This window comes from Amblyraja radiata, unplaced genomic scaffold, assembly GCF_010909765.2.
Source record: "Amblyraja radiata isolate CabotCenter1 unplaced genomic scaffold, sAmbRad1.1.pri scaffold_750_ctg1, whole genome shotgun sequence".
NCBI classification, from domain to species: Eukaryota; Metazoa; Chordata; class Chondrichthyes; order Rajiformes; family Rajidae; genus Amblyraja; species Amblyraja radiata.
In genome coordinates this window covers 1-59,755 of record NW_022630761.1, presented here as the reverse complement: position 1 = coordinate 59,755, position 59,755 = coordinate 1, and the positions used below count along the sequence as shown (strand labels likewise).

Below are 59,755 nucleotides of genomic sequence, written 5' to 3'. Positions count from 1 at the left end.
CTCTTTCCCCCTCTCCCTCCATTCCTGGTGAGACCACACCTGGAGTATTGTGTGCAGTTTTGGTCCCCTAATTTGAGGAAGGACATTCTTGCTATTGAGGGAGCCCAGCGTAGGCTCGCCAGGTTAATTCACGGGATGGCGGGACTTTCATATGCTGAGAGAATTGAGTGGCTGGGCTTGTACATTCTGGAGTTTAAAAGGATGAGAGGGATCTCATTGAAACATATAAAATTATTAAGGGCTTGGACATGCTAGAGGCAGGAAACATGTTCCCGATGTTGGGGGATTCCAGAACCAGGGGCCACAGTTTAAGAATAAGGCGTCGGCCATTTAGAACGGAGATGAGGGGAAACTTTTCCACCCAGAGAGTTGTGAATCTGTGGCCATTTGGGGCTGAGATGAGGAGAAACTTTTCCACCCAGAGAGTTGTGAATCTGTGGCCATTTGGGACTGAAATGAGGAGAAACTTTTCCACCCAGAGAGTTGTGAGTCTGTGGGATTCTCTGGGTGGAGGCCGGTTCTCTGGATGTTTTTTTCAAGAGAGCTAGATAGGGCTCTTAAAGATAGCGGAGTCAGGGGATATGGGGAGAAGGCAGGAACTGATTATTATTATTATTATCATTATCATCCTTTATTGTCATCTTGCAAAGCAACAGTTGTACAGTGCAAAATGAGAAGACGTTTCCCAGGGAATACCGGAGCATCGCACATAAAAACATAAACATTTCATGCATAAAATAAAAACGATTTTAAAAAAATCCAGTTCCTGATAAAACAGTTGGAATAGTTTAAAAAAAGTGCAGGTAAAAACAGCAACATTAAAATACAAGTAAAAACAGTCATAAAATGTCGAGAGCAGCTGATTTAAGTGACCTGAGCCAGATGCGAGAGTTATTACTCAGTGCCAGTTATTAAATTGTCAGTGCAAACGCAGCAGAATCAGGTGGAGTGACTGTTTCGCAGCCTCACAGCCTGTGGAAGGAAGCTGTTTAGCAGTCTGGTTGTCCGGGCTTTGATGCTGTGGTATCTCTTGCCTGATGGCAGGAGATCTAGATGTGTGTGGAGTGGGTGCAATCTGTCCTTTGCTATGCTCAGTGCTTTTTTCAGGCAGCGGCTCTGAAACAGTTCTTGTACTAAGGGTAGCGAGACGCCAATGATCATCTCTGCTCCCCTCACTACCCTCTGCAGTGACTTCCTGTCTGAGCAGTTACAGTTAGAGTACCACGTGTTCATGCAGTACGCGAGTACAGACTCCACCGTGCCCCTGTAAAAAGTCCTGAGGATGTTGGTGGGAAGTGAGACCTGTTTGAGTGTCCTCGGGTAGTGCAGTCCCTGATGGGCCCGTTTGACAATCCCAGTGTTGTTCCTGGACCAGGTGAGACTATCTGTGATTTGCACTCCGAGGAACTTTATGCTCTGCACTCTCTCCACCGTGGTGCCACTGATGTTGAGGGGTGTGTGTTTGGGCTGCGACCTCCTGAAGTCGACAATCATCTCCTTTGTTTTGTCGACGTTTAATGCTAAATTGTTGTTGCCGCACCAGTCCACTAGTTGTTTCACTTCCTCCCTGTACATTGTGTCATCCTCTCCACCGATGAGTCCCACCACTGTGGTGTCATCTGCGAATGTTATAATCCTGTTGTCCCTGAATCTAGCAGCACAGTCATGTGTGAGCAGTGTGAACAACAGCGGGCTGAGCACACAGCCTTGAGGGGAGCCAGTGCTCAGCGTGATCGACCTGAGGTGTTCTTGCCAACATGGACTGACTGCGGTCTCTCTGTCAGAAAGTCCAGGATCCAGTGACACAGGGTGGTGTTGAGGCCCAGCAGGGTTAGTTTCTCCACAAGTCTATGTGGGACGATGGTGTTAAAAGCTGAGCTGAAGTCAATGTACAGGATTCTGGCGTATGTGTTTTTGTTTTCCAGATGAGTGAGTACTGTGTGCAGCGTAGTGGAGATGGCATCTTCTGTAGAATGGTTGGGGTGATAGGCGAACTGGAGGGGGTCTAACGATGAGGGGAGGCTGGCAGTAATGTGAGGTTTAACCAGGCGTTCAAAGCACTCCATTACTATGGGGGTTAGGGCGACAGGGCGGTAATCATTTAGGCAGGCCACAACTGATTTCTTTGCTATCGGGATTATTTTGGAAGTTTTGAGGCATATGGGGACAATGGCTTGACTAAGGGAGATGTTGAAGATGTCTGTTAGCACTTCTGCTAACTCATCCGCACATTCCTTGAGCACACGTCCTGGGATGTTGTCGGGTCCAACTGCTTTCCACGGGTTGACCTTAGACAGGATTCTCCGTGTGTCCATTGCATCTATGATCAGGACTGGCTGGTCAGTTTGTGCGCAGGGGCTGGTTCTCCCCTTGGGTGTGGTATTTGCTGCATCAAAACGGGCAAAGAAATTGTTCAGTTTATCTGGAAGAGAAGTGTCGGTGTCAGTCACCTGCTGCCTTGCCTTGTACCCCGTCAGTGTTTGGATTCCCTTCCACATCCTCCTGGTGTCTCCTGTGTCACAGAGGTGTCCCTGGATTTTCTCTGCATAGGCACGTTGCGCTGCCTTTATACCTTTTTCAAGTGCAGTCCTGGTAGATGGAAGAGCGGCTGTGTTATCGGCTCTGTAGGCTGCATCACGGGCCCTCAGCAGCGAGCGCACCTCTGCTGTCATCCATGACTTTTCATTTCCATGTGCAGTGAAGGTTTTAATGACAGTGACATCTTCGGTGCACTTGGCAATGTAGCTGGTTACAGTCTCTGCGTACTCCTCGATGTTGATGAGGCCATCATAGGATGCTGCTGTCCTGAACACATCCCAGTCAGTGTGCAGGAAGCAATCCTGCAGTGCTGAGGCTGCTCCCTTTGGCCAGACCCTGGTGTGTTTTCTCTCTGCTCTGACTTGTTTTTGCAGTGGTCTGTAGGCTGGTGTTAAAAACACTGAGATGTGGTCAGAGTGGCCCAGGTGAGGGCATGAGGCTGCCTTGTAAGCCTCTGGGGTGTTGGTGTAAACCAAGTCCAATATGTTCTGTCCCCTGGTCTCTAAATCCACCTATTGCTTGTATTTCGGAAGCACAGTCTTAAGGCTGGTGTGATTAAAATCCCCGGCCACCACAATAAAGCTGTCAGGATATTTGGTCTGGAACTCACTGATGGCATCATGCAGGGCTTCCAGTGCTTCGTTGGCCTTAGAATTTGCGTTGTCACTTGGAGCTACATATACAGCTACAACAAAAACAATGGAGAATTCCCTTGGCAGATAGAAAGGCCGACATTTCACGATGAGGAATTCTATCAGCGGAGAGCAGTGTTTACTGGCTATCATAGCGTTCACACACCAGTCCTTGTTTATGTACAAGCACAGGCCTCCACCTCGGCTCTTACCAGAGCTAGCTGCCTCTCTGTCCGCACGGAACGATGTCATTCCCTCCAGCTGATTTGCCGAGTTGTAATGTAATGGTACAATGATGTATCATTGACCTCAAGTTGACCCCACACATCCCGCTCAATCCGCTGCAGCTGCTGCTCATTTACAACATTATTTACCTCAGCTCCGTCCGCAGCGACGTCACCAACTGCCGCTTCTCCGCCGCCATTTTCATACGGTCGATGGGGAGACTCGGCCTGGGGCGGGCGGGCGGCCATCTTGGTGAAGGCAGGTGAGGTCGGCGCCGCTGATTGGTCAGATGCCGGCGGCCATCTTGTTAGGGTCCTGCCATTCATAACGCCATCTTGAGAAGGTACCAAAGGCCCACACACTTGTGGTCCATTCTCCCCTCTAAACCTGTCTTGTCCACTCACCTGTCCAAGGGTCTTAGTTTACAACCCTTCACCCACCAGTGCCCATTTGGCCTACTTTGGCTGGGAAAGCACATCTGGGACCCGCAAACACTCTGCATAGGAGCACCGCAAGGGTGCGTACCCTCTCCTCTCCTCTACTCTCTCTACACCAACGACTTCACCTCCACAGATACCTCTGTCAAACTTCTCAAGTTTGCGGACAACACAACCCTGATTGGACTGATCCACGATGGGGAGGAATCGGCCTACAGACAGGAAGTGTCACAGCAGGCGTCCTGGTGCCATCGCAATAACCTGGAGTTCAATGCTCTTAAGACAGTGGAATTGATTGTAGACTTTAGGAGAGCTTCCCCTCCCCTCCTCCCACTCACCATCAACAACACCACAGTCATATCTGTGGAGTATTTTAAGTTCCTGCGAACCATCATCTCCAAGGACCTTAAGTGGGGGGTGACCATCGACTCCACAGTCAAAAAGGCACAACAGAGGATGTATTTCCTGCGGCAGCTGAGGAAGCACAATCTGCCACAGGCAATGATGGTCCAATTCTACACAGCCATAGTAGAGTCTGTTCTCACCTTCTCCATCATGGTCTGGTTTGGCTCAGCCACCAAGCACGACACCTGGAGGCTGCAGCGAATCGTCCGATCAGCTGAGAAGGTTATTGGCTGCAACCTTCCCTCCATTGATGAACTGTACACTGCAAGTACCAGGAAGCGAGCGGGTAAGATCATCTCTGACCCCTCTCACCCTGGCCACAAACTCTTTGAATCACTTCCCTCTGGAAGGCGACTCCGGACTGTCAAAGCAGTTTTTATCCATGAGTAGTTGCTCTACTAAACAGCCAAAAATCTGTAGCCTCCCTTTGATCTGGTATTTTGTTGGTTCACATGCTTGATCAATGGTGTTTTATCATTAATGTTTTATTATTATTAATGTTTTGTGTTTTCTGAGTCATTCGTAACTGTCACTGTATGTCATGATGTTACTTGTGGGCGGAGCACCAAAGCAAATTCATTGTATGTGAATACTTGGCCAGTAACCTTACTTACTTACTTACTTACTTACTTATTGAAACATGCAAAAGATGAGCAGGAGTGGATTATTTGGCACTTTGAGCCCGTTCCGTTATTCAACACAACCTTCTCTGTCAACCCCATAATACAATTCTCTCCCTATAATCATTGATGCCATTTGTGTAAAAAAAAACCTATCCCCTACTTAACTGGATTCAGTTACTTGTCATCTACCACTTTTTCCGTGAGGTGAATTTTAAAGGATCACTATATTCAGAATAAAGAAATTTCTGCGACCCCTTGTTCTAGATCCTCTAGTCGTCAAAAAAAAAAATGCTTACATATGGAGTTTGTCTCACTCTGCCTGAATTTTGTTTGATTTAGTGAGGTCCCGTTCATGTCTTCCAATTGCCAGTGACTTCTGGCCCAGTGGCTCCTCCTCTCCTCACACGTTAGCCTTGCCATTCCAAGAATCAGACTGTTGAGCTTTGGCTGAATTCCTTCAGTGGCAGAAAAACCCTTTCTTGGGTAAGGAGAACAAAACAGCACACAAGGGGTGGTCCCAGGAATATCCTGTAATAACCATATAACCATATAACAATTACAGCACGGAAACAGGCCATCTCGACCCTTCTAGTCCGTGCCGAACACGTATTCTCCCCTAGTCCCATATACCTGCGCTCAGACCATAACCCTCCATTCCTTTCCCGTCCATATAACTATCCAATTTATTTTTAAATTATAAAAACGAACCTGCCTCCACCACCTTCACTGGAAGCTCATTCCACACAGCCACCACTCTCTGAGTAAAGAAGTTCCCCCTCATGTTACCCCTAAACTTCAGTCCCTTAATTCTCAAGTCATGTCCCCTTGTTTGAATCTTCCCTACTCTCAGTGGGAAAAGCTTATCCACGTCAACTCTGTCTATCCCTCTCATCATTTTAAAGACCTCTATCAAGTCCCCCCTTAACCTTCTGCGCTCCAAAGAATAAAGCCCTAACTTGTTCAACCTTTCTCTGTAACTTAGTTGCTGAAACCCAGGCAACATTCTAGTAAATCTCCTCTGTACTCTCTCTATTTTGTTGACATCTTTCCTATAATTAGGCGACCAAAATTGTACCCCATACTCCAGAATTGGCCTCACCAATGCCTTGTACAATTTTAACATTACATCCCAACTTCTATACTCAATGCTCTGATTTATAAAGGCCAGCACACCAAAAGCTTTCTTTACCACCCTATCTACATGAGATTCCACTTTCAGGGAACTGTGCACAGTTATTCCCAGATCCCTCTGTTCACCTGCATTCTTCAATTCCCTACCATTTACCATGTACGTCCTATTTTGATTTGTCCTGCCAAGATGTAGCACCTCACACTTATCAGCATTAAACTCCATCTGCCATCTTTCAGTCCACTCTTCCACTGGCATAAATCTCTCTGTAGACTTTGAAAATCTACTTCATTATCCACAACCCCACCTATCTTAGTATCATCTGCATACTTACTAATCCAATTTACCACACCATCATCCAGATCATTGATGTACATGACAAACAACAGTGGACCCAACACAGATCCCTGTGGCACCCCACAAGTCACTGGCCTCCAACCTGACAAACAACCATCCACCATTACTCTCTGGCATCTCCCATTCAGCCACTGTTGAATCCATCTTGCTACTCCACCATTAATACCCAACCATTGAACCTTCTTAACCAACCTTCCATGAGGAACCTTGTCAAAGGCCTTACTGAAGTCCATATATACAACATCCACTGCTTTACCCTCATCAATTTCCCGAGTAACCTCTTCAAAAAATTCAAGAAGATTAGTCAAATATGACCTTCCAGGCACAAATCCATGTTGACTGTTCCTAATCAGACCCTGTTTATCCAGATGCTTATATATATTATCTTTCAACCGAACAGGGACATAAAGATTCTGTAATCTTAAAATTTCACCTTTAAATGTACTCCATTTCTCTTCCACATCTTTCCCATAAAACAAAATGTCCCAATTTACTCCTTTTAAATCCTTTCGCATCTCCTCAAAGTTAGCCTTTCTCCAATCAAAAATCTCAACCCTAGGTCCAGTTCTGACCCTCTCCATAATTATATTGAAACTAATGGTATTGTGATCACTGGTCCCGAACTGTTCCCCAACGCATACCTCTGCCACCTGACCCGTCTCATTTCCTAGCAGGAGGTCCAGCACCGCCCCTTCTCTAGTTGGTACTTCTATGTATTGCTGCAAAAAACTATCCTGCACACATTTTACAAACTCCAACCCATCCAGCCCATTTACAGAATGTGTTTCCCAGTCTATGTGTGGAAAATTGAAATCTCCCACAATCACTACCTTGTGCTTACTACTAATATCTGCAATCTCCTTACATATTTGCTCTTCCAATTCTCGCTCCCCATTTGGCGGTCTATAATACACCCCTATAAGTGTTGCTACCCCTTTCCCATTTCTCAATTCCAACCAAATAGCCTCCCTAGACGAGCCCTCTAATCTATCCTGCCAAAGCACTGCTGTAATAACTTCCCTGATAAGCAATGCAACACCTCCACCTCTTGCCTCTCCAATTCTATCACACCTGAAGCAACGAAATCCTGGAATATTTAGTTTCCAATCACAGCCCTCCTGCAACCATGTTTCACTGATCACCACAACATCATACTTCCAGGTGTCAATCCAGGCTCTAAGTTCATCCACCTTCTTTACAATGCTTCTAGCATTAAAATCTACACATTTAAGAAACCCACCCCACTCTTATTCTCTGTTTATTGTCTTTTTCTTCTCTCTCCCCTACATTTTGGGTCAGAGTGCTACCATTCTCTGCCTCCTGCCTCACACACTGACTGCTAGCTTTCCCAATTTGAGTCCCTCCCCCCAACCATACTAGTTTAAAGTCTCCCCAGTAGCCTTTGCAAATCTCCCCGCCAGGATATTGGTCCCCCTCGAGTTCAAGTGCAACCCGTCCTTTCTGTGCAGGTCGCACCTTCCCCAAAAGAGGTCCCAATGATCCAGAAACTTGAATCCATACCCACTGCACCAGTCCCTCATCCACTCATTTATCCTCCACCTCGCTCCATTTCTACTCTCACTGTCGCGTGGCACAGGCAGTAATCCTGAGATTGTTACCTTTGCAGTCCTTCGCCTTAACTCTCTACCTAACTCCCTAAATTCTTCTTTCAGGACCTCTACTCTTTTTTTACCTATGTCGTTGGTACCTATATGTACCACAACTTCAGGCTCCTCTCCCTCCCATTTCAGGATTTCTTGGACCCGTTCAGACACATCCCTGACCCTGGCACCAGGGAGGCAAACTACTATCCGGGACTCCTGTCTGCGTCCACAGAATCGTAATATGGCAACAAGACATCTTGTTACTGTGCTCAAAAGCTCCAGAAGAGAAGACTAACAAATATCACTTGCCTACTTACTGCATGCTGCATCACATGTCTGCTTTCAGTGATTAGTGCACAAAGACGCAGATATCTTTATCAATATTTCTGAATCAAGCACAATTCCTATAGTTCTCTGTCTGTCTGCTTTTTCATCAAAACATCAAGTTTATCCACAATATTATGGATAGGAAATGTATGGAGGGACATGGGTTAGGTGCAGGCAGTTGGGACTGGCTCAGATAGACAACTTGGTCAGCATGTATGCATTGGGCCAATGGGCCTAGTTCAGTGCTGTACAGCTCAATGACTCTATGCTGCATCTGTGTGTATATTTGGACACCAGCTCAACTGACTGGGAGGAGCTGGCCAAAGTTGACTGGTAAGATAAACTAGCAGGGATGACAGTGGAACAACTTGGCAACTTTATTTATATAGCACATTTCATACACGAGGCAGACTCAAAGTGCTTCACATAAAAACATGTCATACAATAAAATGATATAATAAAATGAAATAAAATAGAAGAACTAAAAGAAAAGAAAAGCAAAATTAAAAATGCATTATAAAAAAGTGCAAATGTTGAAAGTGCAATGTAGTTATGATTTAGCTGAAAGCTAAAGTAAACATAAAAGTTTTCAGTCTTGTTTTAAAAGAGGTCAAAGTTGAGGCAAGTCTTAAATCTTCAGGAAGTTTATTCCAGCTATTTGTTGCATAGTAACTAAATCCTGCTTTCCCATGTTTTGTATTTACTCTGGGAATCACTAACAGATTGGTCTCAGAAGATCTTAGCAGTCTTGATGGCTTATATAGTGGAAGCATGTCAGTGATATACTTTGGCCCTAAACCATGTAGTGATTTATAGGTGAGCAGCAGGATTTTAAAATCAATTCCCTGACATACAGGGAGCCAATGTGAGGATTTAAGAATTGGTGTAATGTGTTCAAATGTTTTGGTCTTTGTTAGAACTCTAGCAACAGCGTTCTGAACAAGCTGTAGCTGCCTGGCAGTTTTATTCAGAAGACCTGCACGGAGACCGTTACAATAATCTAGCCTGCTAGTAATAAAGGCATGTACAAGTTTTTCTAAGGCTTGAGCTGACATGAGTTCTCTTAATCTTGCTACGTTTTTGAGGTGATAGTAGGCCGATTTTGTTACTGATTTGATGTGACTGTCGAAATGTAAATCTGAATCCATAATAACCCCGAGATTTCTGGCTTTGTTTGAAGTTTTCAGGGACAGAGAGTGAAGGTGTTGGGTTACTTTAAGCCTTTCTTTTTTAGCACCAAAAACAATTATCTCCGTTTTGTCCATATTTAGTTGGAGGAAATGTTGGCACATCCAGTCTTTGACTTGCTCAATGCACTGGCACAGCAGATCTATGGGGCGATAGTCATTTGGTGATAGCGCTACATAGATTTGAGTGTCATCGGCATGGCAGTGGTGATCAATATTATTATTTCGCATGATTTGCCCTAGTGGGAGCATGTAGATGTTGAATAAAGAGGGCCCTAAGATCGAACCTTGCAGGACTCCACACGTTGGTTGGTTCTGATACAAAGTCGCCAATGGAAACAAAATAGTTCCTATCTTGTAGATATGACCTGAACCAACTTAAGACTGTGCCTGAAAGCACCACCCATTTTTCCAACCTGTCCAAAAGTATTGAGTGATCAACAGTGTGGAATGCAGCACTGACGTTTAATAGCATTATTATTGAAACTTTGCCAGAGTCTGTGTTAAGACGGATGTCGTTTACAACTTTAATAATGGCGGTCTCGGTGCTATTAAGAGGTTGAAATCCTGAATGGAAGTTGTCATAGCAGCCAGTTGAAGCCAGGAAGTGATTAAGTTGCTGGAGGACAACTTTCTCAATGATTTTACTTATGAAAGATAGGTTTGATATTTGTCTATAGTTGTTAATAATAGAGGCATCTAGGCTCCGCTTAATAACAACAATGGCAGGTATTTCTAGGAATAGTACAGAAAGTGCAGGATCAGTTCATTCCGTGGAGGACGAAAGATTCCAAGGGGAGAAAGAGGCAACCATGGCTGACAAGGGACGTCAGGGACAGTATAAAAATTAAAGCGAAGAAGTACAACGTAGCAAAGATGAGCGGGAAGCAAGAGGATTGGGTAATGTTTAAAGAACAACAGAAGATACCCAAAAAGACAATACAGGGATTAAAGGTGAGGTACGAAGGTAAGCTAGCCAAAAATATAAAGCAGGATAGTAAAAGCTTCTTTAGGTATGTGAAGAGGAAAAAATTAGTTAAGACCAAAGTTGGACCCTTGAAGACCGAAAAAGGTGAATTTATTATGGGGAACAAGAAAATGGCAGATGAGTTGAACTTTGGATCTGTCTTCACTAAGGAGGGCACAAACAATCTTCCTGATATAGTAGTGGCCAAAGGATCTGGGGTGATGGAGGAACTGAAGGAAATCCACATTAGGCAGGAAATGGTGTTGGATAGACTGATGGGACTGAAGGCTGATGAATCCCCAGGGCCTGATGGTCTGCATCCCAGGGTACTTAAGGAAGTGGCTCTAGAAATCTTGGATGCATTGGTGATAATTTTCCAATGTTCTATAGACTCAGGATCCGTTCATGTGGATTGGAGGGTAGCTACTGTTATCCCACTTTTTAACAAAGGTGGGAGAGAGAAAACAGGAAATTATAGACCAATTAGCCTGACATCGGTGGTGGGGAAGATGCGGGAGTCAATTATAAAAGATGAAACAGCCGAACATTTGGATAGCAGCAAGAGGATCGGTCCGAGTCAGCATGGATTTACGAAGGAGAATTCATGCTTTTTGAAACGGGGCTTGCTGTCTCTCCTTTCGGGGGAATGCAACTTTTTTTGTCGTATCCCCCTTCTCTGCCTCCGTCTGCGCTGAGGCCTAATGGCGGAGCTGGCGACCTCGAGACTCCGGAGGCAGCCAGTCAGGACTCGCCCTGGGCTTGCTCCCGTGAGGGCGGACCGGGTCGGGGCTGGAACGGCACTCCTGTGAGGGGCTGTGACGCTCCCGTGAGGGCGGCCTGGCGCGAGGCTGAGACTCTCCCGTGAGGGGCTGTGGCGCTCCCGTCGGAGCGGCCCAGCTCGAGGGTGGAATGGCGCTCCCGTCGGAGCGGCCCAGCCTGAGGGTGGAATGACACTCCCGTCGGAGAGGCCCAGCCCGAGGGTGGAATGGGGCTCCCGTCGGAGCGGCCCAGCTCGAGGGTGGAATGGCGCTCCCGTCGGAGCGGCCCAGCTCGAGGGAGGAACGGCACTCACGTGAGGGCGATCCGGCTCGGGGCTGGAACGGTGCTCCGGTGGCTGGGACGGTGTTCTGGCGGCGGTGACCTGAGTCCGGGGTTCATCCGCGGGCCAGCGGCTGCGTCCGCTGGAATGGAGGGCGGCAGCTTCGACTACCTCGGGCCGCGGTGTTTGAGCCGGCCCGTTCGCGGGGTTCGGTGAGCTGCGGGACTGTGCCATCGCCCAGTGGGGAATCGTCTCAGCGCAGAGGGAGGAGGAAAGAGACTGCAGCCCTAAGATTTTTGCCTCCACCACAGTGAGGAGGTGCTTGGAGGACTCACTGTGGTGGATGTTAATTTGGGTTTACTGTTGTTTATTATTGTATTATTGTATGTATGACTGCAGGCATGAAATTTCGTTCAGACCGTAAGGTCTGAATGACAATAAAGGTAATTCAATTCAATTCAATGCTTGACTAATCTTCTGGAATTTTTTGAAGATGTAACTAGGAATTTGGACAAGGGAGAGCCAGTGAATGTAGTGCACCTGTACTTTCAGAAAACATTTGATAAGGTCCCAAATAGGAGATTAGTGGGCAAAATTAGGGCATGTGGTATTGGGGGTAGAGTGCTGACATGGATAGAGAAGTGGGTGGCAGACAGGAAACAAAGAGTAGGGATTAACGGGTCCCTTTCAGAATGGGTGCAGCATAGGTTTACAAGGTTAATTCCCGGGATGGCGTGATTGTCATATGCTGAGAGAATTGAGCAGCTGGGCGTGTACACTCTGGAGTTTAGAAGGATGAAAGGCGATCTTATTGAAACATATAAGATTGTTAAGGGTTTGGACACGCTAGAGGCAGGAAACATGTTCCCGATGTTGGGGGAGTCCAGAACCAGGGGCCACAGTTTAAGAATAAGGAGCAAGCCATTTAGAACAGAGACGAGGAAACACTTTTTCTCACAGAAAGTGGTGAGTCTGTGGAATTCTCTGCCTCAGAGGGCGGTGGAGGCAGGTTCTTTGGATGCTTTCAAGAGCGAGCTAGATAGGGCTCTTAAAAATAGCTTAGTTAGGGGATATGGGGAGAAGGCAGGAACGGGGTACTGATTGGGGATCAGCCATGATCACATTGAATGGCGGTGCTGGCTAAAAGGGCAGAATGGCCTCCTCCTGCACCTATTGTCTATTGTTTATTGTTTATTGACTGCGATCACCTGGAAATCTCTTTGCATCCTCTTTGCTTCTCCTAATTACTCTCAGTTTCATGTCATCAAACTTAGAAATATTACATTTACTTCCTTTCAAAATCATTAATGTACATTGAAAATACCAGGCGCAAGCAATGGTTTCAATGATGGCTCATTAGTCACCATGTGCCACCCAAAAGAAATCTTGGTTCCTAGCCTGAATTTACAATCCATCCTTGTTGAACATTGTCAAATCCACATATTTTAATATTCCTTGTTGATCTTTTATGCATGGCTTTATCAAAGACCTTCTGAAAATTCAACACATCCACTTCTTCTTCCTGAAGCAAAAAAAAAAAAAAAAAATTCCTGGAGGAACTCAGCAGCTCAGGCAGCATTTGTGGAGGAAAATCATTCATCCAACAATTTCTTTTTTTTAAAGATCAAAACATTGTTTTGGAAAACAGAAACAACAAACAAGGTTATATATTGAAATATGTTCATACAGCAGGTAGGAAACAGGAAATTTGAAATGTGGGAAAGAATAAAGTGCATTTGAATAGTCAAGAGAAACACCGCTATTTTAGATTTTAATCAGTCGGATGTAGCAAAAATAATGGCATTTGTCCCTTTTTAGTGAAGACACCATCATTGTAATAGGAGAACACATTTCACAATAAAATTTGAAGAAGTACATCAGTTTTGCAAACTACATTTCAATATTTTAATCCTATTCATTTAGTCCACTATTACCAATGAAGAATAATGTCTGAAGTTTACTGACCTTCTGCAGAGGAACTAGTGTGGAATTCTGGAGAAGCAGCAACGTGGTTTTAAGCCCAGCACAGGACAAGCTCAGGTTCCCTCACACTGCACAGTAACTGGCGCTGCCTCTTGTCAAACTAAATGACACTCCCGCTCCAGCTCAGGGTTCCCGCACCACTGGTGTTGATACAAATGGATTAAGATATAGAATTACACAACAAATAAAGATTCCATCTGGAATCGAACTTGCACCTTTGAGATTTTGAACATTTCGAATGGATCTTAAATGGGAGAGCTCCAGGTGCTTTGCTGCATCCTACTGGGCCTGATGTTCCACGAGAGAGTACATGCAATCCAGGGAGGTCCTGCCATTTCATGATGAAAAAACCTCCATAGAGGGGTGTGTTCATTAAACATGCTGGCAATTCCATTGTACCCCTTAGGATGCACTGAACCATTCCCGGAGAGAGGACTGGCCCTGGTGAAAGGAGAAAGAACATACTGTTTCCTCACGCCTCTTCATGGGAAGGAGCCCACAGATTTCACCATGGGAAGCTTTCACTGTCCTAATGAATGCCCATCATTATTGGTCAGCTGAGCAAAATCTCGAATGAGATTAAAAGAAGCAAGAGTACAGAGTGTACACTGGGTGTGGGCCTCAGCATCCATCATTGGGAGTGGCTTGGTCACACAACCACTCACTGAGATGGCCGAACCCTGAAGGATGTGTCTGCCAGGCTCTTTCTACAGCAGGTAGAGAATGAGCCAACACAAGGGGTTGACCTACTTGACCTCCTCCTCTCCTGTCCACCTGCAACAGGTGAATCTGTTGACCATGGCTTTGGCAGAAATCAGAAGACCATTGCACACTCATTGAAGACAATCTTTTGTCATTACACCAAACTCATCCCATATTGCTCTGACTGGCACAACATTTTTGATGTCATCTTCCCAAAGGAGTTGCAGAGGCTGAGACATTGACTATGTTCAAGGTAGTGGATGATTGACTATAAACTCAACAGAAGTCAGGAGACATGGGGAAAGTGGGCAGGTGGTGTTGAGGCCAATACAGGATCAGCTGAATGGGCCTGAAAAATTGTGCTCTTTCAGACTTTATTCCTTGGAGTGCAGGAGGCTGAGATAGTTGAATTATTGAGGGGAATAGATGGGCTAAATGAACAGCGCCTTTTACCCAGTGTGGGGGTATCAAGAACCAGAGGATACGGGTTTGAGGTGAGATGATAAGGTTTAATATGAACACGAAGAGCATCCTTTACATTCAAAGGATAAAGGATTCAAACAAGAGGAGTTGAGTATAGAAGCAAAAAGATCCTTCTGCAGTTGTACAGAGCCCTAGTGAGACCACACCTGGAGTATTGAGTGCAGTTTTGGTCACCTAATTTGAGGAAGGACATTCTTGCCATTGAGGGAGTGCAGCGTAGGTCATATGCTGAGAGAATGGAGCGGCTGGGCTTGTACACTCTGGAATTTTGAAGGATGAGAGGGTATCTTATAAGATTACTATGGGTATGGACACGCTAGAGGCAGGAAACATGTTCCCAATGGTGGGAGAGTCCAGGACCAGGGACCACAGTTTAAGAATAAGGGGCAAGCCATTTAGAACGGAGATGAGGAAAAACTTTTTCACACAGAGGGTTGTGAATATGTGGAATTTTCTGCCTCAGCGGGTTGGAGGTCCTGTGGAGGTCGATTCGCTGGATGCTTTCAAGAGAGAGCTAGATAGGGCTCTTGAAGATAGTAGAGTCAGGGCAGGGCCAGCCTTAAGCCGATTGGACCGATTTCTCCCAATTGGGCCCCGCGCCTAAGGGGGGCCCCGCGTTAATTTTCCGTATTTCGTACGGAAATACAAATTCGGTTTGTTAAATAAAGATTTTAAAAAAACATTCGCCACATGGATTTTTTTACAAAACAAGCATGGATAACAACCACTGCACGGTCATCAGACACAAACGATTTGTTAACTACTACTGTAGCACTTGTTAACAGCCAGTAGTTAACAAGTAGTTATACAATGTGTCATCAATGCATCGATCCACATCCCTCAGTAAATGTTATTGTGTTTTGAACAAGTATTAATGATGCTGCGTTCCTTTGAATACAATTCACGCGGCGTTATTAATACTTGTTCAAAACACAATTACATTTACTGAGGAATGAAATTGATGCATTGATGACACATTGAGAATTTCTTAAAACTCATCATCATGATTGAGGGCTTCTTCTTGGTGAGCTTCTTGGTGTGCAGCAGGTTAGTCATTCAATTTACCTACCGACCCACGTTGTGTCTCTCTGTCTTTCGCTCTCTGCCTCCCTCTCTCCCGCTCCAGCAATAGGGAACAAGATACTAATTTCCGAGTATGAAAATGGCCATAACTTTTTTAATACTGACGATATGAAAGTGAATTAGGTGTCAAATTAAACTTTTAATGCTTTATCTGATGGGATGAATTGCAGACTTGATTTTAAAAATCTTAAAATGTTGTAACATTGCTAGAAAATGTACCTGCATCTCGAAGGCCGAAGGTTAGGTTGTTAGCCAAGAAAGATTGACTTTGTTATTCCTCAGTACAGCAACATCAAGAACAATATTGGTGGTACAGGTACTTCGTTATTTGTGGGGCCTACTCCTATCATTTACATCATTTACTAAACACCTCAGTGGTGAAATAAGGATGGTCACATCATCATGGGTTAACAATAGAAGCCTAAGCACTGAGGCCCACATCCAAAAACATAGATTTATTAGCAAATATTCTGGAGGGAATCACAAAGCGCAGCTCATCTCCACCTGGCTTCCACACTGCAGGATGTGGACATTGCCTTTACCCTGGGACATGGTGTAAATATAAAATGGTGGCACTAAGATTGATGGAGCAACACAGGAGATCCAAGAAATGACTCCACAGTTGTGACTGTGGTGTTGTTGAAGATCAGTGGGGGGAGGGGAGGGGGAGCTCTACAATCAGGAGGGGAGGATTGAGTCTACAAGCAATTTCACTGTCTTAAGAGCACTGAGCTTCAGGTTGTTGCGATGTCAACAGGACATCAGTTTTATGATTAGGGTGACTTGGACATCGTGCTGAAGTAAGCATGCAGGTACAGCAGGCAATGGAGAAAGCAAATGGCATGCTGGCCTTCATAGCGAGATGATTTGAGTATAGGAGCAAAGAGATCCTACTGCTGTTGTACGGGGCCCTGATGAGACCGCACCTGGAGTATTGTGCGCAGTTTAGGTCTCCTAGTTTGAGAAAGGACATTCTTGCTATCGAGGGAGTGCAGCATAGGCTTACCAGGTTAATTCTTGGAATGGCGGACTGACATATGATGAAATCCATTGATCGACTTGGTTTATATTCACTGAAATTTAGAAGGATGAGAGGGTATCTTATAGAAACGTATACAATTATTAAGGGATTGGGCAGGCTGGATGCAGGAAAAATGTTCCCCATGTTGGGCGAGTCCAGAAACAGGGGTCCCAGCTGGCATCCCAGAGCCGGGGGCTTGTCCCTTTGGAAATTCACAACATTGTAACTCGGCGTGTGTGTAAATCTAATGCTTTGTTCCCTGTCCCTCTCTTGCAGGTTTACATAACAAGAAGTACACAGTTTATCGCTCAGTCACAGATCACAGTGAACTCGGCCTGATTTGTGAAGCTTCTCCTGAGCTCAGTGAAACCAAATGGACTTGGAGATCACAACGTTTCCAGAATTAAGAGAAGGTAATAGCTTCTTCTCACAGGTACATGTGACAGGAGCTACTTTGGAATCGACTGGAAACCACAGAGGGAAATGTGAATGGCAAGAATTTCTATGTGAGGATTGTCCCCGTGCAGATTGCAGATGCTGGAGTTTACACATGTTCCACAGGATCAAATATATATGTGACCATTGAACTAATCACAGTTACAGGTAGGAGACTGGACGTTACTACTTTCAAGAATTATATTACTTGTGTAGAGTTTCTAATCTGAGTACAGACTGCAATGTCAGCAGAAATTCCCAAGTTTGAAGAATTATTTCACCTCCAGAGCTTCCTCTTCAACTTGTATGTATTTTGCTGAACCCAAAATCTGCCCTAAACCAACATTATTGGGAAGCACATCAAATGCTATTTTAATTTTGCTGAAAACATATGTTTTTATACATAAGAGAGGGAATATGATGAAATGTGATTCACATAGGTGCAAATGAGCTTCTATCGAAAATCTAAACACATTCCCCAAGTTTCTTTGACCCCAAACGACCCATCCTAATTTTTGAAGGCTCACTGGATGTTGTATGTTGTGGAATTTATCGATTAATATTCACCTGGATGAGTGTTGTGGCCAAAACCGTGGCCAGGGACAATGATGTGGGCATTGGTTGCTCTTTGTATAATTAGTTCAAAACTGTTGTGAATGATTATGGAAAAGACACTTGGGATATGGGCCAAATGTGGGAACATATTTTAGATGGAGCATCTTGGTTGGCATGGTCGGCATGGATGAGTTGGGCTGAATGGACCGAATTGTTTCATGCTGTATGACTATGCCTCTAACTCGTTGTGCAATATAATTTTACACACTTAGAACGCCAGATACTGGTATCAAAGTACTTAGAAAAACACAACACAATCCAGACAAAATTCATTGTTTTATGATTTCCTCTTTCCACAGTCACAACGGAACCATCTGGCGCAGTGACTGAGGGAAGAAACATTACCCTGACCTGCTCTGTGTCTCATGTCACTGAGTCAATAAGACTGGTTTGGATCAATGATGAAGTCAAAGTTGTAGAGGAGAAAAATCTCATGCAAACAAAGCAGGAGGACAATTATTTGCAGCTGATTATTGCAATAGCTGACGGAGTAAGAAGGAAATGGACATGTGGTTTGTTTCATCAAAGCACTGCCAAGGTTTTCATTCCATATTATCTGCAGGTGAACAATAAGTTTCTTCGCTTCTGCTCTTCGTTATCACAACACAGAGTTCTTGTCACTTTGCTATTCTTTTTGGATAACTTTTAACATTCCATGTCTTACTGCAAGTAGAGCTCAATCATAGACATTTCCTTCAAACCTCTTGTCCATGCCTATAAGGTCACTTCTATTGTAAGTAGTCCAGGTCTCTGAAGCACATGGGACCACATGGATCACTACTGCTGGCAGACCATTGACCAAGACCTGTGTTGGCGATCTCATTGAAGGTATTATCGTGAATTTCATCATCAATGTCTGTCCTTGTTGATAAGTGTGTCCAGAGGTATGAAAACGGGTTCAGTAGTATGAAAACCAGTGTGTCACTGTCAACCTTTTTGTCAGAGGTCAGTATAGTAAGGTGGGCAGCTAGGTGGAAGATATTTGCCATAATACTCAAACTGTGCCCCTTAAAGATCACAAAAGTAGTGAAAATCATCTTCAAAATAGTTGTACAAGTTTCTTTCCCCTGTTCTGATGCCGTAAAACATTACAGAGATTGAAGCATCCACAGTAACTTCACCGAAGGCTGCCATGTGAGAACAGAAGACATGGGGGAGGGATACTGATGTCTTCACCTTGTCTAACCATGATGGTGCAGAGGTAGGGTTGCTGCCTTACAGCGTCAGGGACCCGGGTTCAATCCTGACTACAGGTGCTGTCTGTATGGAGTTTGTACCTTCATCCCGTGCCCTGCCTGGGTTTTCTCCAGGATTTCCGGTTTTCTCCCAATTTCCAAAGATGTTTGTAGGTTAATGAGCTTGCTTTAATTGTATGTTGTCCCTGGTGTGTGTAGGATAGTGTTCGTCTGTGGGAATTGCTGGTTGGTGCGGACTAGGCGAGCCAAAGGGCCTGTTTCCGCGCTGTATCTATAAACTAAACTAAACACGCCCTTTCCTCCCAATCCCACCTATCCATTAATCCCTGCCCTTCGTGTGGCCCCAAGCCTCGGTGAAAGACATTTTGTACAATGCTGACAGAAGGCAAAGCACTGATCCTGAACAGAGGAAGAACCTGTAAACACCCAGGCACAAAGAAACAATCTCCACCACACATAGATCAATGGAGATTCAGAGAAGCACAAAGTGGAAAGTATCAATGTCCCAACAGGGAAACTTTAATTCCTCACAGATAATGACATCATTCAATCATAGAATTGTGGAATGGTTGTAGCACAGAAGGTGGCCATTTGACCCATCATATCCATGCTAACTCTCATCCAGAGCATCTCGCTAATTCTACCCCCTCTCCTTTTGCCATTACCTTTTTCATCACTATATATTTGGCCAATTTTCTCTGGAAAGCCACGATAGAACCCAGCTCCCCAACTGATGCAGATAGTACACTTCAGACTCCAACTACCTGCTGCCTAAAAAGATTTTCCTCAAGTCATTCTAACATGTTTTCCCCTTAATTTTAAACCTAAATCCTTTTGTGCTCAGCCTTTCCACTGAAGGGAGCATCCATCCACAATACATTCTGTTCAGACTGAATAAATGATGCATAAATGAACAATGATGCCATTGATGTGATGAAAGAGCATTATTGACTCTTGTCTTCAAACTCTCTCTTCAGAGTGCCATGGTAATAACTGGACAGAGAACAGCCATAAAAAGAAACTCAATGATTACCAACCATGTTTACTGTTTAGTTTAGTTTAGAGATACAGCGCGGAAACAGGCCCTTCGGCCCACCGGGTCCACGCCAACCAGCGATCCCCGCATATTAACACTATCCTACACCCACTAGGGCCATTTTTTACATTTACCAAGCCAATTAATCTACAAACCTGTACGTCTTTGGAGTGTGGAAGGAAACCGAAGATCTCGGAGAAAACTCATGTAGGTCCTGGGGAGAAAGTACAAACTCCGTACAGACAGCACCCGTAGTCGGGATCGAGCCCGGGTCTCCGGTGCTGCATTCACTGTAAGGCAGCAACTCTACCGCTGCGCCACCGTGCCACATACATTTTGTCATCTCTTTGTGACATGTTTACAGTTTGACTTGCTGATTCAACTGCTTCAATGCACCATCCGATGTGATTATTTGACTGAACAGAGCAACCTGCTCCCTGATGGTCACTGTGTGCTATAGGATGGTGTTATTAATCCTTACTCCTGGCGAGCAGCAGTCTCCCCCTGGGAGAGGACAACAGGGCTCTGACTACAGTCAGCTAAGAGTCCACTGAGGAATGAAGACTTTGATTGTCCTCTGCCTGTGCCTCAGTGCCAGTAGACCCCTGCCCCATCAGCCGCTGCACCAAGGGAGAGGCCACCCCCACCCACACCCACTCCCACTGTGGTGTCCCCACCTCTCGGATTGGAAATCTGTGCTCCCGGGTGAGCAGAAGACTCCCCATGTACGCTCATCTAGTACAGTCTCGCTATGGAGCAGAACTGAAGTTGAACTTTATTTTCCCAGGGTCACGCACACCAGCCTCTCCATCCTTTGGCCTCATTGCAGACTGATGCTTTTGGGTGTTGAGCTGGCCTTAAAGGGCAAGATATATCAATCAGTGAGTTAATAGATTAGTTGGTGTGTGGAATTAATGCATGGATCAACCATCTCCAATTTTACACTAAAACACATGAAGATGTGTTCATTAGGATTGCAATAATAATGTGTTCAACCTCAATGACATCAGTAGGAAATGGTTACATGCACAGTATAGTTTTGGTACTTGACGACCAAAAATAATTTTAGGAGTTGAAAATCCGAATGAAAAATAATAATAATTTTCAGCAGGACAGATAAGAACTGTGAAAGAGGAACAAGTCCAGCCATGATCGCATTAAATAGCCGTGCTGGCTCGAGGCGCTGAATGGCCTACTCCTGCACCTATTGTCTATTGTCAAATATCCTTTCTTTGAATCTGACAATGTTTTGTTCATCATAACCTAACAGTAGTAGTGGAGTTGGGGTTGGCATCAAACAGGAAATTTGAAATGTGTGCAACAAAGGTAAAACAGTTATAATGGGTGACTTCAATCTTCAAATAGATTGGGTGAATCAAATTGGCAAGGGTGCTGAGGAAGAGGATTTCTTGGAATGTATGCGGGATAGTTTGCTAAACCAACATGTAGAGGAACCAACGAGAGAGCAGGCTATTCTAGACTGGATATTGAGTAATGAGGAAGGTGTAATTAGCCGTCTTGTTGTGCGTGGTTTGGGGAAGAGCGACCATAATATGGTTGAGTTCTTCATTAGGATGGAGAGTGACATTGTTAATTCAGAAACAAGGATCCTGAACTTAAAGAAAGGTAACTTTGAGGGTATGAGACGTGAATTGGCCAAGATAGACTGGCAATTGATTCTGAAAGGGTTGACGGTGGATATGAAATGGAAGGCATTTAAAGATTGCATGGATGAACTACAACAATTGTTCATCCCAGTTTGGCAAAAGAATAAATCAGGGAAGGTAGTGGATCCGTTGATAACAAGGGAAATAAGGGATAATATCAAAACAAAAGATGAAGCATACAAATTTGCCAGAAAAAGTAGCCTACCAGAGGACTGGGAGAAATGTTATAGTTTTTATAGATATGTGAAGAAAAAAAGATTAGTTAAAACAAATGTAGGTCCCTAGCAGTCAGAAACAGGTGAATTGACCATGGGGAACAAAGACATGGCAGACCAATTGAATAACTACTTTGGTTCTGTCTTCACTAAGGAAGACATATATAATCTGCCGGAAATGAGATGGAGTGAAATCCAGGTTAGCGGGGAAATGGTGTTAGGTAAATTGAATGGATTAAAGGCCGATAAATCCCCAGGGCCAGATAGGCTGTATCCCAGAGTACTTAAGGAAGTAGCTGCAAAAATAGTGGATGCATTAGTGATAATTTTTCAAAACTCTTTAGATTCTGGAGTAGTTCATGAGGATTGTAGGGTAGCTAATGTAACCCCACTTTTTAAAAAGGGAGGGGGAGAGAAAACGGGGAATTACAGACCAGTTAGTCTAACATCGGTAGTGGGGGAAATGCTGGTCAGTTATTAAAGATGGGATAGCAGCACATTTGAAAAGTGGTGAAATCATTGGACAAAATCAGCATAGATTTGTGAAAGGTAAATCATGTCTGACGAATCTTACAGAATTTTTCGAGGATGTAACTAGTAGAGTACATAAGGGAGAACCAGTGGATGTGTTATATCTGGACTTTCAGAAGGCTTTCGACAAGGTCCCACATAAGAGATTAGTATACATACTTAAAACACACGGTATTGGGGGTTCAGTATTGATGTGGATAGAGAACTGGCTGGCAGACAGAAAGCAAAGGGTGGGAGTAAACAGGTGCTTTTCACAATGGCAGGCAGTGACTAGTGGGGTACCGCAAGGCTCCCGTGCTGGGACCCCAGCTATTTACAATATATATTAATGATTTGGACGAGGGAATTGAATGCAACATCTCCAAGTTTGCGGATGACACGAGGCTGGGGGGCAGTGTTAGCTGTGAGGAGGATGCTAGGAGGCTGCAAGGTGACTTGGATAGGCTGGGTGAGTGGGCAAATGCATGGCAGATGCAGTATAATGTGGATAAATGTGAGGTTATCCACTTTGATGGCAAAAACAGGAAAGTAGACTATTATCTGTATGGTGGCCGATTGGGAAAAGGGAAGATGCAACGAGACCTGGGTGTCATGGTACACCAGCCATTGAAAGTAGGCATGCAGGTGCAGCAGGCAGTGAAGAAAGCGAATGGTATGTTAGCATTCATTGCAAAAGGATTTGAGTATAGGAGCAGGGAGGTTCTACTGCAGTTGTACAGGGTTTTGGTGAGACCACACCTGGAGTATTGCGTACAATTTTGGTCTCCTAATCTGAGGAAAGACATTCTTGCCATAGAGGGAGTACAGAGAAGGATCACCAGACTGATTTCTGGGATGTCAGGACTTTCATATGAAGAGAGCCTTGGCTTGTACTCGCTAGAATTTAGAAGATTGAGGGGGGATCTTATAGAAACTTACAAAATTCTTAAGGGGTTGGAAAGGCTAGATGCAGGAAGATTGTTCCCGATGTTGGGGAAGTGCAGAACAAGGGGTCACAGTTTAAGGATAAAGGGGAAATCTTTTAGGACCGAGATGAGGAAAACTTTTTTCACACAGAGAGTGGTGAATCTCTGGAATTCTCTCCCGCAGAAGGTAGTTGAGGCCAGTTCATTGGCTATATTTAAGAGGGAGTTAGATGTGGCCCTTGTGGCTAAAGGGATCAGGGGGTATGGAGAGAAAGCAGGTACAGGCTACTGAGTTGGATGGTCAGCCATGATCATATTGAATGGCGGTGTAGACTCGAAGGGCCGAATGGCCTACTCCTGCACCTATTTTCTATGTTTCTATGTTTCTATAAAACATGAACTTACTTATTTCCCTTTCCACGGAAGCTGCTCAAACGGCTGAGTATTTCTAACGTTTACAGTTCTTGTGCTCCTGGTTACAGAGGATTGAAGCTGGAGGGCAATATCCACTCTGTTGGCAGCAGTGCTCATTCAACCATTGTTCCAGACTTAGACTATGATAGACATTTATCCAATGTACAGTGGGAAGTATCACAGCTGAATCAGCTACTTTATCAGCCAACCATCAGCTCCCATCTCCTGCCTGAGAAATGTCAGCTGATTGTAACCAAGAAATATAAACGTGTGAATGTTTACAGTCTCTAACTGATGGCTACTGAGGCAAGTTGTGGCTTTCTGCTCTTTCTGAGTAAGGTCAATTAATCTGGAAAAAAAGACACAATGTGCTGGAGTAACTCAACGGGTCAGGCGGAATCTCTGGAGAACATGGATGGATGAGGTTTTGGGTCGGGACCCTACTTCAGACTAAAGGGCTGTGACCCGAAATATCACCTGCCTAATCTGCTGAGTTTCTCCAACACCTTGTGTCTTTTATTGGTGAACTATCATCTGCAGTACCTTGTGTCTCAGTTAATCTGGATCACAAGTTAAACTCAATTCTTCTGATCTAAATTAGTCAGTGTGGTTAATGCCTGGTCTTTGGGGGAGCTTTTGAATGATGTCCATTTATTCTACAAATGTGAACTCTGTGTTTATTATTTTGACAGGGAATTACACTTTTATAATCAGATTTGTTGTAATTATCGGAGTTCTGGCTCTTCTCCTCGTCGTTATATTGGTAGTGGTGTTCTGTCAAGGAAAGCGCAAGCCTACAGGTAAAGTACATGAATACATCCTTAATGCAGCACAGATTCCCCAAATTATCAATGACAATGTTATCTTTGTTACAAGGAGAAAATAACAATATATTTTGGATAAGAAAAGTATCTGTTTGTGCTTATGTTGTTGAGAAATTGATTTCAGACTTTTTGTTGTCAATTAAAGCATTATTTATGCAATCTGGATTGTCTACCTGTCTACCTGCGTTGCCATGAGGAGTCTGCTGTATGATTTCAGGTGCTGTTCTGCAATGATCTGACCACGTGGTGATTGTGTTACCATCCCCTGTGTAAACCATTATCAAATAAACATGCCAGAAGTTGAAGTATAGCTAGTGTAGTTAAGTAGAAAATATGGTCTCCAATTTGCCCTCAACATGTTCCTATTTACTCTGGGATGAATATTGGGCAGGAGACCAAGGTATCTCCCCTGCACTTTGGTGGTTCATGCTCCTGAATCTATTATGTCCCAAAAGGCCTCATTTTAACAAATAATCTTTAAACTGGTGAGGCCAATGCTGCAGCAATCCCACATGGCAACTATGTGTTCAAATATTCAAATTTGGGGTTGTGCCTGAGGGTTTAATCTGTGTTGTTGAACTAACTGATCAGACAGGTATCGGGCTATAAACATACTATCCCTTATTGAAATCAGTAACTTTTAAGTAAACATAAGTGTCTAGTACAACAGCTCATCAAGGTCACTAACACATGGAATACTCAGTTCTTAAAGCTTCCCTTACATTTATATAAATCACATTTTTTTCCATTAAAAAATAAACTATTGCAATAACTGATCATTGGAAATATATAATGACACATTGAATGTATTAACTGTATGTACAATGATAAATTCAATTGCTCCTTTACTTGTCATCTTGACTTGTGAAAACTCTGCAGTGCAAAGATGCATTTGTCCACTCTCCAGATATTTTCAACTCTGCTAGGTACCTCCACATGTTGACCTTACCTCATTCATGGTCTCCTGTGCCTTCCCACCCATGTTCTGTCCAGCAATGGCTCTATCGTAGAATCCATACCGTAACTCAAATCCATGCTCATCCTGTGCCTCATATTCTCAATCACCATCTTCTTGGGCATCCTGTCCTTGTAACACATGATCTATCCATGTCATTTGATTTCTGTCACTCATTCCCATCATTGCACCACCATTTTATTCACAATACTTTTTCCTGAACTGAATCCAAACTCTCGGATTATCAAATAGGATAATTTGTCTATGCTTCTGGAATATTAATCTCAAAAAGTCTTGGATGAATATCCAGTTAACCTATGACAATCCAAAAGTACATCAAAAATAGTAAGATTAAACGAAAAATTACCAGTTTGAAGTTTGATCTTTATTTTATGCGGAGTTACATCGAAGGATTACGTGAAGACCCCGCCAGCACGCATGTGCGCATTCTTCAAAGCAGCGGTGTGAAATCACAGACAACAGTAGATGAAATGAACATAGTAACCATATAACCATATAACAATTACAGCACGGAAACAGGCCATCTCGACCCTTCTAGTCCGTGCCGAACACGTATTCTCCCCTAGTCCCATATACCTGCGCTCAGACCATAACCCTCCATTCCTTTCCCGTCCATATAACTATCCAATTTATTTTTAAATGATAAAAAAACGAACTTGCCTCCACCACCTTCACTGGAAGCTCATTCCACACAGCCACCACTCTCTGAGTAAAGAGGTTCCCCCTCATGTTACCCCTAAACATCTGTCCCTTAATTCTCAAGTCATGTCCCCTTGTTTGAATCTTCCCTACTTTCAGTGGGAAAAGATTATCCACGTCAACTCTGTCTATCCCTCTCATCATTTTAAAGACCTCTATCAAGTCCCCCCTTAACCTTCTGCGCTCCAAAGAATAAAGCCCTAACTTGTTCAACCTTTCTCTGTAACTTATTTGCTGAAACCCAGGCAACATTCTAGTAAATCTCCTCTGTACTCTCTATTTTGTTGACATCCTTCCTATAATTAGGCGACCAAAATTGTACACCATACGCCAGAATTGGCCTCACCAATGCCTTGTACAATTTTAACATTACATCCCAACTTCTATACTCAATGCTCTGATTTATAAAGGCCAGCACACCAAAAGCTTTCTTTACCACCCTATCTACATGAGATTCCACTTTCAGGGAACTGTGCACAGTTATTCCCAGATCCCTCTGTTCACCTGCATTCTTCAATTCCCTACCATTTACCATGTACGTCCTATTTTGATTTGTCCTGCCAAGATGTAGCACCTCACACTTATCAGCATTAAACTCCATCTGCCATCTTCCAGCCCACTCTTCCAACTGGCATAAATCTCTCTGTAGACTTTGAAAATCTACTTCATTATCCACAACCCCACCTATATTAGTATCATCTGCATACTTACTAATCCAATTTACCACACCATCATCCAGATCATTGATGTACATGACAAACAACAGTGGACCCAACACAGATCCCTGTGGCACCCCACTAGTCACTGGCCTCCAAACTGACCAACAACCATCCACCATTACTCTCTGGCATCTACCATTCAGCCACTGTTGAATCCATCTTGCTACTCCACCATTAATACCCAACAATTGAACCTTCTTAACCAACCTTCCGTGAGGAACCTTGTCAAAGGCCTTACTGAAGTCCATATATACAACATCCACTGCTTTACCCTCATCAATTTCCCGAGTAACCTCTTCAAAAAATTCAAGAAGATTAGTCAAACGTGACCTTCCAGGCACAAATCCATGTTGACTATTCCTAATCAGACCTTGTTTATCCAGATGCTTTTATATATTATCTCTAAGTATCCTTTCCATTAATTTGCCCACCACTGACGTCAAACTAACAGGTCTATAATTGCTAGGTTTACTCTTAGACCCCTTTTTAAACAATGGTACAACATGCGCAGTACGCCAATCCTCCGGCACTATTCCCGTTTCTAATGACATTTGAAATATTTCTGTCATAGCCCCTGCTATTTCTAAACTAACTTCCCTCAATGTCCTAGGGAATATCCTGTCTGGACCTGGAGACTTATCCACTTTTATATTTCTCAAAAGTGTCAGTATTTCCTCTTCTTTGAATCTCATAGTTTCCATAGCTACTCTACTTGTTTCCCTTTACCTCACATAATTCAATATCCTTCTCCCTGGTGAATACCGAAGAAAAGAAATTGTTCAATATCTCCCCCAAGATAAGAAGAACTAGCATACCAGTTGTCCTTTCTAATAGAGGGTGTGCATGGAGGGCACATAATCCCTCGACGTAACTCCTCATAAAATAAAGATCAAACTTCAAACTGGTAAGTTCTAGTTTAATCTTATTATTTTACTTCGGAGTCACGTGAGTGACTACGTGAAGAATTTAAAGATCTTTGATTTGATGCCGTGGAACGAGTCCATGCATCACTCACTGCCGTAGTTGATCAAAGGAGGAAATATGTTATCGTATTCAAACATGAATCAAAATTCAAAACAATAGTGAATTTATTTTTTAAAAGAATAATAATGATCCCTTCCATTTGGGATAAACCATAATACAGAACTTAAAATTGATTTTGCAAATATCGCAGGCTTTGTAATTGGCTTATTATAAAATAGCTGTAAATTCTTCTCCCTAGATCATCCTGCTGTACCCAGGATGTGGTCCATTGGCACATCCATTTCCCTTGCTGCCGATGTTGCTGCAGCCCTGGTGGAAAGAGATTTGAAAGTGTCAGTGTCAACCCCTGCAGCTCCCAAAACCTGTCTGAGCCACCTAGATATGGTTTGCGCCGATACCCTATTATGAGATTGTTTATGGCTGATCAACAACCCCATTTAATTGCCTCTAAGATTTTTAGTGGTTTCTATGTATTGTAACAGGTGTGTCACAACACATAGATTGTACTTCCGGTGGCGCTGGTGCCAGCAGCCTCCACCTACAGCCCGGTATCTTTTTGTTTTTTTGTTTATTTAGTTATGTTAAAGTGTGTTTTTTGGTGTTTTTTTTGTGTTTTTATGTGGGGGAAGAGGTCACGGTGCGGGGGATACCGTCCTTCAGCCGCTTCCTGGTGAGGACGCGACTATTATTCGAGTCGCGTCCTCGCCCCCCCCCCCCCCAGCCCCCCCAGCGGCCTACCTACTGGATTGGCGTGGCCTTTCCTGCCGGGATCGACCAGAGCTCCAGCAGCGGCGGGACAGCGCTGAAACATCGCGGGGCTGGCGATGCCTTACCGGGGGTCGCTGTCTGGAGCCCGGAGTGCTGGACCTGCTGCACCGACATCATGGAGCTGCGGTTTGCGGAACTCCCTACGCGGGCGGCGCTGATGGACAACGCGGGGTCCTGCAACTGCCCGGCTCGGCCTGCGGACTCGGGAGCTGCGGACTCCGGTGGGAGGCGGCTGATCTGGAGGACCGGGCCGCTGAGGAGGATGTTCACCGTCGGGGTTCGGCGTCGGCATTCCACCAGCCCGGCGTGAGGGCCTGAACATCAGGCCACCCGGGGCGGCGACTGCGGGTGCTAGGAAGGCCTCGACCACGATTGAACATCTGGGAAGAACGGAGGGGAGGCTGGCTGGACTATGGTGCCTTCCTCACCTTGGTGCCACTGTGTTATGTTGTGTCGTGGACTTTCAGTGTTTGTGCTTTTTAAAAAATTCTATTTTATTTTTAATACGTTTTATTATTTATTATTATTTATTTATTTTTATGATACTGCCTGTAAGGGAAATTCATTTTGTTGTCTCTAACTGAGACAATGACAATAAATTTGAATACAATACAATACAATACAATACAATACAATACAATACAATACAATACAATACAATACAATAGATACATAGAAAATAGGTGCAGGAGTAGGCCATTCGGCCCTTCGAGCCTGCACCGCCATTCAATATGATCATGGCTGATCATCCAACTCAGTATCCTGTACCTGCCTTCTCTCCATACCCCCTGATCCCTTTAGCCACAAGGGCCACATCTAACTCCCACTTAAATATAGCCAATGAACTGGCCTCAACTACCTTCTGTGGCAGAGAATTCCAGAGATTCGCCACTCTTTGTGTGAAAAATGTTTTCCTCATCACGGTCCTAAAAGATTTCCCCCTTATCTTTAAACTGTGACCCCTTGTTCTGGACTTCCCCAACATCGGGAAGAATCTTCCTGCATCTAGCCTGTCCAACCCCTTAAGAATTTTGTAAGTTTCTATAAGATCACCCCTCAATCTTCTAAATTCTAGCGAGTACAAGCCGAGTCTATCCAATCTTTCTTCATATGAAAGTCCTGACATCCCAGGAATCAGTCTGATGAACCTTCTCTGTACTCCCTCTATGGCAAGAATGTCTTTCCTCAGATTAGGAGACCAAAACTGTACGCAATACTCCAGGTGTGGTCTCACCAAGACCCTAGGCGGGTATCTGTAGGGTAGGCTTGGAATTCTAGTTTAAGGCCTGATGACCCTGGCCTGTTTTGTTTTACCAATTCCAAGATGTGAAAATTTAACTTATTGGTTGAAATAACCATAATATCCAGTCTTAATTTATGTAGGGACTGGACCCATTCTGCCGAGACCAGTGCCATCAGCATGACTGTTTTTAGTGTCAGTTTCTTCAAGGACAGGGATGTTGCTGGTGACCAACCCCTGAGCAACGTAAGAACAACACTAACATCCCAAATCTGGGAATACCTTGCTCTAAGAGGGTTCGTGTTGTAGATACCTGTCATAAACTTTGGATATTAGAGGGTGAGATCCCACAAAGTGCTGTCCTAATCCCTGCCTTAAGTATGCTGATAGGGCACTCCTGGCGCAGTTCATAGCACTGTAGCTGAGACTTTCATCAAAATGAAGGCTGGCCAGAAATTCCAGAACTTTGGTTACATAAGTTGTATTGTACGAAATATCAGTCCTTGTACAATGCATCTCTCATTTCCTGATGTATGTGAGACATTGCTTCTTGGTGGATTCTCGGTATGCGGCCGTGATCATATTCATGGTTCTATCCATCAGCCCCAGGTCCAGTAGTGGTCTCTTTAAATTCTGCAAATTAACAGATTGATCCTGTCATGGCATGGGTGACTCTCGCCTGTCACAGGATTGGCCAACAAATCTGGTCATTTGGGGACGGACATACATGGTTCAGAGACCATGTCGAGAACCACAGGGGAACCATGGCTGAGTAGGCTAATCGGGTACCACCAAAATACCTGACGCAGAGTCTTGTTGTATTTTGCGTAAGACCCAACTGATGAGACAGACGGGGGGAAAAGCATCGAAAAACAATTTTCTCCAGTCCAGCGAGAAAGCGTCCATCGCTGCTGCCCCAGGGTCTGGTTCCCAAGCGACATATGTTGGCAACTGGTGAATCAGTCTAGATGCAAATAGATCGATATCTGGTGTTCCATATTGCGTTACAATATCAGCAAATACTTCGTGGTTCAACATCGATTCGGTGTTGTCATTAAATGTTCGTGACCTGGTGTCTGCCACTGTATTGAGTTTACCTGGTAGGCAAGTAGCTGATATCCAAATATTTCTATTGATACGCCATTGTCAAATTGTATTAGCCAGATTGTCATATGTTATCGATTTATTTCCACCCATATGATTAATCTATGCCACCACTGTGGTATTATCAATTTGTAGGCGGACATGCAAGTGGTGCAGTTTTGAGCAATATGCTTTGAGCCCATAGAACACACCCAACATCTCTAAATAATTTATACCCAGTGTTTGTAGTAAAGATGATTCATGTGCATCCCATCTGCCACCACAACTGGATATAGTATTAGTAGCACCCCAACCATGACCGCTGGCATCAGTTTGTAATATAACTGATGGGTTACTGATAATGATGGGGCTGGAGCTATGCCATATGTTTTGCCTCCACCATTGTAACTCCAAAATTGCTTTAGCTGGTAATTGCATTGGTCGGTCGAAATGACCAGCATGCTGTTTTAGTGCTTGCACCTTTGCTCTTTGTAAATTTTGGTAATGCAAAGGTCCAAACTGTGTGGCTGGAAATGCAGCCACAAGTTTCCCAATTACCCTTGCTACCTGTCGAATGGATGGTTGACTGATGACAACCAGGTTGTTGCCGGCCTTTCATAAGTCTGATGCTTTGTTTTTTGGCAATGTTACAGGCATGTGGATTGAGTCAATGGTGAACCCCAGATCATCCATAGTTGTGGATGGCGTCAACTTAGATTTATCTGAATGGATGATAAAACCCAGTTTTTCAAACAATAGTTTGGTAGCTGATACAGCTGATTTGGCTAGATCCAGGGATTTCCCCACAATTAATATATCATCAAGATATGCCATGACAATATGTTTTAGTTTTCAGAGAAATGCCAAGGCTAGTTTTAATATCTTAGTAAATAGTCTGGGGGCTGATGTTAAGCCATTAGGCAACGCTTTATACTGTTAGACTGCCCCATCCAGTTAAACTTCAGATATCGGCGATGATCCTTCTGTATAGATACCGAATAGTATGCATCTTTTAGATCGATGCAAGCCATGAAGTAACCTTCGGAAATCAATTTCCTTCGCTCCATAGATGCTGCTGCACCCGCTGAGTTTCCCCAGCAATTTTGTGTACCTTCGGAAATCAATTGTTTGGCAGTAACAAAGATTTCCATTTTGAAGTGAATATACTTTACAAAGGTATACGGTTAAGTCAAATCAATGATGATGCGGCATCCACCATCTTTTTTAGTTTTTGTAAAAGTGTTGGATACAAATTCTAGACAGTAGTGTTGGGATCTCTCGATTACTCCTTTGGCATATAGCCTCCCCAGCTCTGCATGACCTTTCTGTTTTTCCCATTGGGAAAGCACAAACACTCGGCTAGGCACATGTTGAACTGGGGGAATGTCTTTATGAATAAACTCAATTTCGTATCCCTGAAAACTAAGTAGTATATAAGGGTCAGTAGTTATAGACCTCCATGCCTCCCAAAACAGGTGTAACCTACTCCCAGTTAGTACTGAACTTACACCCACTATGTTCTGGAAGGAACCAGACCCACCTACCTCCATGGTTACCGGTGGAGCGTTAATTTCTTCTGCTTCTGCCTCTTCTGAGGAAGAGGCACCGGAGTGCAGGGTTGGTGCATCTTCCAAGAAGGTCGCTCTGGGCTGTGGCCTAAAAAAGACCTCGGTGTTGATTGTGCAACCTTCGTGCTTCTCCAGCATCCCGGTGTCGTTGCCTGCTGGTGGATGCCTGCTGGTGGATGCTGCCGCTGGAGATGTATGGTCTTGCTCGAAGTTGACGCCTTCATGAGCCCGATGGCTTTGGCTTCTTCGTCGAGCACTTTAATCTGCTTAGATAGGTTGCCCCCAAATAGCAGTATTGGTGGTTGTGAACTGGTAGTTTAACACAACCCTGCAAATTTCGGGTTCAAAGCAGGTCGAATGGCAATTAGGCAATTTATTTCAAATTGCATGTTGCAAAGCAGTGCCAGAGCATCCTGTTGTGTCTCTGACATCTCTGCTCCATCCACCGATCGAGCAAACGGCGTTATTCCAGAAGCCAACAATTTTAGTATTTTCTGCATCTTCACCTCTTGGGTTCGGATGCCTGCACCGATGTACCCCCAGATAGAACTGTTTACTGCAGGGACATTCAGTGAGACACAGTTCTCAGGTGCCATATATTTGGCTGTTGTTTCATTCAACACTTGTTCTTGCAGCTGATTGAAGGAAAGGTAGTCCATGCTAGCTGCCAGTTTTGGCTGTAATGGCTGTCCCGTTTGCGCTGGCATCGGAAACTTTGAGACCACCCCGAGCAGTTTTTGTGGATCCTGCACCCCTAGCACCCTCGCACTGTCTTCAGCCAATCCCCTGACATCACGGCCAGCCCAGCCCTGGCCCGTAATGCTCCGCTCTGTCGAATGAGGTGCACTAAGCAGCCCTTGATAAGGTGCTGCCATGGGTGTCCTAGGACCCCCATGGTGACAATACTCCATATCACGGAGCATGTCATGTTGGAGCATCTGCTCAATCAACCGCTCCATGCGGGATATGCGGTCAGCTCCGCTGTTCCCCGGCAGCGAGTCTTCCTGGCCCGACTTGTCCGAGTCAACCGGCCTGGCCGACTTTTGTTTGACTTTTCCCCCAGCCCGCGGCGCTGGTTCAGGCTGAGCAGGTGCCATGTTGATCGCATAGATTGCGATCCAGGTGCCGCCGGTCGCTGCTGACTGCTTGTACTTTCACGGTCCCCCACAGCCAGTCTAGACACGACCCGTTTGGATTTCTTTCCCTTGTCCATAGCTCTCCTTCTGTAACACAGAAAGCAGAGCACAAAACACAACATCAGATTAGCAAACTTACCTGCAGGTCCCGTTTTTAAATCTTGTTGCTGCAGGGGAACACTTCACCCCGCCAGTCGCTGTGCAATGCGTGAGACGATATGACGTGCATGCGTGCTGGCGGGGTCTTCACATAGTCACTCACGTGACACCGAAGTAAAATAAGCAAAGTAAATAATGTACCCATTAACAGGAGTCAGCACAACACATTTGAAAATAAGTTGGTGAGTAACACATCACCAATTCTAAATCTGGTAATGTTGTGAAAAATTAATTACATGTTGCGTTGATCATATTTGTGGAAAACTGAGTTAATGGAATCCCTATTGTGTTTTGTTAAATGTGTGAAATTAAATTGTATGTAAAATCATGAGGGGAATAGATAGGTGAGTGTGCAGAGTCGTTGACCCAGTATAAAGTAATCAAAAACTACAAGACATAGGTTTAAGTTGAGAGGAACCTGAGTGGCAGTTTTTTCACTCAGATGATGGTGGTTATATGCTGACAGAGAAGGTCGTTGAGGAAGGAACTATAACTGCTTTTAAAAGACACTTAGGCAGGTACATGAACCACCGGGTGGTGTCGCAATGACTGCCTCGCCAACAGTCTGTCTCGTCCTTTTCCTTCTTTGATGTTTTTTTGTATGTGTTAAATGGATGTTTTAGTGTTCTTTAGCTTTATTTTATGTGGGGGTGGAGGGAGGTTGGGGGAAACTTTTTTAAATCTCTTACCGCAAAGAAGCTGCATTTTTTTCCGTAAGGTATCTCCATCCGCACTGTGGCCTAACATCGAGGTGCTGGCGGCCTCTTGCTGGGGATTGACTTTGGGAGCTCCAACCACGGGAGCCTGCAGGACTTAACATCATGGACCTGGTGGTCCCTGTCGAGGATCGACCTTGGAGCTCCAAGGACTCTTTGACTTTATAAAAGGTGAAAACAATTTAAATGGTGTCCTCTCTCTGAACAGGTTTGGGCAATCAAAGACAGACAACTCCACCATGAAAAAGAAACACAGAAGGTGAATCTCACCTTTATGGCAACCTTGAAGAAATTCAGCAGATGGCAGGTATGTAGTGGCCATTTGGCCTGTTTTGCATGTAACTGATGATGGCATGTGCCTTTAAATTTTAGACTGCCCGTTATATTGTGGGTGGGATTTATGACGTGTTTTGGGGCATGTTTGGAGATTAGATGCTCACGCAGAAGTCTAGTTTTTAGATTAGTTTGGAGTGACGATGGAGAAGGTCAATCCTTCGACCATGTCAATGTTACGGAGACACGAGGAGTTTTGTAATGTTTAAAGTTGCAAGTTAGAGTTCAAGGAAGATTGCAGTAACGAGTCGGAAGAAATTTGGATGTATCTTGCTGTCAACAATAAAGCATTTATTCAACAAAAGACTGTGTGTTGAAGCTTTATGAGTGAAGACGCTCTGATGGCCTGTGAGGAAGCTTGCATGCGTATCGAAGATATTCCCCTTATCCATTATCATCCAAATAGCGGCTAGAGAATTCGTTTCTCGAAAGATATGAAAAATTTGCCGTTACATTAAGTCGAAGGGAACCTCCGGCAGGGGGGTTAAATACTAGTCCCAGAGAGTGGGACAGAAGATTAAATCGACGCCGGACGACCAAGCTAAGATCCCGGAGAGATTTTAGCCAGAGGAAAGTGGTTCCAGGAGGAACTAGATCTCGGCCAGATGAGGCCTTGAGGTCTATCGAGAGCGTCGAGACTTATCTGAAGAGGTGTCTGTGTATTTGTGAGTACAAATCAACTATTACTCTTTGAATTTGTACAGCTTTAATTTTATATGGCAAATAAAAGGCTGCTAATAACAGAGCCCTCAGAAAGTGTTTTGTCAATTTATCTGGGGAAGAGAGATTCTAGCCAGACCAACCTTGCATTGTTTTGAGTCCTGTGATAAGCACAAATTCCATGGAAGTGGCATCACCTTTGTGCACCTTGGTGTTTGAGTAGTTCAAAACAATCTCAGTTTGTTAGGATTTAAGCCAGAATTGTTGACAAAATACAAGAGCAAGCCAGCAAACTATTCTTTTCGCATAATTTTACGACTTGGCGGTCTGCCAAGACCTCTTTAAATTATGAGCGAAGAAGGGGGTGGAGGTTTTGTGCTTGATGGAGCACATGGTGCCACCAGAAGACCAGCCAGCCAAGTTAAACTCACTGAGAAAGGTCGAGTTCATGTTCTCAAGGAAACCGAATCGGATAGAAACAAGTTGTGGAAGAGGATGAGAAGGCTACTTGAAAGTGTGAAGTTAGCCATGGAATCAGAAGCTAACCTGGAGAATGTGAAGGATAAATTATGCCTGATACATAGCCTTAATAATGAGCTTAAAGAAAAACAGGACACACTGCTGGAAGCAGAGCGATCTCAAGAGGAACGTGGAAGACATTATGTGGTATTCAGAAAATACGGAGTATTATGATGAATCCATGGAAGTTGCAGCCACATGGTTAGCTGAAGTTGACCAAAGTGAATTTTACAGAGAAGGAGATGCTAAGCAAGCAGAGCCAGAAGAAGAAGATAACCATATAACCATATAACAATTATGATGATGATGATGACTACTGGTTTACTAGTGGCGGCGCGGCTCTGGCTGCAGCGGCTCTCCGGCAGTCCTGTTTGTTTTGTGTTTTTTGTGTTGTTTATTTTCGTTTTGGTTAGTCTAGTTTTGGTTTTTAGTTTCTGTTTTGGGGGGGGGGGGGTTGAAACGGGGCTTGCTGTCTCTCCCTGCGGGGGAATGCGACTTTTTTCGTATTCCCCTTCTCTGCCTCCGTCTGCGCTGAGGCCTAATGGCGGAGCTGGCGACCTCGAGGCTCAGGAGGCAGAGCCCGCCAGGACTCGCCCTGAGCTCGCTCTCGTGAGGGCGGCCCGGCTCGGGGCTGGAACAGGGCTTCCGTGAGGGACTGTGACGCTCCCGTGAGGACGGCCGGCCCGAGGAAGGAACGGTGCTCCCGTCGGAGTGGCCGAGCTCGGGGAGGTACGGCGCTCCTAGCCCGAGGGAGGAGCAGCGCCCAGTAGGGGCGGCCCAGCCCGAGGGAGGAGCGGCGCCCAGTCAGGGCGGCCCAGCCCAAGGGAGGAGCGGCGCCCGGTCGGGGCGGCCCAGCCCGAGGGAGGAACGGCGCCCGGTCGGGGCGGCCCAGCCTGAGGGAGGAGCGGCGCCCGGTCGGGGCGGCCCAGCCCGAGGGAGGAGCGGCACCCGGTCGGGGCGGCCCAGCCCGAGGGAGGTGTGAGTCCGGCGCCCGGGCGGGGCTGGCCCCAGCCGGGGAGGAGGCGGTGCCCGGTCGGGGCGGCCCAGCCCGAGGGAGGAGCGGCGCCCCGGTCGGGGCGGCCCAGCCCGAGGGAGGAGCGGCGCCGGTCGGGGCGGCCCAGCCCGAACGAGGAGCGGCGCCCGGTCGGGGCGGCCCAGCCCGATGGAGGAGCGGCGCCCAGTCGGGGCCGGCCTGGCGCGAGGCTGAGACGGTGGCAGTACTCACGTGAGGGCGATCCGGCTCTGGCTGGAACGGTGTTCCGGTGGCTTGGACGGTTGTTCTGGCGGTGGTGGCCTGAGTCCGGGGTTCGGCCGCGGGCCAGCGGCTGCGTCAGCAGGACTGGTAGGCGGCAGCTTCGACCACCCCGGGCCGCGGTGTTTGAGCCGCGGGACAGGTTTTAACATCGCCCGGGGGGTATCGCCTCAGCGCAGAGGGAGAAGAGGAGGGAAGAGACTGGAGACCTAAGACTTTTGCCTCCATCACAGTGAGGAGATGTTGGGTGGACTCACTGTGGTGGATGTTAATATGTGTTTATTGTTGTTTTTTATTGTATTGTATTGTATGTATGACTGCTTCAATTTCGTTCAGACTTCGGTCTGAATGACATTAAAGGTTATCTTATCTTATCTTATCTTATCTTATGGTGGAAGAGGATCAGAGGAAGCAGCTGATTGGCTTGTGTCCCGGGTAAGGCTTTATTGTATTCGGATAAGGGGGAGAATGAGGGCCAGGGCAGTTTACTGTTCTGGATGTCAGATGTGGGAGGTCATGGAGTCTGAGTGCTCTCCAGACGTCCACATCTGCGCCAGGTGCGTCGAGATGGGGCTCCTAAGGGACCGCGTTAGGAACCTGGAGCAGCAACTCGATGACCTCTGTCTGCTCAGGGAGAGCAAGGAGGTCATAGAAAGGAGTTACAGGGAGGTGGTCACTCCAAGACCACGGGAGACAGAAAACTGGGTCACAGTTAGGAAGGGCAATGGGCAGAGGCAGGGACTGGTGAGTACCCCGGTGGCTGTACACCTTGAAAATAAGTACTCATGCTTGAGTAAGGGTGGGGGAGACAGCCTACCTGGGGGCAGCGACAGTGGCCGGGCCTCTGGCACAAAGACCGGTCCGGTTGCTCAGAAGGGTAAGGAAAAGAAGGGGAGGGCAATTGTAATAGGGGACTCTATAGTCAGGGGGTCGGATAGGCGATTCTGTGGACGCAGACAGGAGTCCCGGATGGTAGTTTGCCTCCCTGGTGCCAGGGTCAGGGATGTGTCTGAACGTGTCCAAGAAATCCTGAAATGGGAGGGAGAGGAGCCTGAGGTTGTGGTGCATATAGGTACCAACGACATAAGTAAAAAAAGAGAAGAGGTCCTGAAAGAAGAATTTAGGGAGTTAGGTAGAGAGTTAAGGAGAAGGACTGGAAAGGTAACAATCTCAGGATTACTGCCTGTGCCACGCGACAGTGAGAGTAGGAATGGAGCGAGGTGGAGGATAAATGCGTGGATGAGAGACTGGTGCAGTGGGTATGGATTCAAGTTTCTGGATCATTGGGACCTCTTTTGGGGAAGGTGCGACCTGTACAGAAAGGACGGGTTGCACTTGAACTTAAGGGGGACCAATATCCTGGCGGGGAGATTTGCAAAGGCTACCGGGGAGACTTTAAACTAGTATGGTTGGGGGGAGGGACTCAAATTGGGAAAGCTAGCAGTCAGTGTGTGAAGCAGGGGGCAGAGAATGGTAGCACTCTGACCCAAAATGTAGGGGAGAGAGAAGAAAAAAGAAAATAATCAGAGAATAAGAGAGGGTGGGTTTCTTAAATGTGTATATTTTAATGCTAGGAGCATTGTAAGAAAAGTGGATGAACTTAGAGCCTGGATTGACACCTGGAAGTATGATGTTGTGGCGATCAGTGAAACATGGTTGCAGGAGGGCTGTGATTGGAAACTAAATATTCCAGGATTTCATTGCTTCAGGTGTGATAGAATTGGAGGGGCAAGAGGTGGAGGTGTTGCATTGCTTATCAGGGAAGATATTACAGCAGTGCTTTGGCAGGATAGATTAGAGGGCTCATCTAGGGAGGCTATTTGGGTGGAACTGAGAAATGGGAAAGGGGTAGCAACACTTATAGGGGTGTATTATAGACCGCCAAATGGGGAGCGGGAATTGGAAGAGCAAATATGTAAGGAGATTGCAGATATTAGTAGTAAGCACAAGGTAGTGATTGTGGGAGATTTCAATTTTCCACACATAGACTGGGAAACACATTCTGTAAATGGGCTGGATGGGTTGGAGTTTGTAAAATGTGTGCAGGATAGTTTTTTGCAACAATACATAGAAGTACCTACTAGAGAAGGGGCGGTACTGGACCTCCTGTTAGGAAATGAGATGGGTCAGGTGGCAGAGGTATGCGTTGGGGAACAGTTCGGGTCCAGTGATCACAATACCATTAGTTTCAATATAATTATGGAGAGGGACAAAACTGGACCTAGGGTTGAGATTTTTGATTGGAGAAAGGCTAACTTTGAGGAGATGCGAAAGGATTTAAAAGGAGTAAATTGGGACAGTTTGTTTTATGGGAAAGATGTGGAAGAGAAATGGAGTACATTTAAAGGTGAAATTTTAAGAGTACAGAATCTTTATGTCCCTGTTCGGTTGAAAGGAAATCGTAAAAATTGTAAAGAGCCATGGTTTTCAAGGGAAATTGGACACTTGGTTCGGAAAAAGAGGGAGATCTACAATAGTTATAGGCAGCATGGAGTAAATGAGGTGCTTGAGGAGTATAAAGAATGTAAAAAGAATCTTAAGAAATAAATTTGAAAAGCTAAAAAAAGATATGAGGTTGCTTTGGCAAGTAAGGTAAAAGTAAATCCGAAGGGTTTCTACCGCTATATTAAAAGCAAAAGGATAACGAGGGATAAAATTGGTCCATTAGAGAGTCAGAGTGGCCAACTATCTGCTGAGCTAAAAGAGATGGGGGAGATATTGAACAGTTTCTTTTCTTCGGTATTCACCAAGGAGAAGGATATTGAATTATGTGAGGTAAGGGAAACAAGTAGAGTAGCTATGGAAACTATGAGGATCAAAGAAGAGGAAGTACTGACACTTTTGAGAAATATAAAAGTGGATAAGTCTCCAGGTCCGGACAGGATATTCCCTTGGACATTGAGGGAAGTTAGTGTAGAAATAGCAGGGGCTATGGCAGAAATATTTCAAATGTCATTAGAAACGGGAATAGTGCCGGAGGATTGGCGTACTGCGCATGTTGTTCCATTGTTTAAAAAGGGGTCTAAGAGTAAACCTAGCAATTATAGACCTGTTAGTTTGACGTCAGTGGTGGGCAAATTAATGGAAAGAATACTTAGAGATAATATATATAAGCATCTGGATAAACAGGGTCTGATTAGGAACAGTCAACATGGATTTGTGCCTGGAAGGTCATGTTTAACTAATCTTCTTGAATTTTTTGAAGATGTTACTCGGGAAATTGATGAGGGTAAAGCAGTGGATGTTGTGTATATGGACTTCAGTAAGGCCTTTGACAAGGTTCCTCATGGAAGGTTGGTTAAGAAGGTTCAATGGTTGGGTATTAATGGTGGATTAGCAAGATGGATTCAACAGTGGCTGAATGGGAGATGCCAGAGAGTAATGGTGGATGGTTGTTTGTCAGGTTGGAGGCCAGTGACGAGTGGGATGCCACAGGGATCTGTGTTGGGTCCACTGTTGTTTGTCATGTACATCAATGATCTGGACGATGGTGTGGTAAATTGGATTAGTAAGTATGCAGATGATACTAAGATAGGTGGGGTTGCGGGTAATGAAGTAGAGTTTCAAAGTCTACAGAGAGATTTATGCCAGTTGGAAGAGTGGGCTGAAAGATGGCAGATGGAGTTTAATGCTGATAAGTGTGAGGTGCTACATCTTGGCAGGACAAATCAAAATAGGACGTACATGGTAAATGGTAGGGAATTGAAGAATGTAGGTGAACAGAGGGATCTGGGAATAACTGTGCACAGTTCCCTGAAAGTGGAATCTCATGTAGATAGGGTGGTAAAGAAAGCTTTTGGTGTGCTGGCCTTTATAAATCAGAGCATTGAGTATAGAAGTTGGGATGTAATGTTAAAATTGTACAAGGCATTGGTGAGGCCAATTCTGGAGTATGGTGTACAATTTTGGTCGCCTAATTATAGGAAGGATGTCAACAAAATAGAGAGAGTACAGAGGAGATTTACTAGAATGTTGCCTGGGTTTCAGCAACTAAGTTACAGAGAAAGGTTGAACAAGTTAGGGCTTTATTCTTTGGAGCGCAGAAGGTTAAGGGGGGACTTGATAGAGGTTTTTAAAATGATGAGAGGGATAGACAGAGTTGACGTGGAAAAGCTTTTCCCACTGAGAGTAGGGAAGATTCAAACAAGGGGACATGACTTGAGAATTAAGGGACTGAAGTTTAGGGGTAACATGAGGGGGAACTTCTTTACTCAGAGAGTGGTAGCTGTGTGGAATGAGCTTCCAGTGAAGGTGGTGGAGGCAGGTTCGGTTTTATCATTTAAAAATAAATTGGATAGTTATATGGATGGGAAAGGAATGGAGGGTTATGGTCTGAGCGCAGGTATATGGGACTAGGGGAGATTATGTGTTCGGCACGGACTAGAAGGGTCGAGATGGCCTGTTTCCGTGCTGTAATTGTTATATGGTTATATGGTTATATGGTTATATGATATTGCACCGGGAGACAGAATCTCAAATGTATCTTCACAAAGATCAGGCCACAGATCTGGCTGCTCAGCCAGTTCGGTTTCGAGGGCTTCTGCTCAGTTAACTCAAGCTGAGTTAGCTGTGCACTCAATAGAAGCGGATGCCATGAAGAAAAAACATGTGATCGAGCGGGATCAAGAAGAGATGATGCGATGTAAGGAGCAACTGAAATTAGACACAAAGATGGCGGTGGTCAAAGCCAAGAAGGACATACTGGAAAGTGAGGGGTCAAGATGCAGCTCTAGATCGTCGAAGATGATGAGCTCTAGACCAAGAGGAAAAACTGCTCAGAGTGAATTGGCAGTTGGATCGATTCCACGGTCAAGGTCCACCGGATACCTTGGCTTGGAAAACATAAATATGTTGGGTAAAACTTCATCTCAGCAAATGGGTGCTAAATTGAAACCAACTACTATTGGAGCGTCCGTACAAGCTCGAGGTAGACCAATAGTGGACCACGCTTTTCCAAGGCCTAAGGCACGTGCTCGAGGATGCCAGTTTGAGCCAAGACCTGTTTATCAACTGGTGGAGTCAAGCCAAGGGAATCAGCATGGATTGAATAGGCAATAGACAGGATTGGCACTGTTGAATAGGCAAACTGAATTCAACAAGATTATAGCTCGACAAAATACCTCTCTCATTCTGCCACTAGTAGAAATTCCTACGTATAGTGGAGATCCTTTGGAGTATGAAACTTTCGTAAGGGCACTAGAGGAGGTATTAGAGACGAAAGTTAAGGATGAAAAAGAGCGCTTACGATTTCTGGTGAAGTACACAAAAGGAAGTGTGAAGGTGCTTGTAGAAAGTTGTCAGATGGAGCCAGGCAACCAGGGCTATAGAAAGGCAAGAAGATTACTTGAACGTTTTGGTGATGAACAGAGGATTGCGAAAGCATACATTGAGAAGGCCCATGCTTGGAAAGAAATCAAGCCAGAAGATGGGGAAAAATTGAGTGATTATGCAATATTTCTGAGAGAATGTTGCAGCTCAATGAAAAATCTTGGCTTTATGGAGGAAATGAATCTTGCGAGTAATATGAGAATCCTCATTAGCAAGTTGCCCAGAAGAATGAGAGAAAAGTGGAGAGATGAAGCAGGCAAAATACGAGATGAAAGCAAACAAGTAGCCAGGCTACCAGACCTGGTGGAATTTTTAGAAAGCGAAGTACAGTACATGTTAGACTCATACCACAGAACTATTGAAGATCGCAGACCACTTGCAACTTATAAAGGTTCTACCTTTACCAAAACTAAAGAAAGAACAGGGCCTAAGAAAAGCAATTTTGCTACCACTATAATACCTAAGAAGACGATAGGTGGAGCCATAGAAGATGCACCGACTATTAAGAAGGGATTTTGTCCGTTTTGTGATGAAGTGGGCCACACCATAAGATGGTGTCGTAAATTTAAAGAGAAGAAATATGAAGATAAGATGGGCTTTTTAAAAAGGAATGGAATCTGCTATGGATGTCTAAAGAAGGGGCACATGGTAAAAAACGGTAAGTGCCCAATAATTTGTGTCAACTGTAAGCAGAATTATTTTGATGTGCTTCACCCTGTAAAGAAAGAGCTGGACCATACAGAGCAGGGGGAGTCAGCTGCTATTAATGCTGTCACCTCGCCTCAAATAACTGCTCATATTGGGGCCGGGGTTGAAGCATGGATTTTCTCTATCTTACCAGTACATGTGAGAAATAGGGAAACAAATGTAGTGTTGCAGACGTATGCATTTCTGGACCACGGAAGTTCAGCTACTTTTTGTACAGAGAATTTGATGAGAAGGCTGGATATTACTGGAGAGAAAGTTAAAATTCAAATGCTTACCATGAATAAAGAGAAAGAGTGCCCTAGTTATTGTATTACAAATATGGAGATATCCAGTTTGGATGAAGATCATTTTATTTCAATTTCAGAAGTTTTTACACATGGAACTATGCCTGTTGGTCGTCAGAATGTACCCAGATGTGAAGACTTTAAGCAATGGCCTTACCTGAAGGATGTGAAAATATCTAAGGTAAATTCTCATATTGACTTATTTATTGGAACGAATGCTGTGAAAGCATTAGAACCTGTACAGATTGGTAGGAGCTAAGGGGATGGACCGTATGCTGTGAATACCCTACTTGGATGGGTTATCTATGGCTCCTTGAGCAAGAATAAGGGAAACAGTAGCCAGGTGAACTGCCGTGCTGTTGCTGTTAACCAAATATCTACAGGTAAATTGGAAAAGCTTTTAACGAAGCAATATAATCATGACTTCAATGAAAGTACCAGCAAAGAATCTGAAGAAATGTCCAGAGAAGAATTAAAATTCTTGGATATTATGAACTATTCAGTTAAGATGATCAATGTACATTATTGTTTGGACTTACATTTCAAGCAAGAAAGTATTAGTTTACTGAATAATCGTCATATGGCTGAACAGTGTATCCAGAATTTGAAACAAAAGTTTGCTAAGAACACGAAATTTCAAGTGTAATATACATCCTACTTACAGGATATGATTGATAATGATTATGATGAAATGGTACCAACAAATCAATTATATCGAGATGATGGAGAGCTCTGGTATATTCCGCACCATGGGGTGTATCACTCAAAGAAAGGGACCTTGAGGGTGGTCATTGACTGCGCTGCAGTCTATAAAGGTACATCACTTAACAGTGAACTACTGCAAGGTCCAGACCTTACCAACTCACTCATTGGAGTTCTCATCAAATTTAGGCAAGAACCGACTGCTTTAATGGCTGACATCAGATCAATGTATCATCAAGTGAAAGTAGCTGGTAAACATATTGTTCAAGAAGGAATACAATACAATACAATACAAATTTATTGTCATTTGAGCCCCAGTGAGACTCAAACAAAATTTTGTTTCCACAACCATACAAACAAAGACAATGTCCTACAGACATACACACAATTAAGTTTCACACAAACATCCATCACAGTGAACCCACTGTGATGGAAGGCAAAGTCTTTTCTCTCCCCTGCTCTCCATGTCTCTCCCAATGTCCAAGCTCCAGGCGGGTGATGATAAGTCCCACGGCCATTTTAGGCCGCGCGGGGCGATTTACGGCCCCGCTCCCGGTCTGAAAGCACAAGGTCGGAGCCCCAGCGTGCGATGGTGAGTCCCACGGCCATGAAGCCGTGCCGGGTGATGTACGGTCCCGGTCCGGGTCGTTCCAACCCCGCGACACGGGCTGGAGAAGCCGCGTTGCGGGAGCTCCGGGAAGCGGTCTCTCTCTCCCCCCGGACCCGCGAGCTCCCGATGTCCCAGTCCACCGGACCTGCGGCTGCGTTGCTGGAGCCTCCGAGCCCCAGGAGTCGAGTCGCAGCAGCGAGTCACCACCGCTCCCCACGCACCGAGGCCGGCCAGCCCCACGATGGTGAATAGTCCGCAGCTCCACAGCTCCGCAGTCTCCCGAGCCCCCGGGTCGTTCAGGTTGGAGGCCGCTCCACGGTGCTAGGCCCCAACGACAACGGAGACCCGACAGGGAAAAGGTCGGGTCTCCCGTACAGGGAAGAGATTTAAACAGTTTCCCCCTGCCCCCCCCCCCTCCCCACCCCCCCGCCCCCCACATATACACATTTAAAACCAAGCTTAAAAAAACACAAACACTACATTTAACTAGACAAAAATAAAAAAAAGACAGACAGTCTGTAGGAGCCGCTGCAACGAGTCGCGCCGCCACCAGACAAGGATGCTGGAAGATCGAAGGTACACAAAAATGCTGGAGAAACTCAGCGGGTGCAGCAGCATCTATGGAGCGAAGGAAATAGGCGACGTTTCGGGCCGAAACCCTTCTTCAGACTGACATATTGTAAAGATAGAATAGGAAAGGTAAACATATTGATTACCTGCGATTCCTATGGTGGCCTGAAGGGGATGTGGCCTGAAGGGGATGTGCAGCAAGCTCTTGTTGATTACCGGATGAAAGTACATCTCTTTGGAGCAGTGTCATCTCCAAGTTGTGCGAATTTCACTTTAAGGAAGACTGCAGAGGATAATAAATATTATTTCCGAGAGGAGGTAATTTCCACTTTGAAAAATAATTTCTACGCGGATGATTGCCTAAAATCCATATGTACTGAGCAGGAGGCAATTCAAATTGTAAAACACCTGACCTCTCTCTGCAATAAGGGAGGATTTGTACTTACCAAGTGGATCAGCAACAATCGTGCTGTTTTGGAAAGCATTCCACCAGATGACAGAGCGGAAAAAACCAAGGAGTTGGATTTAGATAAAAACAACTTGCCAATGGAAAGGGCACTGGGACTGCACTGGTGCGTGGAAATGGATGTGTTTAAGTTTAAATTGTCGATTTAGGAGCGACCATGTACAAGAAGGGGTATCCTATCTGTGATTAGATCAGTATACGACCTTTTGGGATTTCTTGCACCATTTACACTGCCAGCCAAGTTAATTTTACTAAATCTTTGTAAGGAAAATCTTGGATGGGATGAGAGTATAACTCAAACATCCTCGCACAGTTGGACAGAATGGTTAACAACCTCCATACAATTTCAAAGTTTAAGGTAAATCGGTGCATAAAGCCTAAAAACTTTGGTAAGATCAGAAGTGCACAATTGCATCATTTTTCGGATGCCAGTGAAAGTGGTTATGGGACTGTTTCATATTTAAGACTGCAAAATGGTACCAAAAGAGTGCATGTTGCATTCTTAATGGGAAAAGCTAGAGTGGCACCACTGAAACATATGACGATTCCCAGAATGGAATTTACAGCAGCAGTCTTAGCTGTTAAAATTGACATAATGCTACAAAAGGAACTACAATTCCAACTGGAAGAATCTATCTTCTGGACCGATAGCGCTACGGTTCTGAAATACTTAAATAATGAAAACAAATGCTTTATGACATTTGTAGCAAATAGAGTCTCCTTTGTATTGGGAGCTACTAATGTTTCTCAATGGAGATACGTTAGCACAAAAGAAAATCCTGTGGACGAAGCCTCTAGAGGACTAACAGCAAATTGCTTTCTAAATAACAGGAGATGGATCAATGGGCCAAAGTTTATTTGTGAACCAAGCAGAGAATGGCCAAAGCTTGAACTCGGATTTGAAATATCTGTAAATGATCTGGAAATTAAACAAAACATTTCGGTGAATGTGATTGCTAAAAACTCATATGACACGTGAACAATTTAATTACCCCCTTTTCATCATGGAATAAATGGATAACTTCAGTAGCCTGGTTTCTTAAAATAAAAATAAGATTATTGCTGGCGGCTTGGAAAAGGAGACAAATTACAGAGAGTATCCTGGGAGAGAATCCTGATAAACGGACAGGAGAGATTGAAAGCCAGATGGAAGTTTTTGAAGCTTCATATGGCTTGATGATCTCCTCAAGGCAGAAAATGAGATCATCTCTTTCTGTCAAAGACAGAAATACAAAGAAGAAATATTAACATTGGAAGCTGGAGGACAGGGGGTAAAAAGAAACAGTCAATTGTACAAGCTCGACCCAGTCTGGGAGAAAGGTCTTCTGTGGATGGATGGTCGCCTAAACAAATTGGCAATGCCCGAAAAAGCTAAACGTCCTATCATTCTCTCAAAGGACTTTTACATAACGACATTATTATTACGACATATTCATGAACAAGTTGGACATGGAGGAAGAAATTATATGTTATCCCAACTTGGTAAAAAATATTGGGTTATCAAGGCTGACTCGACAGCATCACGAGGTTCTTGGTTGATGGGAAGAATAGTAGAAATCATGCCTGACATTCGGGGCTTGGTGCGTATGGTACATCTTAAAACAAAAAAAACAATGTTTTAATAAGACCAAAAACCAAGTTGTGCTTGCTTCTAGAAAGCGAAGGTAAAGATGGAAGAGTCGATGAAGAGCCATGAAGACGGATATATAGTGCATGTTATTTTTTCCTCGTTAGTATCGTGTTTCGTATCCCTGCCTGTCACGTGTTAGACCAGGGTTCAATTTCCCGACGAAGAGCCACAGGGTTTAATTCCCTGACCTTTTGCTTTTGATATGTGTACAGCCTTTATGGCCACTTTTTAAAAATGTTTATTAGTAATTGCCTCGTTAGATACTCGGAACAATTAGGGGCCGGTATGAAGTGGCCATTTGGCCTGTTTTGCATGTCACTTATGATGGCATGTGCCTTTAAATTTTAGACTGCCCGTTATATTGTGGGTGGGATTTATGACGTGTTTTTGGGCGTGTTTGGAGCTTAGATGCTTGCGCAGAAGTCTAGTTTTTAGATTAGTTTGGAGAGACGATGGAGAAGGTCAATCCTTCGAACATGTCAATGTTACGGAGACACGAGGAGTTTTGTAATGTTTAAAGTTGCAAGTTGGAATTCAAGGAAGATTGCAGTAACGAGTTGGAAGAAACTTGGATGTATCTTGCTGTTTACCATTAACAATAAAGCATTTATTCAACAAAAGACTGTGTGTTGAAGTTTTATGAGTGAAGAAGCTCTGAAGGTCTCTGAGGAAGCTTGCATGCGTATAGAAGATATTCCACTTATCTATTCTCATCCAAATAGCGGCTAGCGAATTCGCTTCTCGAAAGATAAGAAAAATCTGACGCTACACCGATGTTGGGGGAGTCCAGATCCAGGGGCCACAGTTTAAGATTAAGGGGTGAGCCATTTAGAACGGAGACGAGGAAACACTTTTTCTCACAGAGAGTTATGAGTCTGTTGAATTCTCTACCTCAGAGGGTGGTGGAGGCAAGTTCTCTGGATGCTTTCAAGATGGAGCTAGATAGGACTCTTAAAGATAGCGGAGTCAGGGGATATGGGGAGAAGGCAGGAACGGGGTACTGATTGGGAATGATCAGCCATGATCACATTGAATGGTGGTGCTGGCTCGAAGGGCCGAATGGCCTACTCCTGCACCTATTGTCTATTGTCTATTGTAGGATAACAAAGTAGTCGAAGTGTTTACAATACATTCGGCATTGCTGATCTGTTTAAATACAGATAATGACATGACGTTGCATTTGGCTCCAGTGTCGATCTTTGCAACAGTAATGGTGTTGTTGACATGAAGTGAAACTTCAGGGTTGAGTTGCTTGTTAGTGGAAGCAACCAGGGAGTTTATGTTATGGCTGCTATCTTCATGCTCAGGGAGTAGAGCTGGAGATGGCGCTGCTAGCTCTTGGTTCTTGCTATCAGCAGCGTCATGTTTTAACCAGTGTACAGACTGCCTTGGGCGTGATTAGATTCCACGTGTACGGCAACATTTTGAGAAATTATTTATTCTTTTGCAAAAATGGCATAGTTTTCCTAAAGCAAAGTTTGCGATCTGCAGGGTGCGAGCCACCACAGTTAGAACACTTTCCAATAATCTTTGAGATTGCCGAGATGATGTGTGGAGTTGTGAGCGTTGTTTACGGCAGGAAGTGTCGGTAGCATCAACATGGTATGAGGAATGCGGTCCGGTCCCAATGACCTGGTGTGAGAGGTCATGATCTCATTAATACGACAAGCATGTTCAGCTCGGGCAAGTGTCAGTTCAGTATCACAAAGTAATTCATCTTTACTTTATCACTGAGAATTCCACCCATAGGCTGTGGGCCGAGCATCAAAAATGTGTCTCGAGATCCATTTTCGTGACCCACGTCATGGAACTACATGAAATATTCCACAGATTTAGATGAAATATAATATTGAGAAGGATGTCATAACTCGTCAGTGCCAAAAGTTGCACATTAATTAATTAAACTAATTAGAAAATGAGACCGGGAAAGTATGCGCCATCTAGTGGCCAATGCCCATATTACACCATGGGCAGCCTATTTGCCTGTTGCAATCCATTTAAACTATATATTATTATACCTATATATCTATATATGACATGTAAAGATGACTGTAATCATATATAATGAAGCATAATTATATTATATAAAAATAATATGATGAATATAACTGAGTGTTTTTTTTAATGACACTGTTGCAAAGGTCCTGTTCCTGAACCAGCCTAATTAATGGGTGAGGGTAGTTGTGGGTTCCTCCCTTTACTAAACCCCATTGACTGCCAGTGTGCAGAGTGGGGGTGACGGCCATAGTGGGACTGGGGCAGTGCCAGGCTGGGTGATAGACCTGGAGGAGACCTGTCTTATTTCTGATGTAAATGTCACATCCTGACCAAGATTCGAATGATCTGATGTTTTACCCCAGACTGGGTTTATTCCACTCTACTGTGTGTTTATAACATTATTTCCCCCAGTTTTACCCCAGACCGGGTTTATTCAAGAGAGTTTATTGTCATGTGTCCCAGATAGGACAATTAAATTCTTGCTTTGCTTCAGCACAACAGAATATAGACAGTGTGGCGGTCCCTGCGGGGTAGGCCACTCCTTGGATCATCCCCCTCGCCGATCGAGGGACAGTGGCGTTGGTCTGCCACGGGGTTTCCTAACGTCTCCCTAAGGGTAGAGATAAGGGTGTCGTGGTGTGTACTCGGACTGTTGGAATTAAAAAGCTTCTTTTGAATCCGCCTGGCGTCCGGTCTTTTCCTGACCTTGACCAGGCCACTACACTGGTGACCCCGCGTCGTTCATCACGCATCGTGATGGATAATAACGCTGTTGCATTGACGCTCCCAACTCTGTGGACCGAAGAACCCGAAACCTGGTTCCAGCAGGCAGAGGCACAGTTTGCTGTGGGAGGTATCACGCAGGATGAGACTAAGTACTATTACGTGGTTGGCTCGCTTGACCAACTAACTGCGAGGCGAGTTAAGCCTTTCCTCAGGGCCCCCCCGGTAACAAACAAATATGCTGCCCTTAAAGCATTTCTCATCAGGAGGTTTGGCCTGGGTGACGCTGAGCGGGCAAAACAGATCAGTATGTCCATATACCATTGTATAAATATATACACACATGAATAAATAAAACAGATACAGTGCAAATAAACTGATAATGGGCTATTAATGTTCAGAGTTTTGTTTGAGTTGAGTTCAATATCCTGATGGCTGTGGGGTTGTGTGTATTTTGTTCCCCTGTGTGTTTATAACATTATTTACCTCAGTTTTACCCCAGATTTACTGGGTTTATTCTGCTCCCCTGTGTGTTTATAACATTATTTACTTAAATTTTACCCCCAGACCAGGGTTTATTTTGCTCCCCTGTGTGTTTATAACATTATTTACTGCAGTTTTACCCCAGACCGGATTTATTTTGTTCCCCTGTGCGTTTATAACATTATTTACTGCAGTTTTACCCCAAACCGGATTTATTTTGTTCCCCTGTGCGTTTATAACATTATTTACTGCAGTTTTACCCCAGATTTACCGGGTTTATTTCCCCAGACGTGGAAACATGTAGTTTATTTGGTGATTTATTGATTATTTACAGAGAGGGGAGGGGGGGGGGGGGGGGGGGGGGGGGGGGGGGGGAGTTGGGAACCAGAGAGAGGAAGTTGTTTATAACGTGTTTAATCTCAGGACGCTGCTCCAGTCGGTGAGTTTTTATATTATTGACCCCAGTTTTATTCCCCCAGACGTGTAGTTTATGTGGAGATTGGCCTCAGTTCTCTCTCCCCCAGATTTACCGGGTTTATTTATTTCACTGATTTCGCTGCTGATTTATTTATTTATAACCTCAGTTATTGACCTGAGTGAATAAGAGGGTGAGTCTGGTTTATTTATAACGGGTTTGACCCCAGTTTTCCCCACACACACACACACGTGTACTGTACTGTACTGTACTGTAGTGTAGATGATGTATCATTGACCTCACTTCTCCACCATATTGACCACACACACACACACGTGTACTGTAGATGATGTGGTCATTGACCATGTTGACCCCACACACACACATGTACTGTACTGTACTGTAGATGATGTGGTCATTGACCTCATGTTGACCCCACAGATTCCGCTGCAGCTGCTGCTCATTTACAACATTATTTACCTCAGCTCCGTTGGCAGCGACATCACCAACTGTCGCTTCTCCGCCGCCATTTTCATGCGGTCGATGGGGAGACTCGGCCCGGGGCAGGCGGGCGGCCATCTTGGTGAGGGGGCGCCGTCAGTGGCGCTGGTTGACGGCGGCCATCGCAATCAATCAATCAATCATTCAATCAATCAACCAACCAACCAACCAACCAATCAATCAATCAATCAATCAATCAATCAATCAATCAATCAATCAATCAATCAATCAATCAATCAATCAATCAAATTTTGCACTTATGTGCAAGTGAAATTAATTTGCCAGCAACGGTACAATAAGAAAGATCACACAATGCACAATAAATCATTTAACACAAACATCCACCACAACATTCATCCCTGTGGTTGGAAGGCACAAAATTTGTTCAGTCCTCCTCCATTTTCCCCCGTGGTTGGGATCTCAACCCTCCGCAGTCGCCGCTGCGGGCGTGCAGATGTACAGACAGGGTAAGTCCAGGTAAGTCCTGGACTTGGTGAGGGGTTGACGCCGGTCATCTTGTTAGTGTCTCGTCGTTCATAGAAACATAGAAAATAGGTGCAGGAGGAGGCCATTCAGCCCTTCGAGCCAGCACCGCCATTCATTGTGATTATGGCTGATCGTCCCCTATCTATAACCCGTGCCTGCCTTCTCCCCATATCCCTTGACTCCACTAGCCCCTAGAGCTCTATCTAACTCTCTCTTAAATCCATCCAGTGACTTGGCCTCCACTGCCCTCTGTGGCAGGGAATTACACAAATTCACAACTCTCTGGGTGAAAAAGTTTTTTCTTACCTCAGTCTTAAATGGCCTCCCCTTTATTCTAAGACTGTGGCCCCTGGTTCTGGACTCGCCCAACATTGGGAACATTCTTCCTGCATCTAGCTTGTCCAGTCCTTGTATAATTTTATATAGAAACATAGAAACATAGAAAATAGGTGCAGGAGTAGGCCATTCGGCCCTTCGAGCCTGCACCGCCATTCAATATGATCATGGCTGATCATCCAACTCAGTATCCTGTACCTGCCTTCTCTCCATACCCCCTGATCCCTTTAGCCACAAGAGCACATCTAACTCCCTCTTAAATATAGCCAATTAACTGGCTCAACTACCTTCTGCGGGAGAGAATTCCAGAGATTCACCACTCTCTGTGTGAAAAAAGTTTTCCTCATCTCGGTCCTAAAAGATTTCCCCTTTATCCTTAAACTGTGACCCCTTGTTCTGGACTTCCCCAACATCGGGAACAATCTTCCTGCATCTAGCCTGTCCAACCCCTTAAGAATATTGTAAGTTTCTATAAGATCCCCCCTCAATCTTCTAAATTCTAGCGAGTACAAACCGAGTCTATCTAGTCTTTCTTCACATGAAAGTCCTGACATCCCAGGAATCAGTCTGGTGAACCTTCTCTGTACTCCCTCTATGGCAACAATGTCTTTCCTCAGATTAGGAGACCAAAACTGTACGCAATACTCCAGGTGTGGTCTCACCAAGACCCTGTACAACTGCAGTAGAACCTCCCTGCTCCTATACTCAAATCCTTTTGCTATGAATGCTAACATACCATTCGCCTTCTTCACTGCCTGCTGCACCTGCATGCCTACTTTTAATGACTGGTGTACCATGACACCCAGGTCTCGTTGCATCTCCCCCTTTCCTAATCGGCCACCATTCAGATAATAATCTACTTTCCTGTTTTTGCCACCAAAGTGGATAACCTCACATTTATCCACATTATACTGCATCTGCCATGCATTTGCCCACTCACCCAGCCTATCCAAGTCACCTTGCAGCCTCCTAGCATCCTCCTCACAGCTAACACTGCCCCCCAGCTTCGTGTCATCCGCAAACTTGGAGATGTTGCATTCAATTCCCTCGTCCAAATCATTAATATATATTGTAAATAGCTGGGGTCCCAGAACTGAGCCTTGCGGTACCCCACTAGTCACTGCCATTGTGAAAAGGACCCTTTACTCCTACTCTTTGCTTCCTGTCTGCCAGCCAGTTCTCTATCCACATCAATACTGAACCCCCAATACCGTGTGCTTTAAGTTTGTATACTAATCTCTTATGTGGGACCTTGTCGAAAGCCTTCTGAAAGTCCAGATATAACACTTCCACTGGTTCTCCCTTATCCACTCTACTAATTACATCCTCAAAAAATTGTATAAGATTCGTCAGACATGATTTACCCTTCATAAATCCATGCTGACTTTGTCCAATGATTTCACCACTTTCCAAATGTGCTGCTATCCCATCTTTAATAACTGATTCTAGCAGTTTCCCGACTACCGACGTTAGACTAACTGGTCTGTAATTCCCCGTTTTCTCTCTCCCTCCCTTTTTAAAAAGTGGTGTTACATTAGCTACCCTCCAATCCTCAGGAACTACTCCAGAATTTAAAGAGTTTTGAAAAATTATCACTAATGAATCCGCTATTTCTGGGGCTACTTCCTTAAGTACTCTGGGATGCAGCCTATCTGGCCCTGAGGATTTATCGGCCTTTAATCCATTCAATTTACCTAACACCACTTCCCGGCTAACCTGGATTTCACTCCGTTCCTCCATCTCATTTGACCCCCGGTCCCCTGCTATTTCCGGCAGATTATTTATGTCTTCCTTAGTGAAGACAGAACCAAAGTAGTTATTCAATTGGTCTGCCATGTCCTTGTTCCCCATGATCAATTCACCTGTTTCTGACTGCAAGGGACCTACATTTGTTTTAACTAATCTTTTTCTCTTCACATATCTATAAAAGCTTTTGCAGTCAGTTTTTATGTTCCCTGCCAGTTTTCTTTCATAATCTATTATCCCTTTCCTAATTAAGCCCTTTGCCCTCCTCTGCTGGTCTCTGAATTTCTCCCATTCCTCTGGTAGGCTGCTTTTTCTGGCTAATTTGTACGCTTCATCTTTTGTTTTGATACTATCCCTGATTTCCCTTGTTATCCACGGATGCACCACCTTCCCTGATTTATTTTTTTGCCAAACTGGGATGAACAATTGTTGTAGTTCATCCATGCAGTCTTTAAATGCCTTCCATTGCATATCCACCGTCAACCCATTAAGAATCAATCGCCAGTCTATCTTGGCCAATTCACGTCTCATACCCTCAAAGTTACCGTTCTTTAAGCTCAGGACCCTTGTTTCTGAATTAACAATGTCACTCTCCATCCTAATAAAGAACTGAACCATATTATGGTCACTCTTGCCCAAGGGGCCATGCACAAAAAGACTGCTAACTAACCCTTCCTCATTACTCAATACCCAGTCTAGAATAGCCTGCTCTCTCGTTGGTTCCTCTACATGTTGGTTTAGAAAACTATCCCGCATACATTCCAAGAAATCCTCTTCCTCAGCACCCTTGCCAATTTGATTCACCCAATCTATATGTGGATTGAAGTCACCCATTATAACTGTTTTACCTTTGTTGCACGCATTTCTAAATTCCTGTTTGATGCCATCCCCAACTCCACTACTACTGTTAGGTGGCCTGTACACAACTCCCACTAGCGTTTTCTGCCCCTTAGTGTTTCGCAGCTCTACCCATATCGATTCCACATCCTCAAAGCTAATGTCCTTCCTTTCTATTGCGTTAATCTCCTCTCTAACCAGCAACGCTACCCCACCTCCTTTCCCTTTCTGTCTATCCCTCCTGAATATTGAATATCCCTGGATGTTCAGCTCCCAGCCTTGGTCACCCTGGAGCCATGTTTCCGTGATCCCAACTATATCATAGTCATTAATAGCTATCTGCACATTCAACATCCACCTTATTACGAATGCTCCTTGCATTGAGACACAAAGCCTTCAGGCTTGTTTTTACAACATTCTTACCCCTTTTACTATTATGCTGAAAAGTGGCCCTTTTTGATTTTTGCCCTGGATTTGCCGGCCTGCCACTTTTACTTTTCACCTTCCTACCTATTGCTTCTACCCTCATTTTACACCCCTCTGTCTCTACGCTCACACATTTAAGAAACCCTTTCCCTTTTACACCATCCTCCACTATCCCATTCGACACCCCACCCCCCTTATTCAGTTAAAAACCACCTGTGTAGCAGTGACAACCCTGCCTACCAGAATGCTGGTCACACACCTGTTAAGATGCAATCCATCCCTTTTGTACAGTTCCCCCTTACCCCAAAACAGATCCCAGTGATCTAAGAATCTAAATCCCTGCCCCGTGCACCAGTTCCTCAGCCACACATTCAGGTCCCGTGTCTCCCTGTTCCTGCTCTCGCCAGCACGAGGAACTGGAAGCAAACCGGAGATAACAACCCTGGAGGTCCTGCTTTTCAGCATTTTCCCGAGCTCTCTAAAGTCACGCTGCAGAATATTCATCCCCTTCTTTCCGACATCGTTTGTGCCGACGTGCACTAGCACTTCCAGATGTTCACCTTCGCCCATGAGGATTTTATGCACTCTGTCCATGACATCCTGGATCCTGGCACCAGGAAGGCAGCACACCATCCTCGCATCCCGTCTGTTGCCGCAGAAACCCCTGTCCGTACCTCTCACAATGGAGTCTCCCACTACAATGGCGTTGCCTGCCTTAGGCCTTTTTGGTTTTGGCTCAACAGCCCTATTCGCATCACAAGCCAGTCCGCCGCTCAGTGTAAACACGTCTTCTGTCCCGACAGCTTCTAAGTGGGTGAACCTGTTCACAAGAGGTACAACACCCGGGGACGTTGGCATTCCATGCTTCCCTCCCGTTCTCACTGTCTCCCACCTTCTCTCTTCCAGTACCTTAGGTGTAACAATCGTACTGTAGGACTTGTCGAGGAACGACTCCGTTTCTCGGACGAACCGGAGGTCATCCACTTGCTTCTCCAGTTCCCCAACACGGTCCTTCAGGAGCTCTACCTGGATGCACTTCTCGCATTTGTAGCAGCCAGAGGCACCAGCGGTGTCCTTGACCTCCCACATACTGCAAGCATTGCACTGAATCAGCTTGCCTGACATCTCCTTCTTTCGTCTCTACCTCTCAAGCATATTGTGTGGTCTCCTCTCCTCAGCCTCCTCGCCAAAGACTCTCGAGCCAAAGACTCACACTTTACTCACAGGGCACTTCCCTCACATGTTTCTATAAGATCCCCCCTCAGCCTAATCTTTTCAATCTTTCCTCATATGACAGTCCCGCCATCCCAGGAATCAATCTGGTGAACTTGCGCTGCACTGCCTCAATCACAAGGATGTCATAACACTATCTTGAGAAGGTACCAATGGTCCACTCACTTGTGGTTCATTCTCCCCTCTAAACATGTCTTGTCCACGCACCTGTCCAAGTGTCTTAGTTTCCAACCCTTCACCTGTGGTGGCCATTTGGCTTACTTTGTGTGTCATTAATTATGGCATGTGCCTTTAAATTTTAGACTGCCCGTTATTATGTGGGTGGGATTTATTACATATTCAAGGGCGTGTTTGGAGCTAGGTTTCTTGTGTTGAAGCTTAGTTTTTAGTTTAGTTTTGAACTTACATGGGGAAGGTTTACCCTTCGAACATGTGATGTTTAATCGACACACGAGGAGTTTTCTAACGTTTAAGCGATATGCTGGATGTTGATGAAGATTAGAGTGTACGAGTCGGAATATAACGTCGGATGGATATCATATTATTTTTCCTCAACAATAAAGAAACTATTAATCAAAAGACTGCGCTATAAAGTTTTATCTGTGAAGAAGCTCTGAAGGTCTCACGCAGAGCTCACATGCGTATTACGACATTCTCCTTAACCATGTAGTTTACTTAGTGGCTGGAGGGAGTAATCTCTTGAAAGATATAAAAATCTGCCACTACATAAAGTCGAAGGAAACCTCTAACAGGAGGTGAAGCCAGTCCAACGTAGTGGGACAGAAAATTAGATCTCGAAAGAGGTTTTAACCAGAAGACCGGTTGCAGCTGGGAACTGAAGACGATAAATCTCAGCCAGAGATGGCCTGGAGGTTTATCGACAGCGACACGACTTATCTGAAGATCTGAAGACATTTTAACGAACGTGAGTAGAAACTGGTTAATACAGTGGGAGTTAACTTACAATGGGCAGTAATTCTAGACCAATAACTACAGTATCACATAGGTGGAGATGATCTCTCTACCCAATTACAATCATACACAGTATAATACATCTTAGCCAATCACAATAGCATCGAACATCACAGGACTGATGGTCACATTAAGGAAAGCAAAACTTAACTTCAATATTCCACGAGGTATCCCATAATCTCCAGGAGACAGAATACTTCACCCTTTAATCCGAAAATATCCCCAGTTCTGCATATTCTCACTATCACATCAGAAGGCAAACTCCCTTAAAGAAATATTGAAGTGATGCATCTGTATGATTCATGTCAATCAGGAGGCAGGGAATATAACTGGAATTACAAGATCTTGAATGAAGATAGGTGCAAAGATTTTTAAACTTCTATGTCTAATGAACAGAATTATTTACACCATTAACTGTTGCTACAGCAAGCAATGATGGGCCTGGCAGAGCTAAAGGTGACACTCTAGTTATCAGCAAAATTGATCGTCCTATGTGTTATTTCACACCAGCATGAAACAGGCATGGATTTGGAATGGATTTAATTCACCTGCTAGAAATGCTCAATCTGGGTTCTCGAAATCATGCTCAATTTTAAATTTGTCACCAAACTTATTACTCGAGAGATGAAGGGTCCGGGTCCCGTCTTCCAGTGTAGATGAGGACCTTGGCCTAAAATTGTCAACTGTCCATTTCCTTCTCAGTTCCCCCCCAAAATAGCAGCTCTCTTTTGCTAATTACAGATAAAACACTATCCAACACTTTTAAGAGTAATTCTTTTATTGCAAACAAAAACATCAAAAGAACTTGTTATTAAATCAAATCCTGAACTTTAATAACTTGCTTAAAAATATGACATCAGTTTCTGAGTACAACATATCTTGCAGGATATGAAATATTGGTGCAGAATTGACTTTGGAGAAGCTAATAAACTTGTTAGCAAGTTAGTATATAATTAGTCATACAGCAGCAAAACAGGATCTTCAGTCCAACTCATCTGTGCCGACCAAAATGCCCCATCTAAGCTAGTTCCATTTGTCCTTATTTGGCCCACATCACTCTACCCCTTATCCACATATCTGTCCAATGTTGCTCTTTGTTTAATTTACGTTATTGTACCTGCCTCAACTACCTCCTCCTCTGGCAGCTCGAGCTATATACCCACCACTCATCCAAGTTAAAAAGTTGCTCCTCTGTTTCCTATTAAATCGTTCTCCTCTCACCTGAAACTCCCAGCTGCCTTGCCCTTCACTCTAACTGGAACATGCATGCTTTGAACTCTCCCTATCACTTTTAAAACCATCCCACTTTCTGGACATCCTTATCCTCCTCCAATCAACTTTAGCAAGTTCCTGTCTCATTCTATCAAAGTTGCCACAATTCAGAATTTTAACTGGTGCCTCATGTCTCCGTCCTTATCCATGACTATTTCATAGCTAATAGTTTGATTGTGGTTGCTGTTCACAAAAGGCTCTCCCACCAATTTCCTAAGAGTAGGTCTTGCATCGCCCTGTCCCTTATATGGCCCTTCACATAATGCCTAAGGAATCTTTCCTGAAAGACATTTGATAAATTCCAGCTCATCTAAGGCCTTGGTGCTTTCGCAGTCCCGGTCAATATTGGGAACATTAAAGTCCACTCCTATTATAGCTGCCTGACGATCTCCCAGCATATTTATTCCAAATGGGGATACTTGTCAGAGGGAAATGACCCCAGGTATCTGTGCACTCTCTACCTATCCCTTCCCTGGTTGTAACCCATTGACATTCTGCTCTTATCCCACCACCTCATTGTAACTCCCATCTGTGGCCTATTCAGTCTCCTGGATGACCCAGAGGTCGCCCGGGTGCTTCTGCAGTTCCATAACACGGTCTGGAAGTGGCTGCAGCTGGAAGCATCTCTTACAGGTGT

General features: G+C 44.6%; 1 long non-coding RNA gene across 1 annotated transcript; it reads left to right on the top strand.

The window, feature by feature from the left end:
* Positions 1-24,450: 24,450 nt before the first annotated feature.
* On the top strand, positions 24,451-47,968 carry LOC116970324. Its single transcript, XR_004411104.1, has 3 exons — positions 24,451-24,556; positions 34,837-34,935; positions 47,716-47,968. It is a non-coding gene; the product is annotated as an uncharacterized LOC116970324 (long non-coding RNA).
* Positions 47,969-59,755: the final 11,787 nt, after the last annotated feature.